At 37.6% G+C, this 61363-nt stretch overlaps 3 protein-coding genes across 3 annotated transcripts; 2 read left to right on the plus strand and 1 right to left on the minus strand.

Annotated features, from left to right (window-relative positions):
* The first annotated feature begins 37191 nt into the window (after positions 1-37191).
* On the plus strand, positions 37192-39760 carry ccdc43 (coiled-coil domain containing 43). The gene is made up of 5 exons (XM_043235659.1): positions 37192-37397; positions 37791-37881; positions 38499-38634; positions 38764-38813; positions 38987-39760. The coding sequence occupies exons 1-5, from the start codon at positions 37224-37226 to the stop codon at positions 39172-39174; spliced, it is 639 nt and encodes a 212-aa protein (XP_043091594.1). The 5' UTR covers positions 37192-37223; the 3' UTR covers positions 39175-39760.
* Positions 39761-42831: 3071 nt separating this feature from the next.
* On the minus strand, positions 42832-47973 carry moto (minamoto). The gene is made up of 8 exons (XM_043234666.1): positions 47968-47973; positions 47549-47662; positions 47017-47165; positions 46783-46896; positions 44512-46207; positions 44198-44332; positions 43579-43759; positions 42832-43131 (listed from the first exon to the last, which is right to left on the minus strand). The coding sequence occupies exons 1-8, from the start codon at positions 47971-47973 to the stop codon at positions 42929-42931; spliced, it is 2598 nt and encodes an 865-aa protein (XP_043090601.1). The 3' UTR covers positions 42832-42928.
* Positions 47974-49265: 1292 nt separating this feature from the next.
* Positions 49266-51769, plus strand: fzd2 (frizzled class receptor 2). Its single transcript, XM_043235982.1, has one exon. The coding sequence runs from the start codon at positions 49467-49469 to the stop codon at positions 51117-51119; it is 1653 nt and encodes a 550-aa protein (XP_043091917.1). The 5' UTR covers positions 49266-49466; the 3' UTR covers positions 51120-51769.
* Positions 51770-61363: the final 9594 nt, after the last annotated feature.

The following is a 61363-nucleotide window of genomic DNA, read 5'->3' on the forward strand; positions in this document are numbered from 1 at the left end:
CTTATGACTCGAATGAACTTGTTCTCTGATTCCCAGGACACTCTTCGGCATGTGAACATTGTTCCATCCTCCAGATTGTTAGTTTCATAAAGGTGTTCCAAAATCTTGGCCACCTTTCAGTATGACTAAAATGACCGTTTTTTTGTTAAATATATGTTACATTTGTGGAGCTGAGCAGGCAGTGTCATTGCTGTTTATTATCATTTAGAAACAGGCCACTGGTTTGACATTACCTTCAGACTTAACTGACAGTACTGAACTTCTCTTGCAAAAGCTTTCATTTAAATATCCAATTTCCGTCTGCAGTTTAAATGTATATAGGTACACAAATCTTATTTACTTTTACAATTAGTAACTGTTTAATATTTATAGATAATTCTATATATCAACATCATACATACAGCGTAAAATAAGCATTAAACATATAACCATTTTTCTCAGTAGATATATTTATAAAGGTGCTGCTGACATGAAATTTTCACCAGCTGTCGGTAACAATCCAAGTAATTCATACATACAAAGAAAGCAAACTGAATAAGTTCAGAAAATAAGTTTAGTGTACTGAAGTGGAATAACGCAGGGAAAAAGTATTGGACACATGAAGAAAAGAAAGTGCAAAAAGGCATGGAAAGCCAAGACACCAGCTTAAATCTATCAGTAATTAGAAAGCAATCCTGCCCCTTGTCAGTGGAAATTAATATTAGCTGATTCAGTCCCAACTGGTGGCCTATAAAAAGGTGTTTCATTACCAATGTGTCACGCAAGAAATGATGGGTAAAAGTCTTTCTCAACAAAGAGAAAGAGCTTTCTCAACACCTTTGCAATCTTGTTGTTGCAAAACATACTGATGGCTTTGGATACAGAAAGATAATCCGGAAGTGGAAAGAACATTATTTCACAATAAACAGGCCATGACCAAGATTTCTGACAGAGAAGAATTATCATAAGTGTTGTCCAAGAGCCAAGGACCACTTGTGGAGAGCTTCAGAAAGACCTGAAATTAGCATGTACAGTTGTTTCAAAGAAAACAATAAGTAATGCTCTCCACCGCCCATGACCTGTAGAAACACTCACCACGCAAAGCTCTCTTGATGAAGAAAAAACACGTTGAAGCTAATTTAAGGTTTGCTACACAAGCCTGTGAAAATACTGGGAGAACATAATCTGGTCAGAACACAGGAATTCAGAATTGATTTGTATTGTTTTCTTGTATTTATTTACAAAAATGGTGATGTGTTCAATACTTATATACTTATATCAATACTTATTTTACCCGCTGCACATCCTCTCATTCTTTGTTCACCTTACGTTTCTAAAGACACAGCTTAAAATTATCTAGTGGTTTTCCATAAACACCGCCACGGTGGTTTAGTCACTATTCATTGAATCTAGACATTCACACCAACAAAAAAAACAAAACAAAGAAGCGTGATAGAGAAACTGAAAATGGACGGGGAAAAAAATTTGTTTTAAGTGTCCAATTCATATTTTTATTAATAATTAAAAAACGAAAGTTCAATTAATCTAATCTAAAATCTTTGCAGGGTTTGTCACTACAACTTTCACTACATGGGGCCTTAAATTTAGAGTTTAAGTATGTAAACAAAATCCAACTTTCAGAATCTAAAATTAAAATCATAAATTGCCTCAGCATAGACATCTCTGAGGAATAAAAAAATTGATTATAGTTTGATACATCCCGTGAACACATACACATTTACTCTCACATAGACACCGAGTACATACCTCTCCCATTCTCCGTCTGTCTCTCTCTCTCTCTCTCTCTCTCTCTCTCTCTCTCTCATCACTGCAGTCCAGGGAGGGCCGTCCCAGCCAGGCAGGCTGTGAATATTCATGATCAGGAGTGAGTTGCAGTGGAGGTTGCCGTGGAGGTGTTGAGTTATTCATCATTCTTCAGGAGAAGAGACACAGGAGTCGTCCCTCAGTGCTGGAATATTAACGAGACACATTAATAAAATATCCACCCTCTCTTTCTCCTGCCTCTCCTTTACCTACAGATCACAAAAACAGTTTTCAACAGGAGTCCCCATTTAAGACCACCATGCAAACTGGAGCACACACACATATATACAGCATTTACGGTGTGTTTACGTTATACGCAAACACGCGGCTGTTCAAATACAGTAGAGGCATTCTGTGAGAAAAAGCAAAAAGTCTCCCGTTCCACTGAAACACTGTGACACATATACTTCTTAAATCATTTAAGCATCACAAAAAAAAGTCACAATCATCAACACAGAAATCCAACAACACAGCAAATCCCAACAGCTCGACTCACATTTCACAGAGATGACAAAGCATTTGATGGCAATGACACAATGCAGACTTCCAAGAAAGAACTAGTGGTAATTCTAGGGTGTGTTTTTTTTTTATTATTATTATTATTGAAGCAAAAATAGAAAACATAGGATTAAAGTAAAGCATGATGATGTAAAAAGAGAGAGATAAGAAAGAATAGGCCGGCATTCAAGAGAGAGGTATGTTTAATTCACAGAGTGGCATTTGGGCTGTGTTATCAGGCTAACGTACAGAAGGCCAGGCCAGACACTGAGCTGAAATGTGCATCAGTGGTCGTGTAATATTAAAACAGCCAACTGTGCTTTCTTTCACACTCTCGCTGTCTCTCATGCTCCCTGCTCGCACTTTCTTTCTAAATGCATATTTTTGCTCTCAAGATAACCACAGAAAGCCTTCGATTTGCCCCTATTTTAGTCTCAGTTGTACAGCACACACCATTTCACAGCATGAGACAGCAACTCACATCTTATCCCCATAGTTGTCACCGCTGCTGAAGTATTTATAATAAAAGCACATAATTACTCAGTAACAATCATAAGCGTAATATTAGTTTTAATTAGATTTGTGATTACGCTTGTCTCTGACAGAGCTTTTTCTTTGGTAAATTAACACTTTCAAGATCGAGTTCATATGAATCCTATAAATATCTGAAAACCATGAGCGTTGTATACAAATAAATAAATAAATTACAGTACGTCTAAAAAAGATAGATGAAAATTAACGTGAGTTTGTTTCTTCCTTGGAACAGAATTGGAGATGCTTCACATCCCATGTTCCTTACTGGACCTTCTGCAGTGAATGAGAGTTCAAACAACTAATAAAAACATCATTATCATCTATATGTAACCCAGCTCAACTCTAATCAATAAAAAGTGAAAAACTCATTGTTGGTAAGAAACAAATTCTTATTTAAAATGTGTTTAATCGTCGAACTACCGCTTTTGATCTGTAATCATCCTCTCAGATGAGACAACATTTTCACTGGAGAAAGCAACATTATAGACTGAATTATTGTAAAGTATCGTGATATATTTATGAGCAGTTTTGACTCTGATTCTGACGGCACCCATTCATTGTAGTGGATGCACTGGTGAGCAAGTGATGCAGTGCTACATTTCTCCAAATCTGTTCTGATGTTTTCCGTAACTCATCTACTCATCTTGGATTTTTGGATGAAGCACTCCTTTAATATTTTATAATGCTTTCCTGTTGTTTTATGCCCCCCTCCTCATTATTTTGTCTATTCTTACCCAGCAAACAAGAAAGAAGACTAGCTAGCTGACAGATTAACACATTTCTGATGTTACTTTAAATTTTGATGATGCTATATTTCACACTTACGGTTAAGGTTAGATAGTTTGCGATTCAAAAGCACATACTGTAAAGTGCCTTGCTGATATTCCCACAATTTTTTTTTTGCAAATGAGAACAGAAAGTATGAGATTCTCTTTCTTTTCATAAAAATTGGATCATATGAAACCCACTTCCTATTCTTAATAAGTGGATTTTCTATTTTATTTTTCTCTTTACTCGCCATTTTTCCTTTTGATCTTTACTGCTTATGCAATCTTAAACGCATCTCTTTATTGGCATTTAACACCGCGTACTAAAATACACACAATTAATTTGCATGTGTCTGTGAGATATTATGCCTGCCATTCTCTTCACATAATTAAATGTAATGAATGTGGGAGGCGGGTTTGTTTCTGCAGTTCAGAGACAACAGCATTCACTGGGCTCAAAGGTATGTGTATAAAGGACAGATTAAGGTTTTGGTTAGCTAGCAATTAATTCATTCACACAAGCATAAGCAGAGATATCATTGCTTTTATAGATATCGCAATAATGATAATAATGAATGTAAACACCAGCTTCATCATGAGGTTCAGAACGGCTGAGTGGGAGGTCAAAGAGAGAGAAGCAAACAAGACAGGTGAGGTAAACACAGCACTAATAATAACAACAAACAAACAAACAAACAGCAGGGTGAGGCTGGAGTAAGGCTGGAGAACAAGACCCTCAATCTAGACCTTTCTCTCTTTCATCTAACTGCATTACAGTGTGTGCATACTTAAACGAGTGATAGAGAGAAAGCGTGGAAGGATGGATGAGGGGGTGGAGACACGAGGCGACTGGGGTCAACTACCTGTCAAAGTCTGACTGCTGGTGGGCTCAATCTGTTTGCCGAACTAGAGCGAGCGGGAAAGTCTGTGTTTGTAAGAGAGAAAAAAGCAATTAGATTAACTGGTTTAACAAGTGCTCCGTATATGACGTGAATTTTGTGGGTTATTTATGGAAACAGTGTTGGTGTTTTCTAAAAGATGATATAATGAAATAAGCGGGAGAAGCAATCATAAGCTCAATACTGTAAAGCGTCTGCTAAATGACTAAAAAAATATTCGTTCGAAAGGGGGATTTATTCTGTCTTGCATACCAGCATATGAATATTTACCCATTTTATCGCACGTATTTGAATAGAACACTATGAATTCAAATGACATTATTTGAATCAAATAGCCTATAGGTTTTAATGAAAAGTAACCATGTCTGGAATAAGTAAAAATCATATAAATTTCCCAAAATATTATAAGTATTAAATAAAAATAACAACACTTTTAGCAACATGCCTCTTGGGGCCTTCTGTGCCAATTCTGGGGGCCCCATGATACCCCAGCGATTCAAGTATACATATTTTTTACTTCAAAATAAAACAATTTTACTCCACAAACATGTGCCCTGCATTTAAAAAATAAACACACACACAAACACCATTTTACAGAGATTTTATCATATTCGATCAGATCAGCTAACCTCAAAACCGTTGCGACTGACTAAGTTGAAATAAAAAAAAAAAAAATTAACATTGCATGATTTAAATGTACAGATGAGAGATCAAGAGATAGCATAAAAGGTGCCCACGGGACATCTTACTCTATATATTACTTTTTTAAAATGAATTTAAATTCCATTATTCCTAGTTCATATTCAACCATGTGTACTTTGTCTGTTATCAATTCTCTTACAGCTTTTGGCCTCAGGCCATAAAGTTGAATGATCAAATAAAAAGAAAGACAAAGCCAGCTGGGTGTAAAGATGTGAACAAAGTAATCAAACCTAAAGACATAAAGAGCAAAAGAGAAAGCCTCTCGAGGTAGGAGAGCAACAGAAACAAAGACGGATGGACAGAGCATGACAGAGAAACTGAAGAAAACTCCTGAAAAAAACCAAGAAGTACCTTTACAGCTAAGTCTGGTGTTTTTTTTCAAATTTGAGGTTCCACTAAAAACTATTCCAACATGCCAGATGTGCAAAACATTGAAAGAAAGCAGAGTGCAAAAGAACCAAAATTAAAAAATAAGACAGGCAACCTCCTGATTATTAGGGACAAGCATATACAAGTGAGTGCAGTTGGACGGTGAGACGATCTTCACGTCCAAAACTCTAGCTGAGGAGTCTGTATGTGAACCGGTGGTGGAAATGTTCCAGAAACACTTCAGGCAAGAGGGACGGTGGCCAAAAGACAGCTCAGTCATGGACACACTATCCATGTTATGGTCACCAAGCCAGCCAACAGCTTAGCAGCCACATCCCACGGCAACACGAGCCACATCCAACAGGCCACAAGTAACCTCAGTGAGTTCAATCAAGAAAGAGAGAGAGAATTTAACTGTGGAAATGTGCGCTTGGAGTCGGCAGGAAGAGCAAATTAAGTGAATCTGCCCCAGTTAGGGCAGCTCTCAGAGGTGGATCCAGCATTCTGCTTCCTCTGAGCCTTCCTCCTTCCCCATTCATCCATCCAAAGCCATGTCCCAACCTGGGCCCCCACTTCTTCCCCCTCAGGCTGTGCGCCTCTTCATGCATCTAGGCCAGAGGCACCTGGCACAACTCTTCAAACACACATGATAACTGGAATAGCAGCATCCGGAAACTGGGACCGGGACGAAAGTATGTTGGGAGTAATGGGGTGAGGGGGTAAAAAAAAAAAAAAAAAAAGCTGAAAAGGATGGGCTGGTGCTCTGGAAGTCCCTGGCAGCTTGCGTGGCAGGGCTGGAAGCTGTCAGGGAAAAGTTTCCCTTTCTTGTGGTCATGTGTTTAATTGATGAGACGTCCGGATTTCAGAGTCTCTCCCCAAATCATCACAACTAAACGATTCTCTTATCGTAACAGAGCATTGTTGTCTTGCTGGATCCTTTTTTCATCTCTCTCTTTTGATCTATTCTTTCGCTCTCTCCTCCTGTGCTTCCCTCAGTCCCCGGGCCCCTTAAAAACAGCTCTCACTCATCTGCTATAAAAGCTTGTAACAAGGCTGAGAGGAGAGAGTGAGATATAGACGCTCCTTTCCAAAGCCTAGTGAGCCGTCTCCCTAGGCAGCATGTTAAGGCATCACGTGCGCGCTCCCGACGAGAAGCCTGTTCCAAAAGCTTGGCGGAAATTTTTTTGCGGCCTCCCTAGATAACTCATTTTATGGATACATTCTTGAAGACAATCCCATAATGCATTGCATTAAGTAAAAATATACCACAAGATGGTGGATAAATAAGAAAAACGTTTATATTTTTGTATTATGGGAATGCCCATGAAAGCAAATTGTAAAGGTATTGAGTAAATGCACAATTATGAAATTGAAGGTAAACAAAACTGTACAATAACTTTGTACAATAAGTACAATAACTGGATAATAACTTGGTACTAACCATGAACCTACCTCTAAACCTAACCTTAACCCATGTATTTACATTGTACTTCCCTTTCTTAGTACACATACTGTAGACTTTTTTGCATATTATTCTTCCCTACCAATATGTATTTATATGTATACATTTTTTGTATTATTATTATTATTATTATAAACAGGACCATATTTTTTCTATGTATTTCTGTATCATCAAACTGAACAAAAGTCAGATTAAAAAAAATGCGTATTGTTGCGAAATGAAAATCTATTCATTTTAAAGAAACTGATAATAAGAAAAAATTTAATTAGCACGAGAAACGCATATTGAAATTCTGAGAATGATCTCTAAAAGATCATGTGGCACTGAAGACTAGAGTAACGATGCTAAAAAAATCAGCTTTGCCATCACAGGAATGAATTACATTTAAAACATTTAAAAAAACATTACATTTACATTTAAAAAAATGAAAATTGCAAATATATTATTTTAAATTGCAAAAAATATTTATTTTACTGTATTTTTGATCACATAAATGCACCCTTGGTTAGCATTCAAAAACATAAAAATAAAAAAAGAATAATAAAAAACTTACAGACCACAAACTAAATGGTAATGCAAAAGTGATGCATCATTAACTTAGCAACATGCTAACAGCAACCCTACTGGAATCAAAGGAGACAGAGCTGCTGCCTATGCAGAGCGTTCCAAATCAATCGCTTACAAGGCTTAAACACCCAGGCAGCTCACCAGGTTTAGGAACAAAGTCAGAGAAAGTAACTTCTGATAGGAGAGGAATCAAACCAAACAGTCTTTCAGTCTCTGTTGTCTCTGTCTCTCCCTCAATCTTATATCGTGGTGAGCACTCAGTCTCCAGAGCAGGTGTAATAAAGGCAACAGTTGCAGAGGCGTTTCACTCTGTCTGGCAGACTGTGACTGAGTTTAACACATGTAATCCTACACACATTCCCCAAAGAAAGAGAAAGAAGAGAGAGAGCGAGAGAACTGAAGAAAAGACCTAAGGTCTGTGAACAGATGAAGGGATGAAGGATGAAAACAATATTGAAATGTGCTGTATTAGTCCACTTATCCCCTCAGAGCCTGTGCTTTTTAGGTGTAAGGGATGGGTCAGTGTAATTATAAATGTACAGAATACATGCAGGCGTTTTATATATATATATATATATATATATATATATATATATATATATATATATATATATATATATATATATATAATGTAAGAAACATGTACACAATACGTGGACTGTATAAAATGAATAATTTAAATGCGGTGAGAGCCATAAAAGTGTAAAACAATGTACATGTACATGCATAGACAGAGTACACCTGTTTTGTGCACATTACAACACAACAGGGTAAAGTTTAATGTGGATGTGGATACAATCAAAAATGATTTAATGACGACAAGTGTCTTTAAATGATTGTTTTCTAAGTAATAATCATAATAATTATAGCAAATTATAAAACAAATAATAGGGTACAATAGTGCCATAGCACTTTCCAAAACATTTGCTCTGACACGTCGATTCTGTTATTACTTGATCTAATATTTTATGTTTTTATGTTTATATTTATTTAATAAGTAAATATTAAATCTATAATGTATAATATAGTTAATATTAAATATTTATATATATATATATATATATATATATATATATATATATATATATATATATATATATATATATATATATATATATATATATATATATATATATATTTATGTCCTTATTTCAAGGACAGTATATTTACCAAACAAAAATGTATTGTTTTTTCAAAATAAGCAGGAAATAGTACGTTTTGTTAAAGCAACTTAGATATCATAGAAAAACAAACATTATTTTATCTGAAGTATTTGTATCAATACACTTCTTGCCATCTCATACATTTATACTATTCATGTTTTTATATATTTCCACACAAAATCTGTTGCTCCATTAATGTCTCCATTTTAGGTGCAGTGGATAGAACAAGTTGGGCCTTGAGCATTTTAACGTGTTGCTGAATTTACTTTTACTATTACTTATTTAGTTAAATGGGTGCATATTACTTACTTACTAAAACTCATTACTACTACTTACATACAAAAACATATAGACCCATCATGAAATTCCTCTTTTATATTGCAAGTCAAGTAGTTGTGATACTTGACCCAAGAGAATGGATGTAATTTAATTTTCTTAAAATGCAGGTTCATAAATACAGTCTACTAAAAAGACGAGGTTCACAAACACTTCATTCTGTAGTGCAAGGTGTGGGTAATGTGTGCTCCAAAAACATGTACATTTATTTTCTTAAAATGTATAATAACTTAACTTAAATTCAAATGAATTTAGATTTAAAAGATGATAGGTAGATCTTGCATACTACTAGTGATGGATGGTACGTAACTTGGGATTAAGTCCTCTTTCTTTGACTTTCTCTGTTTTTTAGGATGCAGGGTCACGCCGGTACACTTTTAAACAGTGTGTGTCTGTGCTCGCATATACTTGAGTGAGTGTTAAAGTGAGGTATTTATGTAAAAATAGCAGTAAATGTGGGTTATGTCCTGGGAGGGGTCCTTCTCACAGACTGGATGGACAAGCTCTCAGCTGTCAGTCTGTTTCTCTTTGCTCTGAAGTTAACATTTCTGCAGGGAAGAACTGCTAGAAGCACCGTTTCCTCACATCTCCCACTCTCTCATAGGCATTACAAACAAACAACGCAAGTGTGCCAGAAAGCACTATACATTAAACACTCCAGACACGAGAATGGAGGCCAGACAAAGTAACGGACATCCATTTAACTACCACATCCATATTCAGATGACCTGGCGGTCTTAAAAGAAAGCGTGAAGTCTCAGGACTATCATTGCTCTTCTTTCAAGCAATGTCTCCTTCTTCGTGCCTTTCTTTTTTTGCCGAAGACATCTGTCTAAGACAAGGCTGGGCTTCGCTGGAGACCTGGCGCCCTCTCGCTCTCTCAGCAACCGTTGCCATGGAAAGGAGCCGAAATGGGGCAGATAAGAGTTGAATGAGAAAGCCGATGTTCCAGCGGGGTCCTCGTGTGGGAGGGGTCTCTGGGACCACTCTCGTCACAAACGTCAAGCTCTTTTGATGCATGACAGAAAGCGAAAACGGAAGAGAGATACGAGAGAAGAAGACTGAAAGAGAGAGTGGGGAGGGAGAGAGAGTCAGGCTATGGGAAAACAGCTGTGAAAGTGGGAAAAGTATGCTTTTGCTACGAGAGACAGAGTTGTGGGAAGAACAATCTTAAAGAAAGGGAACTGTCCAAAGAGACAGGCCTGCTGCAAGTAAGGAAGAAGATGGAGGTTGTCAAGGTGCTCCTACAATCACTGTTCAAATAAAGAGCGAGAAACAAAGCTTTTAATAAAGAGATATGAGACGGCAAGTTTTAGCGGGTCAAATCTCTTGTCCTTGGCTTTGTACAGTAATAAAATTGTCTTGATTCCAGTGAGAGTCTGTCAGACATATCATCATCTGTCTGACACTGGAACTCAAAATTAACAGCCGTGACTAAATACATCTCTAAACTTCAGATCAGAGTTTCAATCACAGATTTTTCTCGCCCAGCCCTACATTGTACTTCTATATTTTTAACCAAATTATATTACCTAATATATCTGCCTCCCAAGTGGCACACTATACACTATGCACTTATACACTGTGTTCTTACAGTGTATGGAGTTCCAGGAGTGCTCAAAAACACATTTAAAATAAATGTAATATATTTAAAACACAAATGAAACAACTTTAAATGTGACTTTATTTGTCCATTTTAAAAATGATTTGAATTATTAAATCGATAAATTGATTCTTTATTTTACTTTTAAGTGGCATTCCATAACAGTGTGCACTATGTATTCAAGCATGAAGTGCATGCATTTTATGTTAGCTCCTCGTTCTTCGCAACGTAATTATTTTATGCGTCCTCTGGGTACTTAAGGTGCATTTTTGCTTTTTGGATTTTTCATTGTGAACACACCAGGCTATTTATACTACAAAACACCATAGAGCAGTGCATATGCAACTATTTATTATATAAAGATTAACTGTAAACAATTTGATTAAATAATTTTCATTTATTTAATTTTTAATCATTCCAATGAACCATCCTAATCAATAAATTATCCATAAAAAATAACCCTAAGGACACTACAGTACTTGTGAAAAGACGTGTGAATTGTGAGCTCAGATAGAGGAATGATATATGGAGATAAGCAGACAAACACAGTTAAATAAATAAAGTTGGAGGCTTCCATGACTATCCAAGTCCCTTAAACTCATCAGAGGGGGGTTATCATTCCTCCATCTTGCTTCCTTTGTTCAGTGATATGGCTCCGTCAGGCACAGATTTCTCTCGGGCACAGGGCTCAAATGGCTGTACGATATCTGCTGCTTGTTGACGGGGTTTCACATGGTGGCCGCTAAGGGACATACACACACGCACATACACATTTGTCTAAAAGAAACACATTCGCATTCATGCACATGACTGAACAGAACCAAAACCTGGGGACTTCTTGCTGACAAATACATACAAACCACAAGACTGAGCTACAGACTCACAAAAAATGAGTCATAGCAGGAGTTGACTCCATCTCCAACCCAAACGTGCTGTACAACTAGTCCAACATAATTTGATAATGTTTAAAATACTGCCCTTTTACTACTTCAATGGAAATGACAAATGATTAACGAAGAACAATACAAATGCAATAATTAGCAATAATTGTAACAATAGAAATAATAACAATGATATGATATTTTTAAAGGTTAAAAATGTGTTTATAGACTATAAAGCTTCTATTCATAAAAAATCTCGGGAAAAAAAATACATTTATTTTGTTTAAAATAGAAGTTTGCACCAAAACATTAAGCGGCATGGCGGTTTTCAACATTCATAATAAGAAGAAATGTTTTGTGTTATACAAAATTGTTAAGCAGCAAATCAGCACATTTCTTTAGGATCAAGGGGAAGGCTAAAGTAATGGCATTGCATATACAGGAATGAAAGACATTTTTCAGCATTCATACATTAAAATATAAAATAGTTTTTCACAATATTACTGCATCTAGTGATTGAAAAAACACTAAAACCCCCAAATTTTGAAGAGTAGTGCATACCCTGCAAAGTAGGACAGGTTATAGAAATAGCCTCTCTGACCTGTTAGCACACATGACAATAGTTAGAATTCAGAATAATATGAAATATGAAAGAGGAGAAAAGGAAATAAATATTGAAGAGGAGTCAGGTTTATGTCAGAGGGAGTCTAGCCGTGCTATCGGGTGTGTGACTGATGAAGAGGTTTGAGGGTGAGGTCGAAGGTCAACAGGAGTGGGGATTGAGACGAATGACTGATGGTGGGGTCGGTGGGGCAGAGTGACATAAGTGTCAAAACATGAGGGACAGATGGGAAAAGAGAAGGAGAGACAAATTAATCACTCTGATCTGACAAAGACAAAAGAGACCTCTTGAACAGTTTGTGGAGAACGATAACACACACGCACACATACACACACACACACACACAACCAAACACACATCCGCCTCTCCCCCGACATCCATCTATCCATCCATCTATCTGTAGTTTTTTAGTTGGGTGAAAGATGATTTCATATCCTGAAATGATGACTCTTTCTGATCTGTGGCCTGACGCAGTCTCAGCTCTCATTTGTATTGATCACAGAGCAAAATTACAATGAAATGCACTGAATAACACATCCTTATTTCAGCATTCTCTTTTCTCCTCCCTAAAACACATTTTACCTCTTATTACATTAACACACACCCCAGATCTCTCAAACACACACACACACACACGCAGATTTACACTCACACACTCAGATATGATATAAGCAGGAGGCCCCCAAGTGGACAGAAAGTAGGAAGGGAGGAAAAAACAGAAATAGGAGCCAAGGGAGAAAAAAGAAGCAAATGGAGGGAGGAAGAAAAGGATATGAGGGAGAAAATACAGTGGATTAGAAAGGAAACTCATTAGCATTATCTGTACACAGATAAAACAGGATGTTAAAGATTAGTTCAGCCACAAAAATGACTGTTCTGTTGTCATTTTCTCACAGTCATGTCATTCCAAACTCTACGACCAAGATATTTTTAAAGAATATACTAATCATTTTCACAGGTACTGCAGCTTTCAAGCTTGAAAAAATAACGAACTTGAGAAACGGATCGGTGCAGATCTTTCAGAATCAAACTGAATCAACTGATTTATTGAAAAAGGTCTGACTCAAAAAGAATAATTCATTCATGAATCAGATATTTACGGAGTTCCAGATCTGACATATGGGGGGGGGTGTACTGTGGCCACAAATAAAGAAGGCGTTTTCATGATCTTTTAATTTGTTTCGTCATTTTAGTTAAATCGTCGCTATGATGAACTACTTAGTCCCCTTGATTTCATTTAGCTAAATTCCATTATTTAAAACAGCACGAGGGAATGATTAATAACCTTTCTAATGAACAAGAGAGTGGAGCTTCGGCAGGTTTCAGAATTTCAGTCCTTTCAGACAGTCACAAAAAGTCCAGGTTATGGTGCTCTTTTTTTGTCAGTCCTCGCTCACTTTCTTTTTTAAAAAACATTTGCTAAAACCAAACCAAACCAAAACAAACCAAGACAAAAATAAAATATTAAAATAAAACATTCCACAGAGGAAAATAAGTCATACTAGATTAAATGAGGCTGAGTACGTTGCAATCTTCTTTTTATTTTTTTTTATCTCTGCAATAAACAAGGCGAGAAAAGACAAGAAGAAATAAAGCTGAAACTGTTAACATGTATGTGTGTGTGTGCCGTGCATGTGTGTCTCGTTACTGTCAGGAGAGGATTGGTGGGACATGATGGCCAGGAGGCTGTTGTCACATCTGAGATTGTGACATAGGAGAAAAATGGCCTACAAGGGAGACGTGGAGCTATCCCACAAGACACTGGAGCACTCCTGTATGCCCTAACTCCCAATCTCTCTCGTTCCCTCTGTCTTGGCAAGTTATTTCATCATGAATAATCAAACACTGTTCCTTCCACCCCTCTCTCCCCATACTTTCTTCTTGCTTTATTCATTCGCTAGAGGCTGGTCCATCTTGTGCTGCTCACCATAATTTCAGCTTGTTGGTTCTTAGACTCCAAAAGGTCATCCTTCATGCTTATGAAACTGATTACTAGAGGGAAGAAAGAGAGAAAATAGACAAATGAGGAGGAAAAAGAGTGTGTTTGCTCTGAACTCCTTCCTATTGCTATTTAACTCTGGCTCGCATCGACCAATAGGAAATCAATGCGTTGTGCTGGGCTCACCAATATAGCGGACAAACTAAAGGAAGGCATAAATGCGCATGCACACACACACACACACACACACACACACACATCAAAACGAACCCAGACAGGTTATGTTTATATCCATAATACACAATGCACGAATGATTAGTCGTTTGGAAAAGCCCTCTAAAAATTATCTTCTTCCACACACCCTCTGTTCTCATCATTTATTTATATATATCTTTATTATTCCTTCAAGCGCTTACCTTTCTCTCCAAGCTCTACATCATGCAAATCCTCCTTCGCTCAATCAAACACAAACAAACCGGTATGTGACTGGGGACGTGGCACAAGCGCTGAATTTGAGCAAGATTGCTTCATTGTCTGCTCGCACGGTTCCTCTCCCCATGGACAACGCCGCTCCGCCGTTCGACCGAAACCGTTTACAATAAAAACAGACTGGGACAAATCCAATGAAATCCGACAAGCATGTTTAGAGAGAAAGGAGAGTTAGAGAGGCAGGTTACAGGTTGATTTGATCGGTGCGGGCTATTGGTATTGTCAGCTCAGGCTTTAAAGAACAAAACCAGATTGCCAGTTTGAGAGGTGGAGTTGATTAAAGGAAAACGTGCAATATCTTTCAAATAGGGACAAAAATAGGGAAAAATCAACATGCTTAAGCGGGTCAATAAAAACAATAATGAAAAGGGACAATCTTTTAATGTTAAACATACTTTAACATCTGCTAAGTTTGTGTTCATGTTGGTTTTTATACGGTTTTGGAAATTTATAGCATTTTCAAGTAATTTCTCTAAAATTACGAAGAAAATAAGGTTAAAAAACTACTTTTAAATAATTTAAATAAATACTGTATATAAGTATAAATATATTACATTTACTAGCGCAAAAATTGTTTACCTTCATTATATTTTTTTTTAGATAAGTGTAGTGTTTTTACACTGTATTTTACACCATTTTTAAGAAAAGTTACAGTTTATTAATTTAAAAACTTTTTTTTATTTCTAGAAAAGTTGTTTGAATACTCTGTGTTCTAGAATAAAGTAATAAAATTGTTTTTAAAAAATTACCAACTGTATCTGAGCAAATATATAAATAAAATTCTGTGATAGCACTGAAGATTGCTGAATGGTGCAAGACTTACTAGGGCTATGCAACATCGATGCTGCAGAATCTGTTTTGTTTGTTGGTGGGGATCCCTGCACCAGCTCTATCTGTACTCATTCTGGCTAGTGGGCGTCTCTTCACCCCTCTATACTGTTGTGTGAGGATATCGTTCCATCTAGATCAGTCAACTGCAACACCTCCCAGTGCTACATGTTAATGTCCAGAGTGATCATGTCATGCCTGCAGACATCCTTGTAAAACAGCTGTGGGTGGCCAGCAGTTGTTTTGGCAAGTTCACAGAAGAGTAACCACCCATCTAGAGCCGATTCATCGAAGCTTGCGTTGTCTTAGTGCCGAGAAAGTGGTTGTTGGGGGACTTGGGGAATTGTCTTCCCGTCGGCCAAATGCAATAGAGACAGTGCAGGTGGAATGTGTTTAGTTCGCTTGACATTTTCTGTTTATGCCCCACTGGGACAATGTGGGCGAAGGACGCAGGTGTTCTACGCTGCTGCCTTAGTCTTGAGCTGCTACAACTTCATTTATATAAATTTAAACAAATCCACAACAACAACTGATGACTCAAAATGGCTTTTTTTTCACACAATTAATTACCGGTAACAGATGTTTTTCTCTAATCTTCAGGCTCACCATCTTGACCACAGAATGCTTCTATACAACACTGCTCTTCATTGAGAAGAATTTAAAACATGAAAAAAGACCACCATATGAGCTCTTGACATTATCTTATGAACTGGCATTATGTATTTTCCTAATCAGGTTTATTACAGGAATAGTACACACAAAAGAGAGAAAATGTGAAAAATGAAGACCGAAGCTTTATAGCATCAAATGTGATAATTTTGTGCGACTTCAAACTAATTTACACCACACAACAGACACTGACTAACAGACACATCCATCAGGTTTGACTGTCATGTGGTGATTGTCTGTGTCTGTCTGTGCAGCGTGAATGAACATTAAGAGGCTGGAATTTAAGTTGTTTTTTATTCAACTGACATCTTCCAATGCGGTCTTTGAAAGATATGTGGTATTCATGAATGAATCACTCTTATGAACTTACGAACCTGGAACTTGAGTCAGCTGATCCCCAAAACTGGTTCATGATTTGTTCATGATTCATACTGATCCAGTTCTCAAATTCAGCCCACTTACTCAACAGTCTAGATCTACAGCAAATATCAGCATGGTTTGTGAAAAACCATTCCATCTGCACAAAAGGTTTTGTGGTGCTCATGAATTGGCAGTCAATGGGACAATTCATGCAAAATATCTTAAATTTAGTTCTGAAGATGGACAAAGCATTTATAGGTTTGGAATGACGGGGTAAGTGAAAAAAGTTAATGCTTGCTACGGTTTGAAAATTCGAAAATACTCATTTTTTCATGAAGGTCCATGTTGGAGACAGCGTGTAATGTGATTGACACAACGTGAGGTCATATTTATTTTTTTAACATGTGAATATTGCAGACTCAGTGTGCCATGCCCTTTAATTAACAATATATAAATGTTGTTAATTTAAGATCATGGCACATTGACAGTCTGACGAGGCTGCCTAATTGATACCAGAAAACTTATTTATTTTTGGGTGAGCTATTCCTGTAACTCCACAATTGTCCTTAAAATAGCATGGCAAGGTTTGTGCCGGCACCGGTATAGAGAGGACACAGGAGCGGACACAAGGGTAAATTAAGATCCATTCCCTGGCCACACCAGCGTGAATGGAAGTAGATAGGTGACATGTTCCGAGGTCGGCTTCCATTAGCCAGGCCTGCTGCTACAGATAGAGAGAGATCAGAGCAGCGAGGGACCAGGATCAAACTCATTCACCCAATGTCTCAAACGCTTTATCCCAACACTCTGCAAGCGGATGGTAGCAGAGCGTGGCACCAGTTTCTTAAAACCCTAACGCTGTGTTCTCGTAAGGCAGTATACAGAGGATGCAGACTTACACAAATCCTGTCAAGAAACATCTGGGTCATATTTCACCCCAAAATCATAAGAGAAAAAAAACATAACTTACATTAAGAAAATTAAGGCTATGTAGGACCATTAAGCTATTTTGCATTTTACCCTCCAGTTAGCATTACCGTAATGCACCCTGAAGTTTTAATTGCATTTTCATTAGTATATATAATGTAATATTTATAAACTTTACATTACGGTACTGAGAATTTGTTACACATATAAATAGACATTTTCTTTTCAAATTTTAATTTCTTATTTCCTTCTTTGATTGAGCGAAATATAACCTGAACATTTTCTTGATGGTCTCCCACACAAAAGTGCACAACTCTTGAGGGTGTTTAGGCTGTTGTTTAGCATCAATTTGAATAACAATGTCAATGTCACACTCTTATATGAATACATCTTTCTCAGATCATGCATATGCACAGTAATACAGCCATTTGAGCATACCTGCTTAAAGCACACACACACACCGAGATGATTATTAATGTGCAGAGCCAAGGGTGAACTGCAAAGATTAAAAACACATAGAGACAGTAATGATGGGAAAGATAGATTGGCGGAGATTGCAAGCAATCAGACATAAATTACAAGGCAATACCACAGTATGATAAGCATCGTCTATTTTAATCAGCCTCAACTGACATCGATACCCACTGAGACCTGCCCAATCAGAGCGAGAAAGTTGTGAAAAGAGAAATATATCAGAGAGTGTGTGTGAGTCCAGTAAAGTGGGGCTGTCACCCTCATCACATCACTGTCAAGGGTACTGTTCTGACCCCTTTTTCCCCCTCAAATCCACACGCACCAAAACCTTTCAGTGTAAGCAAGATTTTCCTGACACTACACTCACAGGGATTTACACTGAGCGCCCCTCCTGACCCCCCTGGAGGGACACATCTCCAACTCTGTTTATACAAAGCCGTGACTGCCAGACGACAACAAATGATTATTCAGAATTCAGTGGATATTCTCTGCCCAGAACGTATGTCTACAGATGTAAACATTTTACATAAGTAGGGTGCATCCGGTTAACATTTACTCCCCATCTCATGTCGGTCCATACCGGTGTGACTTTCTGTCTGCTGTGGAACACAAAAGAATATTTTTAGTAATGAAACATTCTGGTAGGAAAGCTATTTTGGTGACCATCGCCTTCCACTGAGCCTTATTTTGTGTTCCACAGAGAAAAGAAAGTTTGAAACTGCTTGATGATGAGTAAATAATGACAGAATTTCATTTTCTGCCAAACTTAAGTTGAGTCAACGTGACTTGTAGCATGTTCATAACCACTAAAATCAATTTCCACTTGTCCCTTCTTTTCTTTTAAAAAAGCTAATATCTGTGTGAGACACTTGGTTTGAAAATGATTGGGTCAATCTGTAAACATTAACATTTTTTTTCTAATTTTACTATTTTGTCACCATGACAACTCATCACCAAATACCCTAAAATCACCAATCACCCTAAAACGATAATATAAACTATGATTTAAACATCTTTACAGCACAAATGATGCAGACAACTGATTTAAGTGTCGTTATAAAATTAATATTTTATATTTTTGATTTCGAAACCTTTCACAAACTTTTTTTTTTCCATTTAAAGATCAGGAGAGAAGTCAAAATTATTTTGGGTATTATAACCATAATGCCACGAATGTTGCCGATTGAGCTTAACTTGTACAAACCCTGAAATATTCCTTTCGGAGACCCTCCCTCCCTTTCTCAGCCTACGCAGTGTGAAACACTGTCACATCCCGACAGTGTCAAAAAGTCTCACTTTAGCTTGTGTTGGCCTGATATTGAGAAATATAATTATCACAGCTCCCACTCTGGGCTACAAATGAACTGAAGCATCATTCAGGAAATGACATCACCTCTCTGGCCAAATCACTGAACTGGCAAAATATAATGACACAGGCAAGCTAAGTTCTGTTCTTCAGCGTAACCTTGTCACAAAGACAAATCATTTTATAGTATTATTAAGGATTTATAGTCAACAGCTCAACTTGTGATCTTGTGATCTTTCTGATTGCTCTGTGCGTTAACATTTGCATTCTCTCACACCAAATATGTTGTCATGCATGTTTTCTTCTTAAAGATGTATATGGTGCAATGATGTGTTGCATAGCTTTACATGCATAGTTTTGCACCCATTTTGCCACACTCTCATATTCAAAATGATAGTTCATCCCAAAATGTAAATTCTGTAATCATTTTCTTGCCCTCATGTCTTTCCAAACCCATATTCTTCTTTTCTGGTAAACGAAATGAGATGTTAGGCAGGATGGGGATACTAATGCGATGTCTTTTTCAAATCTACAGGTTCACCAGCAGGATTATTCATTTTCACACAGGACTGATTCGTTCAAGCACACCGACATGTCAAAATCATGTGACCACTAAACGTTACTGCATTTTGGTTTGGAACAACATAAGCAACAATTTCTTTAAAATGATTATGACCCGATCCATTTTCTAAACATCATATTGTATATGTAATAAATACATTTACAACAGTTAATACTATCTAATTAACATCTGAACCAGTCTTTAAGTACCTGCAATTAGTCTCAACCGCCCACATACACAAACGCAGGTGCATGCACTCATACCATTAGAGCGAACAAAGAGCCGTTTTAAGCACTATTCTTCTTATCTGTCCATGGCATCGGTGGGGCAGTTCAGATCACCGTCTGTCTCCGGAGACTCATTAGAGAAAGAGTCATCAGCAGAAAAATAACGGTGAACTGGCACAATCACAGCACGATACCCTGGATAATATTTACAAGGCATCTGGAGTCATCCTCCGCTCTACCGGATGAAAACATGGAGCGAATCACAGGGCAAGGGAGGAGGGAATTATTAAAGTGGAATTTAAGATTTACATCCATCAACCACTTTAGAAATAGTAACATTGCTTTTGTAGTAACAGCTGCAACATTAGGGGTCGTGGGACCATATCCCAAGAGGTCAAAGGTGGGCTCGTTATCATGAGCCTTTTAACTCAATGGTTTTTTCACTCAAACTTTTTTTGAAAGGCAAGCAAGCAAACCGGCAAGCTAATTTTTCAAAGCCCCCAGAAACTGGAAAACAACAAGAGAGCAAAGTTAACCCATTTTAGGTGAGTACAATGGGTCATGCATTTCTAACATTTTAATTAAACGCGATTATTTCCATTAAACACAATTGTTGTATTCAATTCATAATAATATATTAATTGAACATATTCATTATTTTCACCCCGTGGAAGTTTGCTGAAGGCTTCTGGTTAAAAACCAATGCAGTAACTTTCTCTACTGACACCCATTCAAAATTCAGTAATTTATTTAATTAAACATTTCGTATCGCATGCAGCTGCCACTGAGTTGAGCAGGAGACAGAATACAAAAGTGAGACAATTTGGCAGATTGGCCCAAATTTATGGTAGGCAATAGAAAAAAAACTGTGCGAAAAGAGTAGTATTCATTAAAAAAATGTTCCATTGATGTTCTTAAGTATGCATCCAATGGACATTTTACTATCCCATGAGGCCACTCCAGAGGATTTATAAATGGTAGTGATTATTACTGGGGGACACTGAGGTCCGCAGCTCTAGTAATTACTATTTAATTAATAAGTCATTACTTATTCCAAAGAAGTACCTGTTTAGAGAGTATATGCTATTTACTCCAAGTTGTATGACTCCAAACATTCCCCAAATTATAAATATTGATTGTAAAATTATAAAAACATGATGTACTTAGTTTCTATCTGCAGCATCTGTCTCTTGGATGTGTCCATCGTTTTTGTTAGTCCCACTTTGTTTAAGTGATCTCTCACTGGTTCCCTTCGCACAGCGGGTTACATGAGGCCAGTGGAAGACAAATCTGTCGCCAACAGGGTCTCGGGACCAGAGAGCAGGTGGCATAGACTGAGAGGAAGTCAAACAGAAAGTGAGAGAGGGGGAGGTAAAATGAGAGATAGAGGGGAGAGTGGGTGATGAGGAGACAGAGTGAGAGAGAATGTAACCTAGCCACAACTTCTGGCTCCTCTGGGCTATGCACACACGCAAAGACACACTCAAGCGGTTTGAAATTTGACAGGAGCTCCGAGGCCTGGAAAAAAAAAAGTTTATCCCCAGTTCACGTCGGGCCACCAGGCTCACGGTGAAATGAGACAAAACAAAGCCAAAGTGCAGCTTAGCATAAACTGACTGAGGAAGATAGTATACCGCATAAATTAGTGAGCCGTCTGTGACTGATTAACAAAGGCCCACATAATTCAGCGTAGCATAGCATAGCATCTTCCTCTTGCATATCCAACTCAAAAGCTCAGCATAACCTCACATTGGAGAGGCTGCATTACCCTGGGGATGTGTCAATGCCTTATCAAAGGATAGAGACAAGTGAGGATGAAATAAAGTGTAAAAGGACACAGAATTTTCATTGTTTTGTTCCAAGAGTGACCTATGAGGTTTTTCATCCAATAAGACTTTGCCGTTGTTTTTGAACACACCCGCAACTACCAGGAAAAAATCTAAATCTGGTTTAATGGGTTCGTTAATGTTTTTTAGTTAGCAAAGAACTAATTTGTATCTAACAAATTGTTGCTTAAAAATAAGGAAGTGTAAGATTTCATGGGCTCTTTAACATGTTACTCAGTCTAATTTGGAGCTAATTAAACCAAAGAACACACAAATGCACACATATTTGGAGCAGTGTATTTAATAAATGATAGATTTCATGTTTTCTTTGAGATTAATTGGTCTGGAAGTCTAACTAGAAATCTAACTTGGAGCTAATTAAAAAATAAAAAAACTACCTAACATTAAAGAAACTTGGAGCTAGCAGCATTAGGATTTAGTGGTTCTTTAACATTAGTTGGTTTGTTAGTCTAACTGGAAATCTAACTAAGAACTAACTAACATTAACAAAAAAAAATACTTGGAAACAAAACATTTACATTACAATAATGTGCTAAAAAAATAAGCTTTTCCTTTGCGTTTGTAAACTTCCTAACAGTAAAGAAACTCGGAGCTTACTAAAGGCGCGTTTACATGACAATAATGTACTAAAAATATCAGTTTTTTCTTTGCTTTTTCGAAAAATGTGGTCAAAATTTTCCCTGTTCACATGGTTTTACATTCATGGTTAAAAAGAAGCTATATATAATCCACACAGGAGAGTAGCTGACAATGTATCTTTGGTGAGGCCACATACAGACACGTAATATGCATGCACGTCCTCACAGTTTTCACAAACTTTGCACAGAAACAGAAATGGTATAGTTTTCAAAAACTTTAACTTTGATACCTGATTTCAAAGATTGCATTTTTTAGTCATTAGATTGTTTGTTGCTTAGTTATTCAATACTCAGTATTCACTCCTCTAAGTCTTTACTCCATATTTTGTAGTCCTTCTCTCTCACTGAGCCTTCTTTTCTATGTTTATCTCATGTGTCACTAAATCAGTTTATGATATCTCTTTCTCCACCAGTCGACCTCTCCTTTTCATTTTACACACAGTCGTTCTGCATTTATCCATCCACTCAAGCAACCACACACACACACACACACACACACACACACACACATTTCTGTCTAAGTATATCCATAGCTGGCCTTTGGCTCTGTGTGTCTGCTATGCTACTTTAGGGAGCCCCAGTCCACTAACTCTGAATGTCAACAGGAGGAGATGAGCTTTAATATTTCATCATCCTTCCTCCCGCCTTTACTCCTGCCAGACATTCACAGAATAACATAAACTACATGGCGACAAAATGATTTGAGGGTTCACCTTATCTTTATGGAGGTAAACCGCACCACAAGCACACAGACACACAGGCATACATATAAAAATCCCCCGAAGACACACACATTCAGCTTGTTTCCCTCTACGCAATTTTAGAAACAAATTGAACTGCCGGTAGCAATACTGTTCCCCCTCTATCCAACCCCCGAACACCCGCCCCCCACCCACCAATCACTGTGCATACTGAGCAAATACAGTCCACTTTACAGCACTGCATTTACAGAGGGAGAGTAAAGACTAAGAGAAAGTGATAGAAAGGGAAAAAGAGTAAGGATTGATATAAATGATGTGTTGGGTGAGGTGCAGCCCTGGGCAGGTGGGGGCATTGGGATGAGGGTTCGATCAATGGCAATCAATGGTGGGAAGGCCAGACATTCATCTTAATTCTGACTAATTAGGACAGAAGCTCAAAGGCGACGAGTGTGAGTGTGTTGTGTGAAAGGAAGAGGGTGATAAAAATAAGCTTCTTGTTTACACTGAAGCACTGCTGGTGTAGCAGTTTAAGACCTGGTTTGGTAAAACAAAAGACGCATTTTAATCACTGGTGGACGCAATAGAGACCAGGCCGTTAATGAAGTCCACTCTCACCTTTCTGCCCTTGAGCAAAACACATAGCCTGAGGTTGATCTACACGGTACTACCCCAGCAATTACTGTAAATTGCTATGGATTTATAGCATCAAAGGCATAGTCTTGGGGGTGGGTTCCTCTACGGCCGCATTTACATCTAGTATTAACATCTGATTTGGGTCATTCCATCTAATTGGTGCTAAAGTCGTGCACTGGCTGATGGAGTTTTCCTGTTTGAGTTCAGACCTAGCATATTACTGAGGGCACCTTTAGTTACAGTGTTTACTTTTTTTTTTTCAAATTAGCCTAATCCATTTTAAATATTTGAATTAATTTAGAAATATTATGTGAAACACAAAATGTAATTTCAGAAATGATTTGCATGTGTTGATATCATTTATTGGACTACAACCATATATACAGGTCTAAATAAAGTACAAAATGTTTTGCAATCTGATCAAAAACATATAAAATTCATCCTGACAGGCCACACAATAGTAATTGGCCTCATCGGGCAATCCTCCATTGCACTAAAATAAGGATTATGTACCAATTACATGTGGGTTTTATACAAACAAATACGAGAGCTTACAATTTAGGCCTGGCATGTGAAGCATATATTAAGTACTCAAATAAAATGAACTATAAATAAATATGTAACGCTTGTAGTTTTTTGCCGTTTTTTTTGCACTCCAACCTAAATCCAATTATAATTAGTCACCAGACACACATTTGAGGTTCATGTTATCTCCAAGTGTAAAAACCAAGAATAAAAAGAGATCTGTCTCAACTGACCACCTGGCCAGAGATGAGATGTTATTACCAGGTGTGAACAGGGCCTGCAACTCCTAAGAAACCTTTTATTTGCATCTACAAATAACTGTGATGAATCTAAATATCATCCGTGATACTTTCTTTTAAATCCACAATGGTATGACACGCTCTGGCAGGAAAGATTGGATATCAGTGTGCCTAGATAAGACGCTAGAAGTTTCTTACTGTACAAAAAATGTCAAAACATAAATCAGTGAATTAAATGTGAAATTGCAAGATAGAATGACTAAAACAGTATTTTCTAGTAAAGCATAACTTTGAATTATTTACAACAACAAAAAATAAATAAATCTTTTTTTTTTTACAGTGTAATGCCAAAAAAAGTGTTATCAATCCAACTCACCTGCATGGAAAGAGATGTTCTTTAACATTAGACAGAAACAATAACATTGCATAATCTACTATTGTAGATAGTTCAGATATGGAACATTTGTTTCTCTTTATTACCCAGGTTTGAGAGTAAAATAATCTTGCAGAGCGATAAAGCAGGTAATAAAGATACAGAAGGTGAAGAAGAAGGCAGATCTCGCACACAGTATCACACAGGGGCTGAGATTTTAGGCTGTGCTGTCCAGGCTGAAAAAAACCAGGAAGGGCAGTCCTAAAAGCTCAAGGTGGTCTGCAAAAAATAGTGGAGAGATTAAAAAACTGAAGAAGTGCTGTGTGGATGATGGACCGTACCACACCACAACTGCCTCAGCAAGTCACGCAAGAAGCACAGAGATGTGAGCTGGCTCAAAAGACCTTTATAGCGCCGTCTGTGTGTATGATTGTCTCAGATCTCTATCTGTCTCTCTAGATGTCTTCAGGCTTTCAGAGGAAGTGACACCGAGATGGCAGGGTAGCAATAACCCACATGCCATTAAATTCAATCTCATTCCACTCAGACAAACACACACATCGAGCTGACCGTTCCTCGTTCCCACGCTAGCTTTACACAAACAAAAAGGGCATTTTCTATGAACAGGGTACAAAATGGGCCCGGAGCTCCTTAAATATAAAATATTTCTTTTTCCCATTAGTTCTGTGTGTCTAAAAAAAGGTCTGTGAATGAAGGTTTCTTCACGTTAAGAAAATGTTGATCGTCAACATCAGGAGGAAAAAAATTTAATTAATTTAAATTAAATTAAATTGCAAATGCATCATAAATTAATTCATTAAGGGCTAGATAAATAGGGACCAAATTTTGTTTTGTAAATACTGATAAACTTAACTGAGTTCATTTATTCCAGTAAATGAAAATATATGCTACATTTGTAACACTGATAAACATGCGGTCAAACGTGAAAGAATGTCAAGGCCTTTAAGGTGGGACAGACCAAAAACCAAAAGCCTAACTAAATTTAATGCTAGATTCATTTCACATTTAATAATTTATCTTACACGTGTAGCAGTTAACTAATTCATCAACAGCCAAATATGGAATTTGTTCCCCTTTTGGGAGACCAAGGTGCACCGTATTCATGTAAAGTGCTAAATAAGCCGAAATACTAGTAAATAACTTTTATCACATGGCTATTAAAACTTTGATGAAAAAACATGCTGTCAAGAAAGAAGGATGGAGGAAAGAAAAACAAGTGAGAGCGAAGGACAAGGGGTTCACACACACAAACACTGTCTGAGCTCAGCACTCAAACTGTCTTCTCTAACTACCGGCTGTATTATCAGAGCATGTCTACATATCACCCTTCCCATCTCTCTTTCATCTTCACAATCCCCCCCGCTCCCCTGCCATCCCAGCCCCTAAGACCACTCTGCGAAATCTATAAATACGGCTTCCCCTCCACTGCTGCGTCTCGCATTTCAGATCAAATTAACCAGTCCAAATCGGACATGTTCCCCTGGCCTGACGGCTGAGTGCCGGAGTGTGAGGTTCTAATGAGCGTCGGAACATCGATATCCTCGCTGCACGAACGCCACGGTCTTCCCTCGGGGGAACAATTAGAACCTGAGGAGCGAGAAACTTCCCCGGTTTCTCCCGGTCTCTCCGGTTCTGGTTCCCGGCAGTGTTAGTGTAGAACTAAGTGCCTGTGATTTAGATGTCAGAGCAGATGCCCTCTGACATGAGCCCTAAGGCAGAGCACATCACACAAGAGAATGAGAGCTGGCGGCATGCAGGTGTGCAATTACTGAATATGCAAGAGCTGGATATGATCACACCTGTTAAACTGCGGGAACGGAAGACTGACAGTGGCTAAATCCAGATTTATGTAGTTTGGTAGTAGCTGCTAAATTGAAAAAAGGAACTTAAAGTCCTCATGGAATCAAAATTGCTCCTATTAGTTTGCTGCTAGTGAATGGTGGAGAAGAGGAGAGAAAAAATAAAACCCTGCCCGCTATTCAATAATCTGTTTTGGTTAAAAATATGTCACTATAATAAAATCAGTAACAATTTCCAGACTTTAATGAAGTATCCTCTGTTGGTATAGTGTGCAACTGTGCATGCCTACTTTCTCAAACATAGCCTACCTCATCTGCAATGTTGTCATTAAGCTTTAAACCAAACATATATATATATATATATATATATATATATATATATATATATATATATATATATATATATATATATATATATAAAATATCTGTGGATTTTAAAACATTTTCTAGCCCTATATACAAATATATTTATCAAAATTACATAGACAACATAAAGCAGCCTAAAACAGACTGAACCAAACAAAAAAACTAAATGGCACAGCACAGAACGGAACAGAAAAAAAACTAAACAAACTGTGAAAAATAAAACAATTGAAAACCAAAAAAAAGGAAAAAACAAAACTAAACAGAACAAAGCAAAACGCAAAAATAAAACAAATTAAAACTACAACAGACCAAAAACGACCCAAGACAAAAAACTAAACCTAAAACAAAACTAGACAAAAACTAGTCACATACTAGGTAAACCAACACAGTCTCACAATCAGTTTGTAAGGTATTTTACGAAGTGGCTAATTAATGCTAATGAAAAACCTCACTCGATTTTTGAACATATTTCTACAATTTAACAAAAATCTTATGAATTCGTACGAGTGAAGACATACGAATTAGCCACCTCATAAAATATGTACATACTACCATGAGATCGGGCTGGGAAAAAATATTTCTGATGTAGGGACTGACTGATGAGGGACTTTGCCTCAAGAACATTCATTCTCTTGTCATTCTACTAAAGCCCTGGAAGTTTTAGCAAAACTGTGTTTCAGATGTTGATATACTGAAAGTGAATCCTCTTGCTTGTTAGACTGTGATTTGTATGCGCAGCGTTGTGAACCACTACCAGGGTCAGGGTGACTGTCAAACTGGCCAATCGCAGAATGACAGGGGAGTCCACGCCCGCCCTTTGACAGAGTGCCCGCCTCCTATTGGGCAAGCTGAACCTGCATGTTGGCACACAGGTGTTACGGGACAGGCTCGCAGTGGTGAATGACGGGTGCCCAGAGAGGTGTGTTCAGAGCAGACAGGTGTGTGGGTCAAACAAACATGACTCTGTCTGTCTCTCAGTAATGGAGAAGACCGTTCACCCTCATCTATGTTTTCAAAAATCCTGGGATTCTCTTGATGATAGAGGCCCCCTAAGGTTCTATAGACTACTCGTTGAAAAAAAAAAATATTGACCCGTGTCTTTGGAATTAAAGGCTGAATTGATTTAAAACTGTGTAAATGCTAAGGGCTGCAATCCCTCTGATTTCACTGCAATTACACTATCAAAAAATCTCTCTTATGGATGCTGTGTACAGACACTGCCAGTCTCTGCTTAAACTCCTATCTTTTATCTCAGGCCTCTATGAACCACTGTATAAGCCCTTTATGAAGAGATCTCTCTTCATGTTTGCTGAACACAGCAGTACCAGTGCACTTTCTAAAGAAATAAAAAATATTTACCTTAAGCATTATCCTTCACACCGTATTATATTTTGCGCCCCTTGATCAAAATGTTGTGAAACTGATGCATCATGCTATTGAATGGCAACCAAATTTATGCTTTCTGTAAACAATCAAATCTCTCGCATTTAGCGAGAACAGAATAAAACAGAACAAGAGTGCATTTGCTAAAAACAGAAATCGGAGACAGACAGACAGAATATGTGTGAAAGGCAAGAGACACGGCCATGTGCAATGTGCAGCTGGAGTGTTTGGAACAGACAAAGACAACAGGCTGAGCAAATATTTGAGGCACCGAATGCAAACAGCTGGCAATGCACGGGTATCTGTGTGTAAGGGCGACCGAGAGATGAAGACCTTCAGAGATATAGATAAAACAGAAGGAGAGTATGTGATGGTGTCTGCCTTCACCGAACAAAACAGATTACACCTGCTATACCTCCAATAACATCTCATCATAAAAACCTTTTAAAGCACTTATGGTCTATTAGTTACAATAAAAGGTGACTATGTGTATTCAGAATTCTTAAACGTCAAGGAAAATGCATTCATATGTTCAATAATTACTAAAGACAGAACAACAGCTCAGTGGGACCAGACTAGTTGCGAAATGCATGAGCTGTTTTCATACTGTGTAATTCTGCACCGCTCGTGGCACTATGAAATTGCAAAAACAGTAACTATATTCAACATACAACCAATAATGAAGTCCAGCCCGGAACTCCTGCCACTGCCAGACATGACCAATCAAACAAAGAGAACAACATTATAGAGCTCAACATAAACATGCTTGGGAAATCAAGCAACGAATGGCTTATTGATAGTTCTGCACTTACAGCTGGATGCAACATGACAAGATTCTGTCAACAAAGCATTTGTCCACTCCAACCAAACATGAAAAAGACACAATCAATCATAAAGCAGCCAATTATAACAATTCATCACTCTGTATTTGCGCACTCTGTCAAACTGCAAAAAGCGTGAAACATACATGTATTATGCTTCGCTAAACTGAATGTATATGCATGGCTTTCCTGTAGAATTACTGTATATTATCTTACTCTAAACACAGTCTCTGCATGTTTCATATAAGTGAGGAGCACCTTATTCAATCTGAGACTTCAGCATAGGCACTTGCTTTATTACTTTGTATTTATGACACAAACAAAACCATATTTACATTTACAAACAGAAGCAACATGATGCATTAATACCACTACAACACTCGTTTTATAAAGAAACTGCAATTGAGCTACTGAACCATTTTCATTTTACAGCGTTACAGACTTTATGGGGTCATACTAAATCTTATACTTGGGCGTGCTAAGTCTTTACAGTAGCACGCCCAAGATCACATCATTTCCAGACTCACTTTCAAAATTGTTTTATGAAGTGTTTTGTCGACCGAACAACTGGCATGCGTTAAACAGCAACAACGGCACAGCATCTCCATCCCTCACACAGCCTCGCTTTCATTACCCTCCAAATTTAAATACAGTGCTAAACTAAGGTCTATATCAAACGCAATCAAACATTTTGTCATTTCTCGATGTGTCTACAGCCAGAGACCGTCCACATGCCTGTGCTTTTCTCTACCGTTTTTATCAATGTGCCATTAATTGCTTTGTTGTCTGCTCGACACCTCATGTTCAGCTGCAGTGCTGTTGTTATGCAATAAGGGTGACAGGAAGCGCACATGTAAGTGTGAGACCTACATGTTCTCATGAGCAGACACGACATATGCTTCCTACAGTCAGGTTTGAGGTGAATAAAAAGAGGCGTGCTTCTCTTCACTTTTCTCCTGCCAGCAGTTTCTCCTCCACTGTTCCTGTCTGCCTTCCTCATCTATTACCAGCAAAGGCCCCTCTTATCTATCTCCTCCTTTCCCTCTCTCTAACCTTTCCTCCCTCTGCCACCCTGCGCTCCATCCATCCATCCATCCATTCATCCTTCTGCTGATACCGAGCCAGCTCTCCAATTTAATTCCCCATCTGTGGACTGCTTGAGATATTAGTCCAGAGATGAGATCCGTGACCCTGAATACGGGGGTAGAAGATTCAGCGAGGGGGGGGCAGGACGGCTGGGGTCTCCATCCCAGGTTGAAGTCACGTCTCCGGGCTTGGCAAAGGCGCTGCTGCTTCCCTACCTTCCTGGATCCCTTTCTGAAGTGGCAGGGCTAAATATTTGCCCTCCGAATCATCGCCGTCTGGACATGTCCTTCCTTGCTAAGAGACCGCTGTCATCACCCCATCTCCCCCATGACATCACCTCCACCCCGTCTTCGCAGAAACCATGAGAGCTGGCATAACGACAGCCGTAAGGAGCAGAGGATAGGAAAAGTTTGAGCACTCGGCTCAAAAGAGGCCAAGAGAGTTCAATGACCCAGAAAGAGACAGCTCACGCATTCCTGTAGGGTAACACTCTCTGTGTGGAAGCATCGACCCTAATGTTATCAATAATAAAAACTATAAATGCAGACTAAATTTAAACAGAGACAAAAGCTAACAACTGGGAAAGGCAGGGGGAAAAAACAGCCCAAGAGTGAATTTTGATTTCAGTTTATGATGAAAAAAAAAAGTATATCTTAGACATTTAAAGGGATATTAGCTGAAGTAGTGGTTCTCAACCAGGCTTAAAATAATTAAAAGTTAATCTAGTCGTGAGGTGTGCAGAAGTAGTGATTTTTTTCTATCTGTTGTGAAGAAAGAAGGAAAATGCACAAATGAATTTTTCATAATAGCATGTTTAAAATACATGAATTTTCATTTTCTTCTTAAAACAGCATGGTGGTTTTTATAATGAATGTGAGTGACCTTTGAATGTTGTTATGGAAAATGGTGGGCTTTGAGTCAAAAAAGGTTGAGAACCACTAAGTAAAAACATCAACTTTGCCAATTATAAAACATTAGAAACTAAAAGGAAATGTTTAATTAATTTTAATGAACCTAAAAATGAACACAACTAGGAAAAATGTAACTAAAATACATTTTAACAACACTTTTTTAATGTACTATTTTATACATAATTTTTTAAAAAAATAAAAAAAACATACATGGAAAGGAAAATATACGAAGTATTAACATTGAAGAATACTTAGAGCTATATATTCAATATGATGTCCCTGACTTTCCTAAGATTTAATAATTATCTTTATTATGTTATCTTATTAATTTCCCTGGTCCACCCTCATAGAAATTCATACGCTCCTACAACTGAGCATTTCTGAGAAAAAAGATGTGTCAAGCAGCCTTTGTGTTTTTGTGTTGCTGCTGTGGAGAAAGAGAGGCGACGGATCAGAGCTGACAGACAGCTCTCGCCGGACCAGAAGCCACCTGAATATTCATCAGATTCATTACTCTTTTTTCTTCCTCTCAAGTCCTTTATTCATCTTGCATTTTCATTGCCTTAATTCCATTAAACATTTCAGGAGGGTCGGGTGGCTGGACCGAGGGAGGTGCAAGCACACGCCTACAGGGAAGGACAAGTGTGTATTTACACGCACCAGCGCTTCCGGATTAATGACACGGTCCCACCATCGCAGGGAGCCAAAGTTGCGTTGAACTTTTTCGCCTCTGAGGGCCAGTTGAGATTTGCCTGCCATACACTCGAACTAATCCTCCCAGCCACTTGACCTCAGCCATCATCTCTGTTCGTGGCTGTGTGTGTGTGTGTGTGTGTGTGCTCCTCTCTGTGTCTCTCACAGGCACTTCTGTCACCACCGTTTCTATAATCTAAGCTAATTAGGTGCTCGTTACTTCCTACCTCCTCTCTGTCTCTATCTTTCTTCCGCCCAAACCTTTTTGCTTCTCATATTCTACCATGTGGCACAACAAAACTAAAGTGCTACAATTATAATCAACTGAGCTGTCTACACTATATATATATGCAGCGTGGCAGCTTTGTTAATTATAATGGGGACATTCTAGTTTTGTCTTGACGTTTGCTCTCAGCATAGACACTGTCTGTCTCAATTTGAATAATTAAACTACACACTTATTGCTGGTGATGGAGAAGTTGTGTATCTGTCTTTAGGCCCTAGTGAGCAGCTTTCCAGGAAATGTGCTTCAAAATCTTTAAGCCCCTAGTCAGTGAGTCAAAGGCTTTTATGCACGTAAACGATGAATATACATTCTAGCTAAATTCACTACTTTTATTTAATAAAATTATCGTTTTAAATCATTTTACATCAATACATTTATAAAGCTGCAGCTTGATTTTTTTCAAGTTCCATTATAACTGGTATTGCATATACTATAACTACATAATATTTGACAGTTTATTGCAATACAATAACTGAAGGCACTTAAGGATGATTTAATTATTGTTCTGAAACGATATTGAAAGAACTATATAAATAATCTTGACATACTAAATAAATTGCAATTGAATTGCAAATGAATTAAAGAAGTGCATGTAAACTAAATATACATACATACACATATTATTCACATTCACATCCAAAATAAGGTGTACTTTGTATGTTTGTTATGTATATATAAATACACACACACATACATACATGTATATAATTAAAAAAAATATGTTACGTTAAATATAATATAGGCTACATTATATTAATACAAATATATAGCCTAAATACTATATAGTAAATGCTTTCAGAATATATAATGTGTGTGTGCTATATGTTAAATATAAGACAACGTATATCATATGTTATAGTACTATATATATATATATATATATATATATATATATATATATATATATATATATATATATATATATATATATATATATATATAGTGATAAGCGCCATTAAAAAATGTTTTCAAAAAAAACAACATTGTATCCGGTCAGAATTGGAAAGCCAATTTTTAATTTTCAAAAAAATGCGGTACCTCACGTGTTATTCTGTCACGTATTCTTTTTTTCCAAAACACGACAAAAAAATATATCCGCTCGACCAATCACAGCGTGTGTTGTCAACAAAAGGAGAGGCGCTCAGTGAGCCGCACGTGATCGTCAGGAAAGCCGCTTCTGCGCTCTCCATCACTACAGCGACACAGAGCCGCAGATCACGCGTGACTTTTTATTAATGCCATTGATAAAACTAGCACTAGTAAAGCACTAGTAAAACTAAACGCATGTAACCTGGCAAAAATGAACGCACTTTTGGAAGTTGAACGTAAGGTTGTTCACGTTCTCGTTTCTTTAATTGTTGTAATTAATTTTGGGAGCGATGACTGACTGAATGTAATATTAATCCAGTGCCTGTATATAAGATTAATATTGACCACGTTGTCATACGTGCATTTAATTTACAGTTTCAGTTTTAAAGATTTATTGTATTTTGAAGAAAACAAATAATAAATAATGGCTTTATTGCATTTCGGGGTGAAAAATAATCAGTTTTTATAATAAATCTTTGAAAATCAAAATCCGGATTTGAATTTTTCATGTTATTATAACCTAAAGATGCTTGAAGTTTTTTGTTTTTTTTTCAAAACAATCAAAATAGAATTAACCGAACTCTTCACACACACACACACACACACACACACACACTTTGGGGTCAGTAAGTGTTTTGTTTGCTTCGATATAAACATAATTACCAAGTGTTTCAAACAATAGTAAGAAGAAATGCTTCATGATTAGAATATCGGACTAATTTCTGAATGATCATGTTGACGCTGAAGAGTAATAAAAATGAGCTCAAAATTCAGCTTTGACGACACTCAATAATTATAATTAAAATGATTACAAATATGATGTTAATAATAATCATAATGATATTACATAGATGATAATTCTATTAATTTGCATTAGACTCAAAGTCCTAAAAATGTCATGATGTTCCTTGAGAACCATAAGAATCCTTCTCTTCTCTTGTATATGTATTTATGGGTAGCATTAGCTGAAAAAGCATGCTCTGATGCGAACTGAAAAAACCCGCCGGAAAACGTACTATAATTGGGTACGCACTAATTCTAATATCTGCACTATTTGGGACGCATAGTATGCAAATTCCCTCCCCATCCTCTCTTCCTGAATTACACAATCTATCCTCTCTCCTTGCTCTATTGTTTGTTTGCTATTTTCTCCTCGGAGTGAGGCTCTATTAGACAGGCTCCTCTCGCTGTCAGTGTCTCAGTTTGCCGTTTTGCCGAGAACCAAGTGACGAGCAAAACACAACCAAAAACAGCCAAAGGAGGGGTCGGCGCAGAGATAAGACAAGATGGCCAAACAATGGGAGCCGCTTGCCTTGCCGAGGGAAGACAGCCCTGGAGAAAGGAGTGAAACCGAAGATAAGACGCATGCGTCTGAAGAGGACAGAGATAGTGTAGGCCAGAGCTGTCACACTGAGAAAGACAGAGGAAGAAAAGTGATAACCTCTGCTCTGCCGTCCACTCCATATGCCAGGAAATGGCTACACATGTGACCTTCTGCATCTCTATTGGACTGCTGACTGTCCTTTACGTAGACAGAATTTGCACAGACGCAATAACAGGGAAACTTTTTGTTCAATATTAAGACGCTTCTGTTGCTGCCGGAAACCATGGCTAACGTGCAAGCGAACAACTATATGAAATATAGAGCATCTTCTGCATGTTGGAATTAATGAAACATAAGGCTTTCTTAGGACCTTATAGTGAAAATTTTAAACTAAATAAATAAATAAATGATAATTCAGTACCATTAAAGACAAATTTCAACTTCATAAAAAACGATAATAATCAATAATGTTATTAAATGAGAAAATTTCATCAGTGTATTCAGCTGAACTATATAAATTGTGATTAGGGCTAAATAATTTTTTTTGGATGTACATATTGGATCGGTTCTTTCTTTCCACGAGAAGCGAACCCATGACCTTGGTGTCGCTGACATCACACTCTGCATGAAGAAAGCAAGTAATCGCAGAAATTAAATTTGAAAAAGTTTTCATTTGAATTTATTTGCAACTTCATTTCATTTACTATTTAAGATTAAAAATGATGTAACTGAAATACAGTAAAGTTCTAGCGAATGGATTCGTGAAAGTAATTTCAAATCTTAATCATTTATACGAAGCCCTTCCTTTCTGTTTGAAAACTTCAACAAACGTCACCTTTCTCTCACTTGAAATTATAAAACATGACTGTAATACATGTGAATATTTTTAAGGACACCCTGAGAACAGTCACGACCACACACACGCTGATCACGAAGCGGGCCGGAGGTTTGTGTCACATGCAGATGTGTGTAGCCGGGGTACTGACAGAGAGGACACAGTATTGGTCCCGGAGGGCTTCACTGATGGGTGGTGGGAGATAGAGATCTTTGAAAGAGAGACAGAGAGAGCTTGAGTGTTTGCCTTTGGACGCGAGCATGTAGATGCCCACCCGCACGCTCTGCCACAGCCCCTGGCTCTTGTCGCTTTGTATCAATCTGCATCCCTTTGATAAAAATAGTGCTTAAAATAGTGGCCCGCAGCAACATGCAACATCATGACCAACGACCCTGGACCCTTATGCCTGGGAATAGCCTTATCAAGCAGTCTCTTTTTACATCTCTACCAGATAGACCGTAGACACAATCAAACAGGAGAAACATATGAGCACACAGGCCGAATTTCTTAGTGTAAAATCAAAATACAGACGCCTAATGCATTACACCGATCCTTAATGTGTGCCATCTAGTTTGTTTTTAATTTGGATGAGCCTGATGATACGCAACTTTTTGACCAATTCTGCTTGCCCACTTTTCAATTGAGAATGGGTAACATATGTCTGTCTGGATAATTTAGATCATTCTTGGGGTCTGTGTTTTTGTCCTGGTTGACGGTTTATGGTAACATTTCCTAAAGTTTTTATAAAAGTTTCCCAGTGTATCATCAGCGCGGAAATGTGCATCTGGCTTTTATAGCTCATATGATGCAGCGAGAATATGGAGCTTACATTTGAGGAAGAAAAAAACAACACAATTTTAGTCAGAGGTCTCAAACTGAAATAATAATAATAATACTTTTGTGCAGATATTATTATTTATATGACCAAAAAGGGGAAAAAATCTGATAGTTTGTAATATAAATATTTTTTTAACAGTACAAAAGCTTACAAAATGACAACTGACATGTCCATGCAATTTATATATTTGCTAATAATATAATATAAGATTTAAAAGTCATATATACTGTGCATATAATACAATGCAATATAGTGATTAAAATGTGTGCAACAGGTGTTTTAGAAAAGTTTTGATATATTTAAAACCTTCAAAATGCATGCACCAAATATGATACTGCCTTAATCCTAAGCATTAACAGGCTTTTACACAGACATATGTACATACACCATGTATGAAACATAAACAAAATAAACTGTATTTTTGTAGACTTATTGATATGATGCAAATTCATTTCTGCCTTCAGGAGTAAATTGGGAGCTATTGCCCTCTAGTGGTAAGTTTGGGTTTAAAAATCATTTTTTAATATCATGTTTCTGCACGGAGCTTGCATTTTAAAAACAATTCATTTTAACAAACACGCTGTCTTTAAATTTTGAGCATTTAAATAAGCTCTTCACGCGTACTAGACACTCGCTTGTGAATACCAAGCTAAATGTAATCTCCCAGTGTAAATGTTAAATGTAAATAATGAAATAACTACGTTTTTGAATTCTACCGCAATGAAAAGTTTGCGTATGGATGTTTATTTTGAACGTTAATGTATCGCATTTGTGTCTGGCATTCGGCGCGGACGTCCCGCCTCGTTATCAGGACCCCAGCCAGGCAAGATGGCGGCGCCCAACCAAATCGCCGGGGAGTTTGAAAACTGGCTGAACGAGCGGCTGGACTCCCTCGAAGTAGACAGAGAAGTTTACGGGGCATATATACTCGGAGTGCTTCAGGAAGAGGAAAACGATGAAGAGCAAAAGGACGCTCTTCAGGGCATTCTGTCCGCTTTTCTGGTCAGTGCACGCGCATGTCCGTGCGTGACACTCGCACGCTCAGCTCAGCTGTCAAGATATTTCACGCAGTTACAAACGCGGTAACATTTAACAGTTGTTCTGAACAACTCACCATAAATCCGAAAGACACTTCTGTGTTATAAACTGAGTCGCCTTCGTTTGAACAGTTGAACAGTGTGAAACGTGGTTAAACGCCTGTTGCCATCCACTAGTATGTTTATCACCAGTAGCGTTAACTCAAAAATAGTTTAACACAAGCAAATTGTTTTCAGATGTTGGGAACTATGTTGCAATGTAGGTTTAGGTAATGTGTGTGTAGAGAGAGATTGGTGTGAAGTCACTATGAAAGTGTTAGGCTCGTGTTATTAAACAGAGGTCACTTTATCGTTGTAGGAAGAAGACACGCTTGAGGAGGTTTGCCAGCAGATCTTAAAACAGTGGAGTGAGTGCAGCAGATCTGCGGCGAAGGGGGCTCAGGCTGATGGTAAGTGGAGAGCTATTATTAGACAGGGTGAATCACACTGGCCTCATGTACTATCAGTCTGGCATTACTACGAGTGATAAGAATTTACAAAAAAAAAATGCACTGTGCACTCTGTTTAAAAGTTTCTATTAGAAGAAATTAATACTTTATTCAGCACGGAATCACTGAACTGAGCAAATGGGACTGTTTAGACATTTAGAATGTTACAAAAATAGTTTCAGATAAACTTTTGAACTATTAAATGACCCTTTGATGAGTTTTTAAAATACTAAGCAGCACAACTGTTTTCAGCATCGATAACAATAAGACCGTTTCTTTAGCATATCATACATATTAGTAATAACTGCTGAAAATTCAGCAATACTGAATACTATTAAATATATTGAGTAAATTCAGTACATTTTGTAATAATGCTTTGCCATTCAAAAATTCAACAGTTTTACTGAACTGTTGAACAGTGCTGTTCACGCTAATATTTTTCACTTTTTTGTTTGTGTGACAAATCCGTAACTTTATAAACGTTTAATTAGTTTTCACTCTTTTCATAATATATTTTGTATTATCTCACAGTACATATCAATACATTATATAAAAAATTATTTTTTTTCTGTTTTCAGCTGAAGTTCAGGCTATTGCCAGTTTGATAGAAAAGCAGGCACAGATTGTAGTCAAACAGAAGGAGGTGTCAGAGGAAGCCAAGAAGAGGAAAGAGGCACTTCTGGCACAATACGCTAATGTCACGGATGACGAGGAATATCCTTTTAACATATGCTTTGTATTGTTGTATTTCTATGGCGCTTTAAGAACAAAGTCATCACCGAGTCTCTCTCGGGGTCAGGGATCAAATCATCCGGTGTGAAGCGGTTTCTTTAACATTTGTACTGAAGATGTTGAGGAAGAGCCAGCTGCCGTGGGAATACCCAGTGACAAATGTATCCTTTTTTACACCGTAACTCTACACGATCACTTCAGAAGATCTCTGCTCCGGTTGCTTACAATATATATAGAGCGCAGTATTGTTGTAGGGGCAGCTGTAGTATGATCTGCGATGATTACACTGAATATCTGTGTCTACATGAACCGTTCCCTTCACTGCCAGCCTCAGCCCTGTTCAAAAACACCAATGTCGAGGATGTTTTGAACCGCCGCAAACAGCAGCGTGACCAGGCCAGAGAGGATGCACAGAAGAAGAAAGAGCAGGACAAGATGCAACGCGAGAAAGACAAACTGGCCAAGCAGGAGCGCAAGGACAAAGAAAAGAAACGTACACAGAAGGGAGAACGCAAGAGATAGAAAATAAAGAGCAAGAAAACTTGTTTGTGGACTATAAATACAATACGATGAAAAATACAATGAGACCTCAGCAAACAATGTCCCCACTGACAATGTGTGCATCTATATCCTGTTTTGGGTCTGATATTGCTTATTGAATGATAATGTTGGACCTATTTAGCTATTTTCTTGGCTTGTAAGAAACAAATGGCAAACCAGCAAAGTGAGTGAGAATTGTATTATGACCCGTTCTTTTTCTTCTTTTTTTTTCTTTACAGGTGCTAACTGTTGTGCTACTTATTTAAGGGTTAATCTCACACAACCTCTCAAAAACTTGTTCAGGTTGCATTTCAAGTCAAAAGTCATAGAGATATTTTGGTTAAAGACCATTTGCCCTAATTGTCATTACTTTGTTACGTGGATATTTTAAAATATAAAGTATAATCATAATGAGAATGATGTGGCTATGCAAAACATCTTTACAGTGTTTGTTTGGGTGTATGTGTACATGACTTTTACATACACAATATGGACAAACGTTTTGGGATACCCCCTTCTTTAGAACAGGCAATGTACTTCAAAAACATTAAAACATATATATATATATATATATATATATATATATATATATATATATATATATATATATATATATATATATATATATATAGATGGATGGATGGCAAGGCAGTTGAAAAGTGGCCTGGACATGTTTCTGTGAAATTCACTCTTAACATTTACCAGCGGATAACCAATGCTTGTGTCTAAAAACAGCACAAATCCCCATCTTATTGCCTTGAGGGACTTTAGGGAACCATTTTTTATGTTTTCCGTAGGTTGTTCCTCAGTAGCACTCCACTGAGTTTTAACACACAACTCAAGATAGAAACATATATCTATATTAATTCAGCTCACAAGCTTTTTCAGAAACCAATGGAAGCCTTCTCATCATGTAGCAATATATGGAGAGGGCTCATAGACAACCCAAAGACAGAAACGAAACTTCTTATCAACGGGGGAGGAGGTGGGGGTCCACATATATACAGGTATTTGCTGTTAGTATGGCTGTTTTTGTCTCAGTTGTGGTTTTATTGTAGGACAGTAATGAACCTAAAGTGAGAAGTTTGTGCACATATATATATCAATTGACAACTGTTCATTTGAAGCTGCTGCATATTGTGCCAATACCTTGTAGACTGCCTTCTCAAATACTACAATGAGAAACCTTTAGTGTCTGTTAGCTTGTAAGATCAGGCGATTGAGTTATTTTTAAAAATCAAAGACACAATATTTAAAATTTTGTACTTTAAAAAATATCCTCAAATTGGTACAATAAATTAAGTTGTGTAAATGAAGATGTGTTCACTCTTGACTAATAGAACCAGACTCTTCTGCCTTGGTGTCATGTTTAGGTTTGCTACCACAGTCACAAGGTGGTTTTTAAAACTGATATTTCAAGGATACTTTAGATTTTTTTTATCCTACCAACTCAGTTGGATTCAGAGGGATGATTAGAAGCTACACTTTGCTTGTAATCTCTGGGTGTTACTGCCGATTGCATATGATGATATAACTTCTTAATGAATCTTCTATTTATGCAAAAAGAGCTCTGACTCTTCTACACTGCTGACTGGTGAAACAGTTCTTATCTATCACTGCTGTGCTTACCTCTGAAGTTTTTCTTTACATCAACATGACTTAAAAAGTTATAAGGTCAAATCTTTGCCATATTCAGGTGTCAAACTTGAAAAGTGTCCAAATGATTTAATTATCCAAATCATCTAGCAAGTTACACTCATCTGTATTGTTTATTCTGCCTCAACTCAGTGGACATTTAAAGGAACGCTCCCCTTTTTTTTTTTTTTTTTGAAACAGGCTCATTCTCCAACTCCCCCAGAATATATTAAGTTGAGTTTTACCATTTTTACTTTGGGTTTTAGCATAGCTTGGCATAGATCACTCAATCCAGCTATGACCGATATGATTAGGAACTATACTCTCATTCCGGCGTGATAATCAAGGAAGTCTGCTGTTGTACTATGGACCCTCTTGCTTGCACAGGGAGCGCGTCTTGCAAGCCGGGGCTGCGTGATAACACCATGTTACAACAGCAAACTAATCGCTTATCATGTCTTTCTAGAAAATCTCAACTTTTCATTTTCTGCCAGTCTTAGTATACGATATAACTACAGAAGAGTCAAGTTTTAAATAGGAAATATATCGCCACTCTTTTGGTCATTTTTGAACACAATGCTACCGGTCTAATTGGATTTAATTATCTATGCTAAGCTGTAATAAAAGTGTTATCGCCAGACTCGGAGATCGACTGAATAGATTCCAACACGGTCCAACTCAACTTATTAACTGGAGAATGCGCCTATTTCCAAAATGTGGAGTCTTCCTTTAAGGATTTTCAATATATTTGCTGGGTACATATTTAGGATTTTCAGAAGTGAATGAGAGTGAGGAACCTGTTTACAAATGGCTTTCATAACTGTTTTTGGCAAGTTGATAATAACGCTGGTCTTTTAAAACATACATTATTGTAAGTGAACAGTCAAGATCACTGCAGCTTTACTGAATGATTTTAGTACATTGCATACTGACTGGGATCTGCAATTTTTTAATTAGCTCATTGATTAACATTGTATTTTGAATCGATGTTTAATTAAATAAACAGTAGTTTTACGCACCACTCTGCGAGTTCTGTGATTTTGGGTTGTGTTAGTTTAATTGTTAAACTTGAACAAAAGCAGAAACAAAAAAACAAAGGCACTATGAGTACATGTCACAGGAACTATGTCAGTCTAGCATTTTCTAATAACATATCGACATCATTTATTTCAGTCCCTGAGTACACGTTACTCTCAGCTACTTAATATGTCCTCAAACGAGTTTCATCAAAGACAGATCGACCACATACATACATTGAAAAATAGAGAATACTGAGTGGAATTCAGAATTGAAATAAACAAATTGCAAATAAATAAATTCACTTTCAAATTTTCCAGAAACTAACAGATTTGGGAAAGATCTGATTGTCATTGCTTATCTAGTGAGACCACTAAAAACCAAGTGCTAATACCAAAGAGAGATGCACATAAATAAGTAAAATAATAAAAGGACAACTGGAACATGCCCTGTTGATCATAAATACTGTTTTTGCCTGAATGTGTCACTGGAACTAAAATTAGCTGAGGATTTTGAATAGGTTGTAGGAGACACTAATTAAACTGTCAAAAAAAACACACAACACAAATACATTTCTGCTTCCTGTGCAACTATTTATACATTTATAGGTCAACTGGGCAAAAATATCCCATTATACTCCAAAGCCACAGATCTTGCTCATGCCATACATTCTGTTCCATTATCACCATTAGCCGGTTAAAAGGTCCCTCTTCTAATTTAATCTCTCTTTCTGTCACTGTTAAATTATTCTTTCATACTCTTTCAAAATGTCTCGTTTATAATGGCAGTTCTTCTGGGGTCCTTGGACAAAATAGCTTAGTGCTGATCTTACTGCCATAATTCCATGTAATTTGGAGAATTTGATTATAATCTGATTGGTGGTTTTCACAGAAGACTGATAAATATTAATGAACTAAGAATTCCATCAGCTGCCCACAACTGAGCCTAACATACCCCTTCAGTGGAATAACTTAAATAACTCTTCTTAAAATGCATTCTTCTTAAAATGCAATCTAGACAGGTTAGATGCTTGTTTTGTGTCAAAAACCACACACAAGAAAACTTGATACCTGCCAGAAATTGATCACAGTCCAGTCAGTGCTCTCTCCAAGCTGATTTGCTCAGGACTGTCTTGGCCTAAAGGGGAGCAGATACCCAACTTGTCTCTATCCTCTGGGTAACTGTTCGTTTTGGGCAAAGTCATTTGCAACGCACACCACAGAGCGGTCCGGGCCTTTCTGGTGCTGCTGCACAGATCCTTCACTGCAGATGCCAACAGAAGGATCTCTGTGAAATGTGAAAAATAAAATATTTTTTTCCCTTTTTTAACACACAAGAATCATCTACGTTAACAAAGCAAATGTTGTTACTAAAGGCTGGATTACGCGACATGATTTTTACATTGATTTTGTGAAAGGGACAGATTTGAGATGACAGATTTCCTAGAAAACAATGCACATGTTTCAGCGTCAGTTTGTTGTGATCGGAACAATTTGAAAGTGTACGCTACCGTATGATCCGGTTTTCAGATTTGGTAAGTGTATGAAACCCAGCTTTTTAAAATCTGTTCAGATTTTGAAAGTCATGTAGTTTATTCCAGCCTTAAGCAGTTAAACAAAGGCTGAGTGGGACTTTACCGAGCCCTGTCATCTTCCACTCGTCTAGCACTGTGGCTTCACACTAGTTTATATAACTGGTTGTAACTGGTTTCTTTATAGTGTATGACTCACTAACCCCTGTCCTCTCTAAACAAGGCCACTGGCTGCCTCTGTCTGCTGCTGGCATTGATGAATTCGTCCTTGCGGCGTGCCTGAGTGATGTAGATGACCTCAAGATGCCTGTCCAATGCTGAGCCAATATTAGCATGAAATGGAAAACTGCGCAACTGCTCCATCTTGCCTAGCAAGCCTGCCACCTACAAACACAATGCAATTCTGCATTATAATATAGAAACTTTTTTTCACAGTTTAAAGCACTTACAATTAAATTCTAGAATATAAAATCACAATAAACAAATTATACAATTATGTAAATGGTTCACTTTCTATGAAGTTGTCAGTTTCTTTTTTCTACTGTTTATTTAAAGCCTGAAGTCAACATAACACAATGGATACCAATAGAATAAAATAATTTTAATTATTCTTTCATGATTTCATAAATGTCCCAAAGCACAATAAAACTGTAATAATGTCAATAACGCCATTTATGTCAATGTTGGTAGTGACAAATGTTATTTATGTGTTTTTTTCTCTTTACATTTTTTCACTATTTTTTTATTTGTGGGCAGGCTCACTAACACAGTCTCGTAGCCCCCGTTTGAAAACCCTTGGTAAGACTTTTATACTGAACTGACCCTGGCCTGTTCGCGCAGCTGGTCTACAATGAGGCGGTCCAGTCTGGTGGGATTTGGAGGCATTTTGGGTAAAACACTACTGGTCACCACAGACACACGTTTTCCTGGGTAAGTCTTAGTAAGAACAGCTTCTGCCTGTAAAAAATATATTACATTAGTTTCTCACTTCATTGTGAAATTAGCCTATGTGGTAATTTATTTACCAAGACAAAATCTGTACAAGAAAATAATTTAAGTTGTTAATTAAAACTTACAAGAAATAACACACAAGATATTTTCAGGTGTTATTCACCACCAAAAAAAATAACACTTACTTGCTTTCTCTCTTTTTCCAGCGTCCTCCACTGCTCGTAACATTCCTCCAAGTAAAAGTGTAGCTGACTGTTGGGGCTTCCGAGTGTCTTGCCAAACTTGGGTAAAGTCATGGCCGACAGAAATCCGGAGAATGACCCATCTCCTGCTTGGCTTAGCCCAATACATTCTTGTAGATAAGGGCTAAATGCTGAAACATCTCCATCTGGCAGACGTTCATTCATGTCGATGAGAGGCACAGAGCAGTAGGGCAACTGTGACTGAATTGTGTTGCATGTGCTTTTTCTGGGATCACCCATCTGGTATAGGAATGGGAAAAGTTGTGATGGTATAGCTTTGGGCGAGTTTGAACTTGCTCCGTTATGTCTCATTTGTCCTCCATAGAAACTGGCCAGTCCCTGATATGGGTTCTGGAGAAGCCCTGTTTTTTTGTCTGCCTCTTTAGGGAAACCAGGAAGTTTGGGTTTCATGCTAAATCTCTGAGAAAAACACCCATCATTCATAAGGCCCACCGACAACCTGTTGTTCTCCAGCTGGAGGTCAAAATCTGAAATATCCACATTTCCAGCTCCCTTCCTTAAATCTTCAAGACTGACCTGGCCTATCGCACCATGTAGATTTACTGTGTTCCCCTGAGTCAAATCAGCTGAGATTCTCGCTGAAGGTTGGAACAACTGCTGGGAAGGAAGCAATGGAACAGCCCCGGATGTGTTTGTGAGTTTTGCAAAACCCTGCAATTCATTGTTGCAGGTGGTCTTTGCTGAGATCTTAGCTTGTTTTTGGTAATGGTTTGAATGGATAGGCTGGTATTGCTTTACACACTTTTGGGCAGTGCCATTTCCTATCAGACCAGCTTCTTTCTTTGGGTGGAAAGCTGGAGGCACAATGGTAGGAGAAAAAGACTTTGGTGGCCCAAACCTTGAAAATTCATTTGTAGCATAATGACCTTGTTTCTTCTCCGCTACTTTAGCTCCTCTTTGCTCCATATGGTTGCGTGTCACCTCATTCGTAAAATCTGGTGTTTGAGTAATAAGCTCTGACATCCTTTGAAAGGCATGACTCTTCTGGTCTGTCGTGATTTCCTCAAAATTCCTCCTTGCTAAAAGACCGTTCTGGTTAGATTCTCTGCAATAGTTTATATCCTGCTCTGCCAAAAGAAAGGCCAATTTACTGACATCCTGCACAGAAAACAACTGGGTGTTTTTCAGTTCATCTTTGCTCACAGAGGAAAATTCATGAGATGAACTGAAAAAGGAGTCATCCATTGATTGTGGAGGGCAACAGGAGTTGTTGACTGAGTTTATGTAATCTGAAAGGCAGTTAGTGGTGCTGCAGTATCCTTCCTCAGGTTTACCAGGCCTGGTCTGGTAGAGGCTAGAGCTTAATGTTGGGGGTGTGCTCAGGCCTGGGGGACGAGGGGTATCTTGAGGAGAGTATGTGTCAGCCTCTCCGTTACAGGTGGAGAAATTGCAGGGAAGTGCAAAAGAATCAAAACCATTGCAATTTTGAAATCCGACCCACTGATGAGATTCTCTACCAGCAAGCTGAGGAGAAATATTGCTGACTGGTTTAGGACAAATCTGTTTTGTTGGGAATCCAGAAATGGGTGGCATCTGTATCCCATTATTGAGGTACTGCATCCTGTCTTCTCTTGTCAACTTTGGAGACCAGACACCTTTCAGACTAGATGGTATCTTACTAAAAACAACACAAAAAAGATGGTGGATTGTTGATTTAAAGGAATATTTCAATATTTACAGAGATTCAAAATCATGTCCACCATCCACCAGCATTACAAAGCATTTTTTATTCCAACTGTGTTCGTCTGAAAGAAAAAAGCCATGCGCTGTTTTCATAGCATACACTATTTGTGTGCAGCGATTCTCTCCAAAATGGTGCTATGGTGATGAATTTGTTGAATAAAATAGTTTTTTTTGTTTTCTTTGATTGAACCACTGATAGCAGGTGGACTATTCTGATGGTGTCTTTCATACTTTTTTAGACCCTGACAGTATAATTTACTTGGCAGTCAAAAGGACAGTCACAAGCCTCTCGGTTATCATCCATAATATCTTCAATTGTGTTCCGAAGATAAACAAAGACTTTACGAGGAGTGATTAATGACACTTTGTCATAAAATGTCATAAAATGTTAACACAAAACAGTTAAATGTTTAACATATGTTTATTTTTAACTTGTAACTAGATTTATATAATTTGACATACAAAAGTAGTAATAATTAATTTCTGTAACATAAATCAAGAGGCACTTACTTCTCTGAGACATATGAGGAGTATAGGTCCATTGAATCTGGTTCTTCCAAGATGTCTGACACTAATCCATAAAGATCGGCCTCACTCCCACAGTTATTGGCATCTACCAGATTTCTATGCAAAATTAACATTATTTTTCTATTTAATAACAAATCCATTTTGACTCACAGTAGCATGTTAATATGTAACAACTTTTTTTTACAGTATTATTAATAATTATAAAACCTAACTAACCTGTTATTAGGTATGGCTTGAGGCCAGTTCATTGATTTACAGTCTTCCTCCTCAGTTGGCCAAACACTGTGAGGCAGTGGTGCAGAGTCTTGCACAGGGCAGTCCAACAATGGGTTATATGACAGCAACCCACTGTCTCTGAAGCTATTCTGCAATTAAAGAACACACCATTTGTTCATTAAAGACATATAAAGAAGTTGTTAATTAGATAAAGTATATGCAATACATTTATTACAATAATTGCGTATGTAAAAGTAAGCAAAATTAACAATGCAACTGCAAAAAATGCAGTGCAAAAAATGCTATTTAATTAGTCTGTTATTACAAATGCTGCCCTTTTCAAATATCTATTGAAATATTGTAATTCATATAAAACCATAGCAACGCACAACAGACCACACTTAACATCTTTTACATTTGGAAAGACCCATAGACATCTGACATTTTTTCTGAATAGTAGATAAACATATTACTACACATTCAAGCATACTCTCCTTTGCAGTAAAGCCACAATTTGAAGAGGCCTTCTCACCTTAGGCTTGTTTGTGGAAAAGTAGGAGTCAGATCCTGAATAATGAAATCGATCAAAGCCTGTTCTTGCTCCATTTGTATCCACATTGATTTTGCTTTTCGCTGCATTATTAACCTTAAAGTAAAAGAGGACAATGGACAATAATGACATGACAAAAAACGCATGGTTTTTACATGCAGTAAAATGAGGCCTTGTGGGGATTTCTTTTTTTCTGATGATACATATCCGACTTCACCTTTATTACTTAAACATGAGTCGATATCACTGCACTTTAACTACTATGCTAACGTTAATTAATATATTAATTAGTCACGGTGTACACCTGGTATCATGTATCATGTCGCTTATTAAAATATCTTCACAAGCTGACAGAAAGAGTGAACTAGTCCGAAATTTTTCCTCAGAATTAAATCTCTTACCTCCATTGACAATGAACTTTGCAGGCAGAGGGCCTCTCGATATAAATTAGCGATATAATTTATAAATATAATTATAAATATATAATTTTCACGATTCTTCTAATTAGTCAAATGATTTACTATGCAAATAAATTAAAGACGACAAATCTCTTTCACTTGAATTTATAAGCCCTCGACCTCGCCCTTTTCTCCTGACGAATGCAAGAAGTTAACCGCGAAGCGAAGAGTTCGCCGTCCAGAGACGACAACTGTTTCTCACATTCCTATTGGCTAAACCGATTCAATTAGCCAATCAGAATCCAACAAATGGTCGCGAGGGTTTATGTAGTCAGGCTTAGTAACGGAAGAACATATTAGTTTAAAAAAAGAAAATTTCATAAGAAATGACATAACGTGCATCTTTCAGAATTTTTATTTTTATTTTCTCCTCTTAAACACTGTTGTACAGTCCGATTGTACAGTCCGATTTACTTTTATTTTTGTAATGTTCAATCATTATATATATATATATATATATATATATTATTTATTTTTTTTTTTTTTTTTTTTTATTTATTTTTTTTTTTTTTTTTAACTGACAGAATTTTTACTGTTTTGTTTTCAACTGTTACATTTAAAAGACATTGCAAAATGTCTAACATCTCAGATATCAAAATTGAAAATCTTATGTTAAATAAATAGATAATTAGTGTATGATTTTGTGTGTCGTTCTGGTGTTTGAGGGTCAGATTTATTAATTAGCCTTAGTCTTCCAGACTGAACAGCTGGTACCACTACAATACTATTAATGATTTTAAAATATATGTATTTAAATGTCAAATATAAAAAAGCATTGCATAGGATGAATGTTCCTAACAACCTACAGCCACAAGATGTCACCACTATCCATCTCATAGATAGATAGATAGATAGATAGATAGATAGATAGATAGATAGATAGATAGATAGATAGATAGATAGATAGATAGATAGATAGATAGATAGATAGATAGAAAACGGGTTTTTTTATTATTAAATGGGTTGTTTGTTTTGTTTTGCTTTTCAGAAAACGGAATTTCCAAATTCTGTTTCTCTTCCTTCTTTCTTACTATAACTTCTCGCTCGAATAAAAACTTTTTAAAAAATGCTCTATGTTTTCAGATGACTAATGGCATATGGTGTTGATATGGGTCTTGAGCGATTCAATTGGTCTGAAGACCTTGTGATGGGGGTTTAGGGTAGAGAAATCTGTTTCAAGACCCCCGAAATCCCTCCTCCTTCTCATACTCCCTTCAAAGTCAGCGAGAGGCAGCCCAGGGGGAACTTGAAACAGTCTGACGGACAAAGGGGGAAAAGTCACGCAGTCGCTCCTGCGCGCAACAGATATTCCTCTCAGAGTACGTTATGCGATTTACACTAGCTCGCGAGACTTTTTGTTTTCGATTAGCAAATAACATGTCGCCGAAAGCGTAGTTTGCGGACTTGTGTTCAGTGAAAGTTAGGCGGAACTTTCCGGGACAATGCAGACGAGTGGAAGTTTGTGTCTGCTTTTGGCACTGATGTTGCCCTGCTGTTTCGTAGCGTCTGGACAGTATCACGGAGATAGTGGTATAGCCGTCCCCGACCACGGCTTCTGTCAGCCCATAACCATCCCCCTGTGCACGGACATCGCTTACAACCAAACCATAATGCCGAATCTGGTCGGACACTACAACCAAGAGGATGCAGGGCTGGAGGTCCACCAGTTTTACCCGCTGGTCAAGGTACAGTGCTCTCCTGAACTCAAGTTTTTCCTGTGCTCCATGTATGCGCCGGTGTGCACGGTTCTGGAGAAAGCCATCCCGCCATGCCGCTCCATTTGTGAGAGGGCGAAGCACGGCTGCGAGGCCCTCATGAACAAGTTTGGCTTCCAGTGGCCAGAGCGGTTGAGATGCGAACATTTTCCAGTGCTGGGAGACGGACACCTCTGTGTGGGCCAGAATGACTCCATGGCTACAGTGTCGCCCGTTCACATGCCCGTTCCAGGAACGCCCGGCATTCAGCTGTACTCCTCGCCGGACAAGCCCTTCCGCTGCCCATCAATGCTCAAAGTGCCTACGTACCTTAGTTATAAATTCCTGGGCGAGCTGGACTGCGGCGCTCCATGCGAGTCCTCCAGAACACATGGGGCTTATATGTTCTTCACGGACCAGGAGATCGAGTTTGCACGGATTTGGATCCTCATCTGGTCCTCTCTCTGCTGTGCATCCACATTATTCACCGTCACCACGTATTTAGTGGACATGCAGCGTTTTAGATACCCAGAACGTCCGATTATATTCTTGTCCGGCTGCTATACCATGGTTTCCATTGCGTATATCGCTGGTTACTTTCTCGGGGACAAAGTTGTGTGCAACGAGAGCTTTTTTACAGACAGCTATAAAACTATTGTGCAAGGTACAAAGAAAGAAGGGTGCACGATTCTGTTCATGATGCTGTATTTCTTCAGTATGGCGTCTTCAATCTGGTGGGTCATCCTGTCTCTCACTTGGTTCCTGGCGGCTGGCATGAAATGGGGCCATGAGGCTATTGAAGCCAATTCCCAGTACTTTCACCTGGCTGCCTGGGCAGTTCCGGCTGTAAAGACTATTAGCATTCTGGCCATGGGGCAGATCGATGGAGATGTGTTAAGTGGCGTATGCTTTGTGGGCCTGAACAATCTGGATCCCTTGAGGGGCTTCGTGTTGGCCCCTCTCTTCATCTACCTCTTCATTGGCACCTCGTTCCTCCTCGCCGGCTTCGTGTCTCTGTTTCGTATCCGCACCATCATGAAGCACGACGGCACCAAGACCGAGAAGCTGGAGCGCTTGATGGTCCGCATCGGTGTGTTTTCGGTTCTCTACACCGTCCCGGCCACCATCGTCATCGCTTGCTTTTTTTACGAGCAGGCCTTCAGGCAGCACTGGGAGAAGAGCTGGATCAGTACAAACTGTAAAAGCCTGGCCATCCCCTGCCCCATGCAGCCCGCTCCCCACATGACCCCCGACTTCACCGTCTTCATGATCAAGTACCTCATGACTCTCATTGTAGGGATCACCTCGGGATTCTGGATCTGGTCGGGGAAGACGCTGCACTCTTGGAGGAAGTTCTACACGCGTTTGACCAGTAGCGGACAAGGGGAGACCACTGTCTGAAATGGGAGATAGGGATACACATTTTCATGCAATAATGATTTTGGAACTGCAAAAACATAGTAAAGTGCCTTCGATTGTCAGTATTTTGAAAGCTGTTACACTTATTTTTAGACCGGCAGAGACTTTCAAGTGGAAAGAGAAATGGGACGTAAACCACTTGACTTCCCCAAACAAACATGGCCAATTTGATACCAAGTGCAGAAGTGTTTTCCTCCCCCATTCTATTGCCCCCCCCTTTTTTTTTCTCATAAGCTGCTGGCCATAAAAACTCAACTTGGAAAGTGAGATACCAGCTGGGAATTCAACAAACGACAGAGCAATGAAAGCCATGGGGGGAGGAGACCTGGGAAGCCTGCTATCTAATATACAGCAGCAGGCGGTTGTGTTAAATGTAATTAAAACATTGTACATAATATTGTAAAAATCTGTATTTGAACATTATTATATATTAGTATTTAAGCAAGTCGTTTTTTTTGTTACTCTGTAGTATCTAGAATTTGTAGCCGCTAGTCTCTCTTTCGTATCTTCTGTACTCATGTTTGCTCTGTTTCAAATTAAAGTTGTTGTAAATAATAATACTATTCTTTTTAAACATTATTTAGTTGTGGATTTAAAAGAAAAAAATACCTAAAAGTAAACAATCTCTCATTTGCTTACACTTTATGTTGTTGTTTATGTTCTTCTGGAAGATAAGAATATTTTTTAAGAAAAAATGTTTTGTCCTTGCAATGAAAGCCAATGAAATGTTGTTTTTGACATTCATTGTATGGACAAAAAAAAAAAAAAATCAGTTCCTCAAAATGTTTATTTTTGTTAGTGTGTGTTCGACAGATTGAAAGTCATAGGTGTGGAACAACTCGAGGAGTAATGATGACAGAATTTTCATTTTGGATTAATTGTTTTAGCATAAAAGCAACTACAATAATTCACTGTTATTCAAATATTTCTACCAGATTTTAAGACTCCTTTTCCACAAACACTTTCCCAAACTCAGAGTTTGGAATGGTTGTATGTGAGTCAGAGAGAGAGAGTGTGCTGCCTTTTTTTTCTTTTGATTGTAGTGTGAAACAGGCAGCCGTTGAGGAGCAAATGGTTCTCGCATGGTCCTGAGAGCTGAGGCATGCAGGAAAAAAATGGAAAGCACATGATGAAATGACTGTGTGTGTGTGTGTGTGTCTGTGTGCTCGTCAAAAACCTGCCTGCTTTACTGAAATGGTGGAGTGTATAGTCTGTTAGTGATCAGTACGAAGCTAAAAATTTTTATTCCACTGTGGGTTTTTATTCCACTAACTTTGTCTGCATCCATGTATGGCTGCTTTTTTTTCTTCTTTGCTTTGGTCTGTGAGTGTATGCTTGTGAGCTCAGGTTTCTAATCTAATGCATGCCCCTGGGCAGCCAATTTCATGCACTACCCCTCATACAATGTTTGCCTTCTCCCTTTACGCCAAATCGTGCTCATTTAACATGCACCACTTTCCGTGTGCACTTCATACCCTGTTTTTATTTTTACCACTATGTATCCCCTAGAATTTATACATAGAAATGTCAATGAGCCAAGATTTTGTGTTTACCAGTCAACGAATTGGAAAAAGTATATACAAAATTTTGCTAAAAGGTTTATTTCTTATTAGAGTTGTCGGTTATGCTCACCAAAGTTATGCATTCATTTGATCAAAAAGTACATTATAATAATATGGTCAAATGAAGTTCAACATATAACTATTTTCTATTCAAAAGTATTTTAAATTGTATTCCTGTGATGCAAAACTGAACTTCATCAGCCATTACTCCAGTCGTCAGTGTCACATGATCCTTTAGAAAAAAATATGCTAATCTGGTGCACAACAAACATTTCTTATAATTTTTTTGTGTAAGCATAATATTTTTTTCTAGTTCAAAACGTTCAAAAGAACAGCATTTATTTCCCATTTAAATCTTTTGTAGCATTATAATTTAACATTTTACGTCTTTACCTTCATCTAATAAATCCTTGCTGAATAAAGGTATTGATTTCCTTTCAAAATGAGAAAAAAAAGATGTTTTAAATAGTATCAAATGTAGTTTCACATCAACTTAAGTACGAGTTGTAAATCACATCAGCTGAGAAGGCACAAATAATGCTATGCCTAAGCCTCAAAATCCAATAGAATCCCAAAATAAGTGCTAATACATTTACCTCTTTCTACATTATCTTCTAATCACCTGTGTTCTGAATGAATAAACAGCCATTATGAAACTACTGTACAGTCCACACTCGGGACGTTCATAATGTCGGTGGCGGGGGTTTTTCCTTTTATGTTTTTTTCTATTTTGGTGTATTCAAACAGGCATTTAGCTGGCTCGTTTCACGATCCTTTGGTGCCTTCAACCAAATGTTCTTCACGTCAGTGATTCCCAGCTGGTTTCGAATCAGATCCCAGACTTTGCAATGGACTTCAAATGGCAACCAAACCTAAATTGTTTAATGTATAAGAGTAACAAACTCGTCTTAAAAATCGATCTGACATTTATTTAAACGAAATGCAGCTGACAATTCGCCGCGCAAAACACGATGTAGTCAGCATAAACCACGTTTGGCCGCAGCCCACCGGCTGAGAACCGCTGCTCTGCACATACACGCTCTCCGTTACATCTGTTAAATACACACGCATTAATCCTGGTAGCCGAGCTGATGGAGGACACGGATACCTCAAATAGTACGATGGACAACTAGAAAGACTGTGTGTTAATGGAAAATGCTGTGTGTAGGTATGTGTTTATGAGTGTTAACTTCAGTATGATCTCTTCAAACATGTAGTCAAGCGTAAATGCTCGCAACACTGGAATCCCCCGAAAGATATAGACCAGTAATTCAACTCCCCTGGAGATGATGTCATGACACGGGTGAAGGGAAAGAAAGGAGATCCACCCTTAAAACTCTCTTAAAACTGATTGTTGTTTATTTATTAATTGCTTTAATTCATTTATATTGAGAAAGAATATATTCAAATGAAGTTTATATTCTTTAGCTTGTTGCATATTTAAAATAAATAAAAATAAACTAAATTGTTGGCTTTATAGTTACCCAAAAATGAACATTTTGTCATCATTTATTCACCGTCAGGTTATTCCCAACCTGCACGAGTTCATTTATGTTATTTACTTTATTCCGTTGAGCACAAATGAAGATATTTTGTAGAATATGGATAGCCAAACATTTGATGATTCCATGGTATGGAAGTTAGTGAAAAACAAGTTTCAAACAACTTGATGGAGTAATTGATTATATGACTAATTTTAGGGTGAACTGACCTTTTAAATAGCCATTTTTCTAATGGTTTTTTTATGTATTTAGGTTGATTTAGTGATGCTAAATGTTTCTCTGAATTTTTTTTTTTTTTGTAGGTTAACTTTTTTTTACTATAGCATGTTGTTTTGAAGCACAAATTTTATTTTTGCAAGAAACAGGAAAATAACTTTGCCAATGAGTAAAAAAGTCTTGCACTAAAACTACAAAAATTTCTCTTAAATTTGTTAATCTGCATTAATTATACGTATCTTTCATTGAAGTCTCTAAGAGTAAGAACATGCAATGCTAAAAAATTGCCTCAATAAAACTTTAAGCCTCTGAATCATACGCTTTTAATTTTTTTGCTGACTTCTCAGAAAATCTGAGAGATAATTGTTATGCTGTTGACAGCTCAGCCGTGCTTTCGAATCTGTGCAAAGGTATTCATGTCTCTCTGAAGATACTCCTGCAGAGTCTGTCATCACTTTCATTCTTCTTGTGGCAGATGCCTTGATCCCTCAGGGGAGACGAGAGAGATGTAGATTAGATAGAGCACATCTACCAGATTATTTACAGGTGATATAATGTGCCTTATGACACTGGACATAGATGATATAAACGCCAATATGTTGGTGTGGATAGAAAATAATTCATCCCTGTGAGTTTTTCCAATTGTATTATTATATCTACGTTTCCTTCAAATTGCAATTCACTCCCAATTCTCTCTTTCCCTCTCTCTTGCTCAGATGAAAGTAGGGAATGCAGTGAGCCAGTGGCCAAGTATAGAGCATTGTTCTGACTGCACTCTATGAGTTTGGCTGGCTCAGTGACAGCTTATATCCTGTGTGTGTGTGTGTGTGTGTGTGTGTGTGTGTGTGATGGCTGACTTGCCTAGGGGCTTGATTTTTGAGTATGGTTCAAGCTGATGACAATCCCTGTTTGCCTTTCCTACCAAAGAAGGAGGTGGAGGAAGGCATAAATGCAACAACGAAACAATGGAGCAATAAAAAGTTGGATAGGGCTGCTGGAGTGGAGGGTAAAGTGTGCTTTTCATGATGGGTTTGTGCGATCGGTTGAGATGATAATGTGGAAAATTCAGCAGTACTGGAACGAGCTCTTTTCCCACTCTTTATTTTGTCCAGGACAAACAAGAAGCGAAATCATGTAGAGAACAGAAGAGTTTTGAACAGTACATATAGCCTTTAACCTTCAGGCCAATAATGAAAACATCAGAAATACAACCGCTTCTTTCTTCATGTTAGTTGGAGTCCATTAAATATTAAAAGATACAAATTTAAAAGAAGAATGGATTAATAAATGATGAAAATGTCATTAACGTTATACATATTTTTAATGTAAGTTCAGGTTAGCTCAGGTCCATTAAATGACATTAACAAACACAACTTTTGATTTTAACAATGTATTAAGAGATAAGTATAACATTTGTATAGATAAGTTTTTTATTAATTTTACTAGTCGGTTAACTCGAGTTCAAAATTATACCAAAAGTTTAGGGGAATCTCATCGTGGTGCTATTTTTAATTTGTGTTCTTTAGTTTCTGTGGAGGAATAGTGAGTGTATTGGCTCCATGCTGTTGGCATGTGCTACAAATGTTGATGGTTTGCCAAAGTAGAAGCTTTAGCTTAGTGTTAATACTGATCTCCACTCTTCCCAGACATCCACTGTCTTCACTCACAGCTCCTGCAAGAGACGCATGCAGATTAAAGCTTTTTCTAAGAACAGATTTGAGAAAGCAGATGTTTTTAAACATGTTATGCTATGATGCACGGTAAACTTGAGAGCAGACATAACAAAGGAGAAACTAGACAAAACTAACATTTATCAGCTTATTAGAGAGAAAAAAAACTATGTTGGGTTTAGATCTTCTGATGTGTACGCGCCTGTGTGTGTGTGTGTGTGTGTCACTCTTTTTTTATGCTTGTTGAATTAAATAGCCTTTATCTCCTCCTCTGGGACATGAAGGGACAAGCTAAATAGTGGGCAGAGGAATGCTAACCATCAGATCAAATACTGATTATATCACACACACACAGACGCATAGAAAGTTTACATTTCACGAGACATTTTGAAAAATGATGTTGTCTGATCAAGAATCTTTATTTCTTAAAATATGTCAGAGTATGAAGGCATGTGTTGGAAGTAGAGTACAGTTTCCCAGCCAATGACCCCTTCACTGACCTTCTATCAGCATCCCACCATCTTTCCACAAACAGGAAGAAGTTTGTTTTCCTACTTCCACCTTCCTCTGTGAGAATTACTTCCTGTGCAGAAATGGAGCTGTTAAGACGTCTGTGACACAGTGAGAATGGCATCACTGATCAGTATTTCAGTGTTTTAATAGACATATTAAAATATGTTAATTCCTTTTTAAATTAATGATGCATTAAATTGATTAAAAGTGACAGTAAAAATAACTATATTGTTTTAAGAATATTTATTTTTCTAATTAAATATTTATTTATATATATATATATATATATATATATATATATATATATATATATATATATATATATATATATATATATATATATATAATATTTAAATAGAAATTTCAGTGGTAGATTAAACGCAGTACAAGTATTTCCAGTTTTGACAAATTCTGGAAATTATATCTGAATGTGTCTAGTGCATGTGTGCTAGCTTGCATCTATGCATGCATAGTTATCTTTTTCTTAAAGTAAGCCTGGGTGTGTAGGTGGATTTGCCAAAGGGAAGAACTGAAGTGTGTGTGTGTGTGTGTGTGTGTGTGTGGCAACAACAACTTCTGCTACCAGCTGCTGTTCAGAAAAGTGACGACAGCTGTGTTATGACTGTGTGCCTGTGTGTGATGGCTATTTACAGAGCAGGACACCCAGAGAGGATAATGATGGCCTTCTGTGTGAGCTTGCATGTTTGAGAGCTAAAGATCGGCACTGGCAACAAATTAAGATGGACCGGCACAAAGATTGAGAGATTACAACGGACGATTCAGTCCCGGATGCCAAATGTGTAGAAACGACCGTTGGCCCCAAAAATTGCGTGACTGCATTTATTATTGCATCCCGTGTCAACTTCAAAGCCCAAGTAAATCACTGAACACTATCATTAAAAAATATCACCTATTTCAACTTAAAAAGTACAGTTCAGTTTTTAAGTATAATCAAATTTCCAATATAAGTAATAAACATCATAGAACTGACAGAAACATTTTAAGTGGGTTTTGCACAACTCATTAATCTAAAAATAGATATGAAAAAACTTTTTTGGACTTGTTAAAGGGATAGTTTATCCAAAAGTAACCATTCTGCCATCATACGCTCACCTTTGTGTCATTCCAAACCTGCATGACTTCTTTCTTCTGTAAATCACGAAAGAGGTTATCTTGATAAACGTCTCATTGTTCTTTTTGTCCATACAACGATAGTCAAAAGGGCCGATGTGGTTTTGCAAAGACAAAAACGGTCAAAACAAGCATTAAATAATCTTTTGTGTTCTGCAGAAGAAAGCAAGTCACACAGGTTTGGAATGAGGATGAATAAACAATGACGGAATTTCCATACGAGTGAACTGTTCCTTCAAAAATGTAAAATTTAATATACCTTTACATGTTAGTATATAACAAGCACAAATGCCGCCTTCTGGATGGTGCCTCTAGAAATGTTTGCTGTTCGGTCAAGTTTGCACAAACAGTGATAGTTAGCTTTGAAAGCTGGATGACAGTTTGGTGTGAAGTTACGGTTAGGGTTGCACTGTGGATATGCGGCCTGTAGCCTGGCGTGAGCTGACCCGGGGGCCGAGGCGGAGGTTTGGGTTCAGGGTGGAGTTGAAATGTGAAATGTGAAATGTTCTCCTCAGGTAATGAGTTACGGCTCTGGCTCCTCGCAGGCGAGTCGCTTTGCGTCAGGGCTTTAATAGAGGCCTTTAAAATGGCTCATCCTTAGGAATTTACAATCCCATTCCCACCCACACATACTCTCTGAGAGCATAGGAGGAGAGACAAGGTGGCTAGCGTATAGTGGCGTTGTCCCAACAGAGAGCCGAGCGGAAACGTACCGCCGGAGGCAAAATGACGGCAGCGAGAGCTGTGTGCGAGTACGATTCAGAGAAAGAGAGAGTGAGGGGGAGTTTTGCCGCTTTTGCCTTTGTCGTCTGTATGTCTGTGTGTATGTGTGTGTGTGTGTGAAGTTGATGGGCTGTACATTTGCTCTGTAATTTCTCCCTCCCAGAGTAATCACTTCCATCTGGGACCTGCCCAGAGAGAGGCCCCAGATTGGAGGTAAGAGTTAGTCTCACACACACAGCATTACAGTATGAGACTCTACTCTCAGGTCTCGCAAAACTAGTTCAGTCAGACTTCTCGATTAAATGAGGGCTCATGCTTCATTTGGAGGAAAAGTGTGAACTCTAAGGCAAGAAGTTACAAGAAGAAGAGGGCAAAAGATAAAGAAAAAGTGAGTTTGTGTAACAGGAAGTGAAAAATCCATTCAACCGCCTGAAGACATCCATGAAACAACTGTAGCGAACATGTAAAATGATATGAAGCGCCCGCTTACTGTACTTACAGTAGAGTTAACGCAGAAACACTGCCATCTGCTGGCCACTGTTATTATCTCGGTCACTTTCTGAAGTCTCTTTAAGTCCAAAGAGGCACCATGCCCAAAAACGGCTAATATGGTTAACTGAAAATTCAAACAAAACTATTAAAAAATATTTTTTAATGAAATAAAGCTGAAATAAAACGGAAAACATGAACGTAAAATGAAAGGCTTAATGATAATTTAATGACATTGGAAATCTTGCCTTGCCAACTATTAATAATTGTAAATAAAAACCGAAACTAAAATAAAAATAAGTAATATAAAAAAATTTTTTTGACAAAAACACATTGAGAGATTTCTTAACAAAATATAAATGAAAATATTAATAAAATATTAGATAAAATAAAATAAAAAATAAAACTATAAATATTACTAAATTAAGACTCTTTTATAATGTCTCAGCAAATTTGCTTGCTATTAATCAGGTTAAATAAACTAAAATAAGTTTTTCCTTTATTAGACTGATGGTTTTGCAGTATTTTATATTTTTCTTAATAATTTTATAAAACCTCCAAATAACAAAAAATATATCATGCTGTTGAAATCAATGCTGTTTGAAACAGCATTTATATAGAGTTTATCAGAGTTCATTTCTCCGAATCGTTTTGTGTCTTTGAAATCAAAGCAACATCAAAATGATCAAACAGGAAATCTTTGTGTACTGGATTCCATATACCACAGGAAACCGTACAAGTAAATATACAACACTGCTTTGTGTTGAATATGTCACTGAAGTGTTGAAACTCTAAGAGAATAAGAGAAGCTTCAAAAGGAGCGTTTTTAGCACATGCTGACAGCTGTGGAGAATTACAGAGCTTTTGTATTTTAGCCAGAGTCTGAGAAAACCCATGAAAATACAATTTAGATGCGCAAATGAGATAAATCACTGACTAGTTCTACACAGATCTGCTTCGATATAACGACTGCATCACCATTTTTATATGGCCTTGAGTGTCATTAATCACAAAAAGTGTCGTGTTGTTCAGTCATGGATGGATTCTGATGTATTTGTTTCATTAATCCCTATTTATTTACACTGTCTATACCTACCTATCCAAGCATGAGCTGGTTTTCAGGCCATATACCTGAAAAGTCAACAAAAGCCATGGGAGAGACAATGACAATATGGGAGTGCACAGGTGTGTGTCAGATGACTGAAGAACCACATCAGAGTTACTTTCATTCAGGTTGTGCAGGTCTTATAAAATACTGTCAGAGCACACAACGTCAAGATATATTTCTCATTCTTTCCACTAGAGTGTGCAAAAATCTCAGCCTTTTTTAAATTCAGGAAAACAGCAGCAATATTTAAAGTTTTATATATGTTATATATTTTATATATGAAGCCCACTTTTATTAGTACGTATTTATCTCACAAAACACTCAACGTCAATTTTTGGAATGATGATAAACGATGTCTACAAGCATTATTACTATTATTTCATTAATTTATAATAATTGTACTTGTTCACCCATTTACTTTTAAAGCAGAGAAGAGGCAGTAAATAAAGTGCTGTCAAAGAAAATCGTCCATGTGTGACTACATGTAAGTCAAATATTTATTTGTCAGATGCTTTGTTTTTTGTTTCCAGTTATTCATGGATTGTTTTCCAGGATCTTCCTGTCTGCATTCCAGCTATAAGAACATTAACAGACCTTTGATGCTTGATTGTGCCCAACCACAGTTAACGGATCACTTCACTCACTACCCCCAAAAACACAGGGGATTTCCTCTAGCTCCCGGCAAGCAAATATTTCAGTAATTTTCCTAATTTTACTTAGTCTCAGTTACACATACAGTTCAGCTGTTATTGCGCATTATTGATTACAAAACGAGTCTGAATCTGTTCACACGTTCAAGGACTGTTTGGGTTTCTCTGGCATGTCCAAAGCAAACAGCTCCTCATCACACACATCACTACACACACACACACACACACACACAAAGATGAGAACAGGAGTTTTGCTCAGTTCAATCTGATTTTCACACTGATTTTTGTCCACTGCACTCCTTAAAAACATTTGTTGTGCATACAGCTCAAATGCTGTACAAAAGTTACTGCTTAGGAACTTTTGATTCCCTGGCCTAACGACCAAATAAAACAAAACTGTCATTTTCTCACTTCAAAAAAACCCCAGTGACTACTGAAATCTTTGTTAGAACGAGTAAAGTCAAGTTACCGTAGTACTGTTCAAAAGTTTGGGGGTTAGTATTTATTCTTAAGAAATGAATTTGACCGAGTGACAGTAAAGACAATAACATTAAGCAGCAACTGTTTTTAACATTGATGATATGAAGTGTTTGTTGAGCAGCGAACCAGCATATTGCAATGATTCCTGGAGAATCATTTGACACTGAAGTCTGGAGCGAGGG

Source organism: Puntigrus tetrazona, chromosome 3, assembly GCF_018831695.1.
Source record: "Puntigrus tetrazona isolate hp1 chromosome 3, ASM1883169v1, whole genome shotgun sequence".
Taxonomy (NCBI): domain Eukaryota; kingdom Metazoa; phylum Chordata; class Actinopteri; order Cypriniformes; family Cyprinidae; genus Puntigrus; species Puntigrus tetrazona.

Bases quoted from the DNA above. Each gene is read 5' to 3' on its own strand.
- ccdc43 (XM_043235659.1), top strand. From the start codon at position 37,224: ATGGCGGCGCCCAACCAAATCGCCGGGGAGTTTGAAAACTGGCTGAAC. The intron at 37,882-38,498 runs GTAAGTGGAGAG...TTCTGTTTTCAG, and splicing joins GAAGGGGGCTCAGGCTGATG to CTGAAGTTCAGGCTATTGCC. The intron at 38,814-38,986 runs GTATCCTTTTTT...TGCCAGCCTCAG, and splicing joins GGGAATACCCAGTGACAAAT to CCCTGTTCAAAAACACCAAT.
- moto (XM_043234666.1), bottom strand. The intron at 46,208-46,782 runs GTAAGTGCCTCT...TGTTGTTTTTAG, and splicing joins TCCTCATATGTCTCAGAGAA to TAAGATACCATCTAGTCTGA. The intron at 43,132-43,578 runs GTTAGTGAGTCA...CACATTTCACAG, and splicing joins CTTGTTTAGAGAGGACAGGG to AGATCCTTCTGTTGGCATCT.
- fzd2 (XM_043235982.1), top strand. From the start codon at position 49,467: ATGCAGACGAGTGGAAGTTTGTGTCTGCTTTTGGCACTGATGTTGCCC.